Source organism: Enhydra lutris, unplaced genomic scaffold (genome assembly GCF_002288905.1).
Source record: "Enhydra lutris kenyoni isolate GAN:26980312 unplaced genomic scaffold, ASM228890v2 scaffoldscaffold22, whole genome shotgun sequence".
NCBI lineage: Eukaryota > Metazoa > Chordata > Mammalia > Carnivora > Mustelidae > Enhydra > Enhydra lutris.
This window is the reverse complement of record NW_019154106.1, coordinates 10,492,601-10,561,012: the sequence shown is the minus strand read 5'-3', so window position 1 is coordinate 10,561,012 and position 68,412 is coordinate 10,492,601. Positions and strand designations below refer to the sequence as shown.

The following is a 68,412-nucleotide window of genomic DNA, read 5'->3' as shown; positions in this document are numbered from 1 at the left end:
CCCCTCTCTCTCTGCCTGCCTCTCTGCCTGCTTGTGATCTCTGTCTGTCAAATAAATAAATAAAATCTTAAAAAAAATTATGTGTCTGTATATATCTGTATGTATAAAACTACACATCAGTAAGACAAGCCAAAGAGCAAAACGGGCAATTTGTAAAAGATAAATGGCCGAGATATGAAGATACTCAACCTCATTAGTAATCCTGGATATGAAAACTGAACTTCGAGGTAACATTATATACCCAACAGATCAGCAAAAATCTTAAAACTGAGCAAATACTAAGGGTTGGTGAAGGGTATGAAGACAGGAACGCTCATCCGCATGGGACTCACAATCCAAACTGGTACAACCATGTTGACAAAGAGCTCGTCATTGTCGACAGGATTATCTATATAACAAATCCCCTCCTAAGTTAGCATCCTAGGAAAAACCTTTGCTCTAGAACGTTCACAGAAACATTGTTTATAGCAGAAAAATTAGAAACAATCGATGTGTCTGTTACCAACGGATGTATCAGTGCACTGTGGTGTAGTCTGATGACAGACTCCCCCGATGAACGAGAAGAAGGGTCAACCTGTTTGCGTTTAACACTTGCAGTGTTAAACTCCCCAAACACGGAGCTGGCCTCTTACAAGACTCCATGGAGTCCAGCCATTGCCAAGTGCCCAAGGCACTGACCAATTACAAAGCTTGGACCCCAGCCCTCTAATTAGGTCAGAAGGGGGTGGTGCTTCTCCAGGCCAGCAGGCAATGCAGTAAATCCTGTCGCTGGCTAGCTATGTCGGACAGCTGCGAGAGCACGATCTGGACTGTAGATCTAGGAATATATCAAGGGGCAGAGTTGGTGCAGCCTCCCCCAAACGAACGATCTGGCAAATTAGGGCTGGAACCAAGGTTCAGCCACATCATACTTACTGTACCCCTTCCCCTGGCGACAATGGTGGAGCTGTGCCTCACGATCATGCACCTCGATGCACCACCGCACCACAACGGGCACTCCCTGCCCAGAGCACACTGCCCTGCGATGAAGGGGCCACACGGGACCCGCACGGGTGGGACGCACCCATCTCCGAGGAGCACTGTTCCAGCAGCCTGGTGGGAGTTCTGTGTGCTCATGCGCACAACAGTAAGGGAACCATAACCGCGTGGGTCAATACAGGTACATCTCAAGAACGATACTGAGCAAATGAAATCAAAGAAAGCAAGCTGAATGACTTCATACTATGAAGTTCAAAAATAAGCACCCCCCCCCACACACAATACAGTGGTAAAATTCAAAAGAAAAGCGAAGAAATGATCACCCCAATCTCAGGTAGTGGCTTCCTCTGCATTCATGGACAAACACAGAGGGCCCCCCCCCCCCACAAGACTGTCCTTCTTAAGCTTGGTGCTGGATATAAGGGTGCTTATTATTTTTTGAACTGCAAAGGTATTTTTGAGACACCTGTGAACTAATGTTTCACAATAAGAAATTTAAAAAATATTAAAGACCTGTTTCCACTGTTGCAAATCACCAGGGGAGATCTTCTACTTCACGCTGCTGGTTGAGACCGGCAACTTCCTCCCCTAAATACAATTTGCTGGGCAGTTCTCCAATCTTCTTGTCCCCCACCATCCACACAGTTCGTTCTCCCTTCCTGGCCCTCCTCCTGTAGCCATGCAGGGGGCCTGCAGTGTCCCCTCCTTCACCAGTGACTCCCACTCTGCTCCTCTGCTCATGGTCCACCGAATGAACTGTCACCTCTCTTTCCCCAGACCGACCTTACGTGCAGAACAGCTGCACACCCCCTCCTGCACATCGGCACCTCTCTCAGAACTCCTCCCGTGGGCCTAGCCATCTGTGCGCTACCACCTCCCTCACTGGCCCAGGTTCCAGGGCCTTCATCTTTGTAACACAGGCAGGTGTCGAGCACCAGGGCCCACCGTAACCCGTAGAGTGTCACAGGATGCCAGTGCCAAGAGAAGGAAGGAAAACCACAGCCAACGCGATGTGCTCTCCGCATGTGTTCACTCACTTAACCCCTGGGAACCCTATGAAACAGGCACCTGCTGGTCAGGGTTTCAGATGCAGAAACTGAGACACTGACGCTGTCATAAAGAGCTATTGAGCTGGGATCCAAACTCAGCTTCTGACTCCAGAGCCCACACTTGGCCACAACTCTGTATACTCCCAGAAAAGTTTACAGCCAGTTGTCAGCTGCCCATTGTCTTCATAGAGGACAGGTGGTCAGCGTGGTCTCTGAAGCCGAATGGCTTAAAGTCCCAGCTCATTACTTACTGGGTGGCTGGGAGCTAACGCTCTCTGAGCTTGCTTCCTGTCTGTAGGATGGGGATAACAGCACCCACTGGTGGTCCGCTGGTACCCAGGTGTCCTGCACCAGTGTTCCTGGAGAGACTAATGTAGCCACAGTGCCCCCAGGTGGCCGCCCTGGTCGGGGCTCCAAGGCCAAACAACCTTCTAGAGTGCAAGGGAAAAGAAGTTTGGACCCTTGGCCCCAGACACAAGCCCATGTGTAGACAATCAAAGAGCTCAAGTTCATGCAGGATGCAAGAAGCCCTGGTGACACCGCCGAACGATCTCCCTTCAGATAGTACCTAGAACTATCTGCTTCTGGACCCTAACTACGAGCTCACAAGCCCGACAACACAGGTCCAGAAAAGGTGAGACCCCGGGGGATCCACCAGCTGAGACCGACTGCCCAGAGGTTCGCCTGCAGGGCAGCTGAGCCCGGTCTGAGAGATGTGGCAGGGGTGGCGGCTCTCCATTCCATTTTGGCCAAAACAACCAGGTCTGTCATCCCCCGGCTTTTGTGTTCCAAAGAGAGTCAGAGACCAGGCTCCGTTCTGAGGCCCAGGGTTGACTCTCGGTCTGCCACTTAGCAGCCACGTGACATAAGGTAAAAGGGGGAGCGACAGCACTGCATACAGGGCCCCGCCCTCGAAATGAAAATCTAGCTGAGACACGAATGCCTAAACCCCTCCAAGATCACAGAGCTGTGCCAGAGCCGGGAAGGAGCTCACCTGCGGGGCCAAGGGTGGGCAGCAGAGGCTTCCTGGAGGGAGCCTGACCATGGGGAGGGGGACTGGGGGGGACAGCAGATGGTGGATAGAAGTAGCCATCAGGGAAAAGGCAACAGCAGAGCAGAAGCAGACATGCTGGCAGACACAGTCACAGTGCTGACGGCGGTGCTGGCAGGAGGTGTGGACGCTAGCTTCAGACAACGCAGAGGAGAGGGTACCAACCCCCAGCAAATCTGCAAATCTGTACTTCTGACATCCCCCCAACTTAACTACTGCAAGCCCGGAAGCCTCACCAATAACATCAACAGGTGCCCGAGATCTACATGCAGACGTCCTGTCTACAACACTCTGACAACCAAGCCAGCTCCGGAAAAGAAAGCGTTGTTCGGAAAATCAGAGCAGAAAATACACTCCCAGTACGTACCATGTTTACTGAAAAAAGCCTGTGTAAGTGGATGTGCACAATTCCCACTTGAGTTGTTCAAGGGTCAGCGGTAGTGGTAATAAAAGTCACAGTAGCAGCAGTGGGAGGAGGAGGAGTAGCAGGAGAGAGGAGTGCTAGCAGACATGGTAGCAGCATCAGTGGTGGTAGTAGGAGGCCGTCAGAGTAAGAGTGCCAGGACTAGTAAAAGTGGTAGCAATAGGGGGAAGGGTGGCAGTAGGGGGAAGGAGGCTGTAGGGGGAGAAGCAGCGGTAGGGAGGGCAGCAGTAGGAGGAGTAGCAGTAGTTGGAGCAGCAGGAGGAGGAGGAGTAGCAGTAGTAGGAGCAGCAGTAGGCAGGGGCGGCAGTAGGGAGGGGGCGGCAGCAGGAGGAGCAGCGGTAGTGGGGGTGGCAGCTGGAGCGGCAGCAGCAGGCACAATACATACAGCATGTACCACGTGCACCCACCATTCTACAAACTTCTCTATGCTCTAATTCACTTTAGTTTTACAATATCCCCAACTTCTGAAGAAACTGGAACAGAAAGAAGTCAACACAGACCTGTACCCCTGAAGCAAATAATACATTATATGTTAATTACAAAAAGAAAAAGAAAGAGAGAAAGAAAGAAAAGAAAAGAAAGGAAGGAAGGAAAGAAAGAAATAGAAAGAAAGAAAAGAGAAAGAAAGTCAGTCAAATAATCTGGCCAAGGGCCCCAGCCTCCTAAGTGCCACAGCTGGGATTCTGCGCTCTTATCTCTATCCTGGACTGCAAAGGAGAAGCCTGAGGTTCCCGGGAGGCGCAGGGAAGCCGCTCGGCTGTACAGCCAAAAGCCAGGCTGTTTCAAGAATAAAATGAGAATGTACGTATCGTGTCCAGCACACAGCTGGTATGAGGGCACGGATGGCAGGACGGTGTGGAAAGCGTTTCAGGGTTTCTAACCAAATATGCGGCTCCCAAGGCCAGAAGAGCAGGGCCAGGCTCCAGTTCCAGGACAGTGGTTTGGAGCAGGGTGAGGGTGGGACTACAGTCCCTTTGAGATCCTCTGAGATGATTTCCAAGCCCCTCTGCCGCCAAAAAATGCACGTAAATGAGGACACGACATATGCTCCACACCACAGCGCCCCTCCTAACCCCGCAGTCCCCAAGAACCTCCCTTTATCTCTTCGGTGGTTTTCCAGGCAACAAAGCCGACCTAACAGCACCCATTCACGTCTAGCCAGGAACCAACCAAGGGCTCAGTGCCGGGCTAGGGGAGGTCCAGCTCCGCCCTTCCCCACCTTGACCGCGAGGCCCTACCACCTGCAAACCGCGGCTCCAACCCGTCCTCCTTTTGTAGGGTGTCCGGCCTCAGGAGAACTGCATGACCACTCTTTTCTTAAAAAGGGACAACCCCACATTTTTCAAACCAGAATACCCAAAATTGACCTTTGATTGGCAAATACTGGAAAAGCTCTAGGTGTTCAAACGCCGCCTCGTCACTGCCTGTTGGGCATCTCCTGTGAGAACTGACCCGAACTACCAGGAGGCCAGCGCTCAGAGCTGCCCGCAGCCGCGCCGTCTGCCAACAGCTACAACTCTGCCGTGGGTCCCAAAGGCGAGTTCCAGGGACAACCACACACACACACACACAAAGGCTGTGCTAGTCAAATACCTGTGAAAACTGGGTCAATAAGTTCAAAGGTTTCTTTCTTGCAGTTTTCAAAGGCCTTACTAGCCTAGCAAGCATTGTGGGCCTCCAAGGCAGAGAACAGCATGCCTGAACTTTCTGGACCACGGAACGCTGACCCAGCAGAACACATGCAGAGCTCTTTTGTGGCACTAACAGGATCCCCTGTGCTTTGCGCCACTGCCCCCGGCCCCAGCGCAGTACCTCACCAAATCGTGCCCCCCCCCACACTCCCACACAAGCCCCCATCAAGCTTCCAGTCCAAGAGGCTCCGGGACTGTTGTTGTCCAGGGTCCTGAAGACCTCCCTGGCCCACCACCCCTGCCCCTCCACAAACACTGGAACTCTCCTTCCTTCCCCTCCGCACATCTCCATCATTCCCCCTTAGACACCTCCCCTGCCAACACCACCCCTCCTCCCTTTTGCCAATAAGCACTAAGGTTTCAGCTTCGTTATCGCGTGCAAGAGGCCACCCCGCCTTCAGCAGCCAAGGAGCTCTGCTTCCTCTCCCAGGAGAGGCATCAGCGACCTGATCTGTGTTTATTTACTGTACTGGCCGTCTTCCCTGGAACCGGCTCTACTTCCAATGTTCAAAAGCCAGAGTTTGGAAAATCCTTCAGATTTAAGCCGGCCTGGGACAGGTTGTGCAGCACCCACAGTAATGACGCCTTCGTGATTTGTTCACACTTCCTCACCAGTAAGAAAAGGCTGTTTTGCCCTCACGTCCCCTTCCCCTCTTGGCTGCTGTGGATGGAAACCCCACAAGGAAGTGGCTGCATGAAAGTGACAGGAGACCCTGTGAAACACAAGGTCAAGGCCTGCAGGGCCGTGAAAGTGTCCTTCTGGCAGATGTGCTCCCTCCCCGCCCTTCCCAGCATGGTTTTCCTCTTACAGACACACACAGGGGGGTGCTATGTTTATTGTTTTCTTTTTTTAATGAAACTAAATCACTGCTTACAAAAACCTGCAAGAGCCCTCACGCCCATCCCCTTCACACTTCCCTTGGCTCAGCCTCTCCCCATCTCCCAGGAACTGAAGCTCATGAACGCCATGAGGGGAGAGGCCTGGGCTCCGACCCGAGCCTTCCCAGGGTGACAGTTCTACCGCCCATGATCCTTCCTGTCAGGCTGAAGGTGGCATGGAAGAGGGTGGTCCCCGCTGCCGTGGCTCTCAGGCCACCACCCGGACCAGAGTGAAATGATGTGACTGCCCCGCCCCAGAGACCCCCCCTCCCTCAGTAGTCTCTCCCCTCCCTCCCCCCACCCCCCTCCCTAATTCTACCCCTCTACTGAGATGAGGCCCGGCTCCCAGATCCGAAGGGCCAGGGCCTACAGACTGTAGAACTTCAGGCTCCTGTCCATGCCCGTTGAAGCGATGAACTTGGCATGGTGCCCAAAGGCCACCCCTGTGGTCAGGCCGCTATGCTCTGAGGAGAGACAAGAGGCAGTGGTGAGGCTTCTCCCGCTTGCTTGGGGCTGAGCACTGACCCTGAGGACACGCTCCTAAACCCATCCAGTGCTCCCGGGTCAGTGCTCATGTACTCTTTCCCCAGTCAGCTCTACACCCGAGGGCAGGGTGCTAGTCCGACCTGCACACCACAGGTCCTTACTCCACATCCGGCACACAGCAGGCGCCTGGGTGCTGAGTGCAGAGAGGAACGTCAGCGCCCCCACCTGAGCTCTCGGAGCAACTGCAATTCTGCTCAGTTCAAGGGCTAGAAGCCACTGAGAGCTAGCAGAGGGCAGTCTCGTTCTCTGCCTTCTCACAACCTGTTTTACAGATTTAGCTAAGTTTTCACTTCGGTTTAAAACCTCACTGCTCATTCAGCTGGTGTATGTTTATACTTTGTAGTTAGTTCTAACTCGTTTATCACTGGGACAGTCCGTTAGCCTGTTCTAGCTCGGGGTTCCCACTTAGGGAACCTGAGCCCCCAACACAGCGCAGCGCTGGGCCGAGGGCAGAAGAGGCTGGGTGACACGTAGCCCCGGATTCAGGTAGTTCGTGAGCAACAAAGCAAATTCCTTCTAGATTTAGGGGTAACACCCGGAGCCCCGACTACAGAGCCCAGGCTGTGCTTCCGGCCTCCGTCCCGCCTCCCTCCCAAGGCAGAGATGCAGTGCTGAGCAGCGGCAAATCCTTACTCCAACCCAGACACTGTTCTATGTTCTACATCCATAGGTGTGTATACACGTGAATGCATGTCATATACACAGCTACTTCCTGTCATATATGGATATGTGCACACCTAAACAGATAACTTCGTATATGTACGAACTCACCTAAACCTCATGGCCACCCGGTGGAGTACACACTGTCAGCATTCCCCAGAGAGGCTAGGCAACTTGTTCAATGCCACACAGCCTGAAGTGCACTTGAAGTGGTAGAGCCGGCACTTAAGGCCCAGCAGTCTGACACTCGAGTTCACTTTCTTAGCCACTCAACTCTACTGTCTTGGGTGGTGATGGAAAGCTGCCTAGGCAACCTCACGCCCGCCCCTAGAAATTCCTAGCCCGGTGGTATTTGCCCTCTTCGTCCTGGGCCAGGGCACCCGGGGGCCTTGGGGGCCCAGAGGTCAGACCCTACCTGTGAAATGAAGAATCTCTGTCCACTGTTTGCAGATGTAGATCTGGACATCCGTGCCCCCGAGAGCCAGGTAGGTGCCACTCTGGTCAAAGATCAACGACTTCACCTGCCAGAATCAGGACAGAGGTCACGTGGGAACAGTCAGGGATACACAGAAGTTGGATCACTTCGGTGAATAACCAACAACCGAGGAGCCACAGCGACAGAGCAGGGGCGGGAGGGGCCCACCTCGAAGTTGTTATCCAGCTGCAGCGTCTTGAAGTTTTTAAGCTTGCGCAGATCCCAGAGCTTGACAGAGGAATCATCGGCCGCTGTGGCTAGGTAGTAGCCATTCTCCGAGAAGGCAATGCTGGTGATAGGGCCCGAGTGGCCGGGGAAGTTGGCCACGTTGGTGCGCTCCTACGGTTGGAGGATGGGTAGCACAACGTCACCCACTGGTCACGAGAGGGAGAAGATGGGAGTTCGCCAAATGCCCGCCTCTGAGCCATCCTCCTCCACGCTTCAGGGAAGGACCACGAGCAGGAATGGCGGAAGCAGACGGCCCAGCCCAGGAACCCCAGACCACACCTATCACATCACATCACATCTCTCTCTCTCTGTCTCTCACACACACGCACACACACACACACACTCCACCCTTGGGAGCTCCAACCCCCCGCCCCCGCCAGGGCCAGGTGCCATCAGCACCTAATCACACTGTGTAGTCAAGGGCTCAGAACCTGGGCCTTAGATGGAGGCTGCCATGTCCTACCTTCAAGTCCCAGATCTTGATCTGCGAGTCCATGGTGCCTGTCCCAAAAATGAGTCCATCGGGGTGGAACTGCGCACAGGTGAGAGCTGTGGGAGAGGGAGACGGAGCTATGGTCAGAGCCCACAGGACAGACAAGCACAGAGAAAAGTCCCTCGCTCTTCACGCTGCACACTGTGCCCAGCACAATGCCTGGCACCTGGCAGGTGCTGGCGGTTAATGTATTTTAAGAGAAAATGAAGTGACAAAATAAAACATAAAACTAAACGAGAAGCAGCAAAAGACAGAGGCCAGCGCCTCTGAAGCAACTTACAGCAGCCAGAGGTCTCATCTGTCACCTTGGTGAGCACACGCCCTGTCTGGATGTCAGAGAAAGCCCAGTACTGAAAAAACAGAGACAATGGAGCCAGTAAGAAAGTGGGTGCCCTTCAGGAAGGCAGGGACCCTTGTTCGGCAAACCCTGGCCAAGCTAGACCCTCCGAGCAGAGGAACGTCCTCCTCTGGGGTTCTGGGGAACCAGCTGGTGTTGGCAAGATGCTCCCTCCTCCCAGGATGTTAAAGCTCAGAGACCAGCAGGCCTCTGCAGTGTCCAGGCTGACACCACACCTGGTCATCAGAGGAGCTCAGGAGATAGTCCCCAGTGGCATGAAGGCTGAGGCCTGTCACAGCGCTCTCATGCGCCCGAACAACCTGCACACAAGAGGCATTCGGGACCGACCAAATCCTGATAGTAGCATCTGGAGAGGCAGAAAACACCAGCTCCTGAAAGGAAAGCAGAAGAGATGGACCATACAATTTTACAAAACCGGGAACAGCCACAACCCCAACAACTGCTACTCTTTCAGTCCTGTCCTGCCTAGCACCATCCATCCACCCAGTGATGCCTAACAGAGCCAACAGTAAATGCTATTTAAAATGGTAACTCAAACAGCAGCGGCCTAGATGAGGAAGCCTATCTAGTGCTAAGAAGGTCAATTGCACAAGACAGCAGTTTCCCACGCCCTGTTTCTAAGACCAGAGCAAGCAATGTTTCTAATGCAATTAAGGAACTAAGTTTTTAAATTTTAGTTTACTTGGGGCACCTGAGTGGCTTAGTGGGTTGAGCCTCTGCCTTCGGCACAGGTCATGATTCCCAGGGTCCTGGGATCGAGCCCCGTGTCAGGCTTTCTGCTCAGCAGGGAGCCTGCTCCCCCTTCTCTGCCTGCCTCTCTGCCTACATGTGATCTGTCAAATAAATAAATTTTTTTAAAAATCTTTAATTTTTAGTTTATTTTACTTTGCTTAAATAGACACATTAGCTAATGGCTACTGGCACGGATGGCATGGGTCTGAGCACTGGGTCTGGGAGGGGCTGCAGGACCAGGACCACTCACACTTCAGCTCTGCAGGGGGCAAGTTAATCCTCAGAAAAATATGGGGCAGAGAGAACCTCCACAGTGTCAGCTACCAATTATTTGGGTTAGGACATTAAAAACTATAAGGTTCAACCAACTACCCTATTTCGTCAGTATGATTTCATAAGAGAAATAACAGCACCCAGTCAGCAAGGAAGGAATGCTTTCCCCCTGAAACGCATTTAGTTTTGGGGTGCCCAGCTGACTCAGGGGAGCATGTGACCCTTGATCTCAGGGTCAGGAGTTTGAGCCCCACATTGAGATTAAATTTAAAAAACCTGAAGAGAATAAATGAAAAACAAAAAATACATTTAATTTCACAAAAAATTCCTGTTCGTCATCTATTTCTAATTTCCTTAAGAAATAGGGAAAAGGCTAATTGGGAAGCACAGACTCAGCAGCTCTCCTACAGTCTCAGACCCAAACTGTCCCAGACCTCAAGACTCAAATCCTGTAAGGTCAGTAATCTGGTCTACTGAGCAGTCTTTGCCCTCTACGCCAGCACCTCTCCATCTACTTTAGCCCACGCCACTTTCAACAGTCAACATCAAGCCCCCACAACCCCACAGGACCGTGGGAATGTGGACACACCTGTCCTTCCCACATATGCTAAGTCAAGACTTCGCTGAGCTTGGTTTTCCAGTTCGTATTACAGAGAGCGTAAGGTTTTTCCTTTCCCTAACATAACGTAGGTCTATGAATAAGCTTATTCAAGCTCTCTGTTTCCTCTCTTCCCCTGGTCTGAAGGCCACTGCTCTAGGAGGTTCTACAGAGTACAGGGCAACCCCATGACTGCAAACAAAGGCCTAGTGCTCAGCATTCTTCCTCGGGCCTGACTGACTTCCAAGAGCACAGAGCAGGGCTCGCGACCCAGACCACTGCAACAGCAACCGCTGCTCAGTAAGGAGGAGCCCGGGTGACTGGCAGAACCCTTTACCTGAGAAGGATGAAACACCACACTGGTGACTTTCTTGGTATGGCCTTTGAGGGTGGCCAAGATTTGCTCAGAACTCTTGTCGAAGACGACAACATTTTTATCCGCCCCACCTAAAAAGGACCCAGATGAGATCCAAAAATGAGTCACGCCCACCTGGGTCCTCTGCTGAAGAAGGTACTTTTGTCCCCAGGCCACGCAGAGGACAGGAGCATGCACCTTCCCCACCACCCTCCCCGCCTTGGCCTGCTGGGCCCAGCCAGCTCTCACCAGTAAGGATCTTGTTGGTGTCGGCAGGGCAGAGGTCCAGGGCCAGGATCCCAGGAATGCTGGCACTGTGCAAGCCCTGAGCAGAGTATACAACATCAAACCCAGTTGTCGTCGAATCCAAACCAGCCATAAAGCCACACAACTCCCCCATTCCACCCCCAGCCCTGGGGAACAAGAGGGACTTCTGTTCCCCATCCACTGCACTTGGCCTTCTGCTTGGACACAGCGCCGCCCTCGCGGCATTACTGGGAAGGCCAGCACTGGGGCAAGAAGCTGGGGCCCTTGTGCAGTTCTATGGCCACCGCCCTCCACGCTGGCTGCCCGCCCCAGATACCACAGGGGCCCCCTGCCCCACAGCCAGCGGGAACCCGGCTACTCACCACGTGGGAGGCCACTTGCCGGTATTTGCTCAGCTCCTCCGGCTTCACCAGCTCCTCTGGCACCGTCTTCCCTCTCTGAGCAGAAGCGAAAGGCCCCCAACGAGAGCAGCAGTGAGTGCACGATGCAGCGACTCCCCCTTCCCCGAGGGCGGCCGCCGCCTCCACCTACCAGCTCTCCCCTGGCTCTGGGAAGACTCACCTTCTTACGCTCCGTGGTGAGCACAGTGGCCTTGTCTTGAAGCTGGGCAAGAGAGAGAACAGGTGCAACGGTGAGACAAGTGATTTTGCCAGCTGGACGTTGGTCCCATCTCCAAGCGTCACCTGCACTCATGATCTGCCAGTTTTGAGCTAAGGGCTTACGTGCATTCCCTCTTCTTACTCTCACCCCAATTTGATGGGGGGGGTGCTGCTAACCTTACTTCGTAGAGGGGACACTGAGCCTCCGAGGAGGGAGGTCACTTCCCCAAGGCCTCAGCAGTGACAAATGGCAGAGCGAGCACCTGAACCAGCTCTGCAGAGCTCCCAGACCAGGTCTACACCATCGAGAGAGTGGAGATGCAAGGTGAGCACAGACAAGACACAAACCACCAACTCCTACAAAAGGCGAGTTCTGTGAGTACAGCAGGGCACTGGCCCTGGAATCCCACCCACTCTGCCTCTTGTGAGCTCTGCCTTTCGATCTTTTTTTCTTTTTTGAAGATTTTATTTATTTGACAGAGAGAGACAAACAGGATGAGTGGGAGAGGGAGAGGCAGGCTTCCCATAGATCCAGGGCTCGATCCCAGGACTCTGGGATCTTGACCTGAGCCAAAGACAGACACTTAACAACTGACCCACCCACGTGCCCCTCTGCCCTTGAATCTTAGTCTCTGGTTCTTTATCTGTAAACCTAAAAATGGTCATTCCCATTCTGACTCCCTCAGAGAAAACACATGAGAATGTGTAACAAAGTGTTTCACAATCTGCAAAGAACCCCCATAACAGTAAGAGCTACAAGTTGCACTTACCAGGAATTACAATATTTTAAATTCTCACAAGTCTATAAAGTAGACACTGTTACTCTCAGTTTAGAAACAAGGAAAATGAAATACAGAGTTGGTTAAGTCAGCCCAACGTCGGCCAGCTCCTAAGAGGTGACAACACAGCATGAACACAGGCAGTGTGGCCTGAGTCTGTGCTCTGCCCCGCTCTGCCTGAGTCCCACGTGGCTGGGATTTCTAGTCAGACAGGACTCAGGGCAGAGGGTGAGAAGTGAGGGCCCACAAACAGTCCAACCAAGTGACTTCCTACAACTTACCTTCTGGATAATCTCGGGGGTCATTCCCACCAGCTCGCCCAAATCCATCGGCTCGCCTGCACCCTGAAGACAAGAAAGTTAAAGGTGAGGGAGGCACAGAAAGCCAAAGACCCTTGCAAGAGAACCACATGTGACACTGCACACAGGGGCTGCTCATGGTGGGGGGCGGGGGTCCACTCACCGCAACACTCGGCTGTGAGCTTGGCACGGCCTGAGGCACGATGAGACCGGCCTGAGGCTTCAGGGTGGCCAGAGCTGAGAGAGAAGAATACATTAGAAATGGGGTGTCACAGAGCAGGACTGGCCCAGAGTGGGGGATGGTAGGGCAGGGGCAGCACCTTCTCGGGCAGCTGTAACTTCCTTGGTGAGACGGGCTATGACACGGCAGGCAGCATCGTGCTGGTACAGAGCGTGGGACAGCTCCTGGCGGGTTGTCTGCAGCTGCTGGCGCAGAGTGAAGCTGTGCAGCATGACTGCGTCCTGGGGAAGGGAAACGCCACTGTGAGGGGGTGGGGAGGAGCAGGGAGCACCCGGTGGAAGAGTCAGCCCTTGACCAAGAGGATACTGCCCCGTATTCCCCCAGCCTGGACCAGTATCAGTAACCCAAGAGGTCCAGGAGGGGCCGGGAGTGTGCTGGTAGCCGCTCTGGAGCTGCCACCGCACACCAAACAGGGGGCACAGGGAGCACTAGGACCCCACTCTTTCCCATCCCATCTTCTCCAATTCCCTGGCCAATCTCAACATCATGCCGTCACCTCCCCAACAAGGGAAGAGGAATGCCACTGTGGCCTTTTACCGACTGCCCTCATTGTGTCGGGTACCGTACATGAGAGTCGCTCAAGATGTGTTCACTCATTCGTCTCTCAGAGAGCCTACTACATACAGTGCGGCTCTCAGCGCTGGGTTTACACTGATGAACAAAACAAAACCCTGGGGCACCTGAGTGGCTCAGTTAAGCGTCTGCCTTCGGCTCAGGTCATGATCCCAGAGTCCTGGGATCGAGCCCCACACTGGGCTCCCTGCTCAGTAGGAGCCTGCTTCTCTCTCTGCCTGCTGCTCCCTTTGCTTGTGCGCTCTCTCTCTCTCTCGCCGTCTCTCTCTCATTCTATCTCAAATAAGTAAATAAAATCTTAAAGAAAAAACAATCCCTGATGTCACATTCTACTCTAACCTTATTCTAATTCTCCCTCAAGCCCTGAGAGATTGGTATAAATCCTTGTCCTTTAGTCAGGAAAACTGGGAGTCACATATGAGCAATTTGCCCAAGGTCACATGGCAAGTGAGGAAGGGAGCGAAGCGTGGAACCCAGATCTGTGTGAGCGCAACAACCAGGCTCCGCCACTATCATCCTGCCCCTCAAAAAACAAAATAAAGCGAAACAAAACAAGACTCCATCCTTCCCACCCCAAGTCCTAGAGCAGTGATCCCCTCTCTTCAAGTACAGAGACACCGATTCTCTTCCGGGGACTCACCCACTCATCCTGCAAGGCTTTCAGAATGGCTGGGATGCTGGTAGCGGAGGGAGGTTTGGGCCGGATTGGGTGAGCAACTGCCAAGAGAGGGAGAGCGCGTATGAAGAACCGTAACTCAGGGACTCTTCCTCTCCCCCACCTCTTTCCCCTACGTTAACAGAACACCATCTCCTCCTCCAGTGCGCTGGCCCCACCTCCCAGCCTCTCAAGCTCTGAGCTAAAAGCTCTGGACAGAGGCCAGCCACCAGGCACCTTTGATGTCGATGAGCTGCTCCTCAGACAGAGGCTGGTTGTTGATGGGGTCTGTGCCGTTCTCTGCAATGTACTTCTCAATGAGCCGCCGCTCGTAAACATGATTAGAGACGGGGGACACGCACGGGTGCTCTGGCACTTCATTGGAGACTGTGGAGAAAAGGCAGGCAATCAGCTTGGGGTGGTGAAAGGGACTTTGGACAAAGGGATGCCTCACAGGCACCTAGCCCGGACAAAACCACACGTCCCCACATTCGACTGACAGAAAGCAGGACATGACACTAGTTTTGTAGTGTCCTCAGCATCTTTTCAGCTACAGAACTAGCTTCTTTCTCCATCATTCCCCTGACAGAGAGTCAACCAACAATTACTGCGTTACTACTATGTGCCACATACCTACAGAGCAGTCAATAATCCCCGCCCGTCTCCGTTTGGAACAAAGACACCCAAGCACCCATTATACTCTGGGACACAGAAATACACATGGCCCCTCAAATCTCAGTCTAGAACCAAGATGGATAATCAGACAACGAAATTACAAAGCACCGTGAATATGTTACATTAAGAAGAAACACTTAAACTGCATTCTCAAGTGCCAAGCCTGATTGTAAACATTTTCTGTAGGTTCACTCATCCTCACAACAACCCCCAACAGAGGTATCATGGGCGCGCCTGCCTCGGTAGGCTCTGCACCCCTGAGGACAGGGATTACAGCTGGTCAGACTTCCAGCACAATGCAGATGCCCAGCAGGCATCCAGTACACATCTAACAAAAACATCTAAGCACAATCAAATGAAAGGAAGGATGGTGCTGGCAATATGGGGAAAAAACCTTCCTCGACACTGAAAGAAAACAATCCATGTGAAAATATTTTGCGAACTTTAATTTCTTCACTATGAAAAATTCCTTTTTCTGGCCCTCATTTCCCTTTCTTCCTTCCTCCCTCGTTCTGGATTCATGGAGAGGTTCTGAGAAGAGCACAGGGCTTACAAGTTGGAAGCAAATCGAGAAAGGGATGTTCTAGTAACCTGATGACACAGAATGGGAAACATCTGCGTGCCGCATTAAAATACCAAAAGGAAAGCCCCTACAAGGAAAAAAAGCATGGATCTGGGCTGGGAGAAACTACCTCCACCACACAGCTCCGCCACAGTCTCCCCCAGCCTTACATCCTCATCTGTAAAACCCCCATCTTCCTTTCTGCTTTGGAGAATTCTTGTGAGGATAAAATGAGATCACGGACTCGGAAGCGCCGCGTCGACCAAAGGCTTTACAAATGTGCGCTGTGTTTGGTAGTCGTACAGAGGGAGACTGGGAGGCTGGGAGCCAGGGACCTGGATTCCAGCCCTGTCACTGCCTCTAACTCGCCGTGTGACCTTCGCAAACTGCAGAATCTCTGACTACCCGAGCGGGACCTCAGACGTCATGCAGTGCAATACCCTCTTTTTGCAGGTGTGGAAACTGAGGCCCAGAGCCTGCGCTAGATCACAAAGCCAATCGGAAGGGAGATCCTGCACAAGCCCGATTCTTACACCACAGCTGCTTCCCTGCACCAGCTCCCTCCATCCAGGGCTCAGTTCACTGCGTAAACGAGGTGCTTGGCCTCAGTGACGTCTGCGACAATAAACTTGAGGCGTTATGTAAACTGTGAAGCGCTGCGCAAATGCACCCCACGCCAGGGAGGAAGAGGACCCCCGCGCTGACAGGCCGCCGCCCAGCCCCCAGGGAGCCCTGTTTTCGCCTCCGCCCCGACCCCCTGGCAGCAGAGGCCCGCAGCTCCTCCCGCTCCGCGCTCCGGCCCCCTGCGACCCGCGATCGGCCGCAGCCGACACTCACTCGAGCAGATCAGGGACATGGCGCCGTCGCTGCGCTCCCAGGCGCCTCACACCGGGCTCCGGGATTCGCTTCTGCGCCCCCGCGGGCCGCTTCCGGTTCCCCGCTGCTTCCGGGACGCTCCGCGACTAGCGGGGAGCGACCCCGCCGAGCGATGTTCGCGTAGCGCTTCACGTGGGGCTGCGGCCGCTCGCGCGCCTCAGCCTCCACCACCTAACGGAAACTGCCCTTTCCCAGAATGCAACCGGGCAGGAAAGGGCCCGCCACGGAACCTTCGGCCATTTCCGGACCTACTCGTTGCCTTCCGTAAAGCGCTCCCGAGGGCTGGGGCAAAGGAGGTTCCAAACTACATTTCCCACGATGCAGTGGGAATTTAAAGCCAATGCGTTGAGCAACACTTTGGGGAGACTTGCTGCTGCGCTGGTCCATGGGGACGGTATTTCGCACAAACTTTGGAGTGTAAATGAATTTCCTAACACACTTTTTTAAAATGCATCTTCCTGGGGTCTGCCTTAGAGAGTCTGCATTTTTAGTGCGTGCCCCCACGTGATTCTGAGGCAGGTGTATCTCCGGCCACCCTTTGAGAGACGCGGCTAGGTGCCCGGAGAAGAAAGCGGAGGTGCAGAGGGGTAGAGAAACCAGCCCTGAGGGAAAAACTGTTCTGGCCCTGCCTCTACTACCAATTTGCGGTGTGATCGTGGGCAAGTCATCACCTTCTCTGCCCCTTTCCCGCATGACTGCCAGGCCTCTTCCAGCTCAGATCTGTCGGGTTCTAAGTGGCTGTCTGTAAGAGGTTCTAAGGAATCATGGACGGAACACGTGGTTTGGGCTAGAAGGGATCCAAGTGTAATCAGTGACGTCGTCTTGGCTGAAGAGGGGTGAATGAGCTGGATTTTTACAGGTAGGCAATATTCAGATAGAAGGGAAGAACAAAGATCCCAAGAAGAGGAAGAGCTTGAGGAAAAGCTTGGAGAGAAGAGTACAAGTTGCAGGTATGAAGGGCAGCATGGCATAGGAGCCAAGAGCAGTCTGAAGTCTGAAGCCAGATTGCCTGTACTCTAATCCCAGCCCACCCAGCTAGTAAACTGTGTGAACTTCTCTGCCTTAATTTCTTCATCTGTAAAATAGGGGGAATAATACCAAAGGTTAAATTAGCTCATAGGGTTGTGAGGAGTTAATATTTAAAAAGTGCTTTGGGGGGCGCTGGGGTGGCTCAGTCAGTTAAGCGTCCTCCTCTTGATCTCAGCTCAGGTCTTTATCTCAGGGTTGTGAGTTCAAGCTCCGCTTCTGGCCTACTTAAAAATAAATAAAATAAATAAAAAGAGCTTTGGACATTGCCTGGCACATAGTAAGTACGATATACATATTCGTGTTTATCACTATCCCTGAATCCAAGCGAGACTGTCCAAACTACTGTTATGTCTCCCCTGCAGCAGTAAATAAACATCCTAATTGGTCTTGCTTCCAGCCTAGCCTTCCAATCCACTTTTTACAGAACAGCCAGTGATCCTCTTCCCATGAAAAATCTATTCCTGCTACTCCCCAGGCTTTTCAAATTCATCCAACAAATATTAATTAGGTGCCTCCTAAGTGCCAGACTCTGCTCTGATAACTGGAGATACAAATGGTGAACAAGGGTTCTGCTCTCTTGAAGCTTACATTCTTTTTTTGGGGGGGGGGGGGAGGTAGCAAAGACAGTCAACACATCAGAAAAAATTTTCAGAGAGAGGTAAGTGCTAAGAATGAAACAAATCAGAGAAAGATGGATAGAAGGTGGTGCGGATGGGAGAGATGGGCTGCTTTAAACAGGGTATTCAGGGAAGTCATCTCTGAGGAGGTGACATTTTTGTCAAGACCTGAATGAGGGAGAGTGTTTCTGGCAGAGAAAACTTGCCCCCAAGTCCTGCATCATCTAGCTCCTACTGACCTCCACCACCACACTTCATCTTGCCTCCAGCCACACTGGCTTTTCAAGTCCTCAAATTAGCCCCTCTGGCTGGTTCCACTACTTGTGCCGGGCACACCTTCCTCCTCTCTCCTCCCCACCTATTCCCTCCAAAGTGACTTCCATCTCATCTTAAATGGCACTTCCCCTGGGGCCTTTTCCTTGACCCCCGACTGAAGTTGACACCCCCACAGCACCCTGTAATTCTCCTTCAAGCCGTTCTGGAAACTATAATCATTTGATGATTTAACTGCTTACAGGTGTCTGATCTCTGTGTTCTCCACCAGACTGTAAACTCTGTGATACCAGGAACCATCGTTGTTCTGGTCACTGTTTCCCTCAGAGTCTAACGCAGCACCTGACACACAGCGGGAACTTCATAGCTGCTGTTGGTTGAATGACAGGCTGTCTGACACCAAGTGTCTTGAATATTCGGATGTGATAGGAAATAAAATGGATCCATTTAGTCAGGGCCTTGAACCAGAGGCTAGTTAGACTTGATCTGGCTGGTAGCAGAACAGGAGCTGAACTGTGGAGTGATAGCTACACCTCCCAAAGATTCCTCCAGAAGACCCTGGATGGCTTGGAGGAGGACAGACTTGAGGAAGAGAGCCAGGAATTCATATGTTGGACAAATCCTTGTTGAGTACCCACTGTGTGCCAGTCAGGCACTATCGTGGGTGTTAGGGATACCACTGTGAGTGAAAGCAGAGGTATCCCTATACTGGGGAGCTTAGGGCTGTGACTGAAGAAGGGAGAAAACAGGGAGTCCTTTCAAGCCTTGTGAATTTCAAAAGCCAGCCCCTCAGGGATAGAAAGGATATAGGGAAATAAATTTTGGAGTAAATACTACAGATAAGAACTTGATCTCAGAGTCCTCCCCACTCTTCCAGTCTCAGACTCCCACAAGGGAGCTAAAGATCCCCTAGGCAAGGAAGGAAGACATAGTTAAAAACGGATATATGGATAGCCATAGGTAACAAACCAAGGGAGGAGCTCTATGCCTTGCTCCCTCGGCCAAGTCTGCTGCTACTCGGAACTAAGGGAACTTAGGGGACATGTTGGCCAGTAACCCAGAAGAAGCTCCATTTCTCTGGTAGATTTAGTGGCAACCTGTGTGGACAAGTGACTGAAGAGTAGGCAAGACAATGCAGTTTAACTGACAGGATTCGTAGCACTTCGGCCCCATCTTTTCCAAACATGGTGTACACTCTGAAAACCAAGGTGGGAAGAACCCCAAACTGTTTGAGAATTGTTTCTACTAAGATGAAAAAGAGCTGAAAAGAAAGTGATTTGAAATAGTGGGGATGGGGGTGAGGGTGAGGAGTTACATTTCTTGCACAAGAGTCTGTGACCCCAGTTTAGTAGTCCTACAAATCAAAAACATTTCACAAACAAATGTAAATTTGTAACTGTTAGGAAAGCTGGAAGGCGAGGCCCAGGATGCTACCAGAGGCTGTTCTGGAAGAAAGAGAACCTTAGCTCAGGCAGGAAGATGGGTGAAGCTGAGAAACATCTGAAGAAACAACTGGAGGAGGTGATGGGCTGGTTGCCGGTGAGTTGTGTAGTCTGAGAAGAAGGCACAGTTAGAAGGCTGATCCAGGGAGGATGGGGAAAAGAGTTCTGTTTTAGGGTGTTGAGCTTCGAGAATTGTTTTAGCATCTAAGGGGGAGCTTCCCTAAGGCAGCCAATGTGAGAGAGGTATTCAGATAGTGACTTGGATTTTTTTTTTTTTAAATATTCACTCTTATTACTGATTGACTCTCCACACCCTACTGTGAAATGAAGTGGTATTTTTAGGACTGTGTAGGAAAGCTGAAAAGCTGAGGTCAAGAGGGATGAAGCAAAGTGCCTAGAATGACAAAGTAGGCAAAGGATCATCTCATCCCAAACTCCTGTTTGTTCGCCCTCACGATCTTGCCTTTTTTCGTAGAAATGGGGTCTGGGTGTTGCTTCTTTTCCTTCTCTAAAATTGAATGAACATTCGGGAGCCATCTGCAGGGTTTGGGTGTGTAACTGCTCTCAGAGGGGCGGATTCAACTTCCCAGTTCCAGTACCTCTTACTGCTCCTCTAACACCTTTTTCCTTTGTGCCTTTTTAGCGGGAAAGTTCCTCAAAAGATCAGGTGCCTCTAGATTAGAACTACATTTCCCACAATGCCCCACGAGGCACTGATGAGCCCGAAACTACATTGCCCGGAATGCTGAGGTATTGAAGAGATGGATAGGCTTCGACTCCGAATTTCGAAGATCCACTTTATTTACTTCACACCCCAGTTATAGTCACTTCTTCCCCCGTTCCTGCCAGAAACTTCCGATCCCACTCTTTTTTGGTGGGAATGCTTGGGGGTGGGGTGGGGTGGGGTGGGGTGGGAATCGTGAGCTAGAGGGTAGGGCGCATGCGCCCAAGGCACAGGGTTTGGGTTGGGAGGGGGACCGGTCGGTCCCGGGCTCATCCCGCCTTGCGCGTGCGCAGACGATAAACCAACGCCCGGGAGTTGAGGCGCGGGTTTGGTGGCGCGTTTTAGCGAAGTCGCACGTGAAGGGCAGTAGTGGCCGGAGCCGGGTGAGTGCCAGTGGAGACCGGGGCTTAGGGGCAGAACGTGGGACGGGCAGGCGGCAGCCGCTACAGGTGGAAGCAAGGCGCGGCCTCGAGGCCTGGCGAACACACGTGGGGAGGGGTCCGACGGCGCCCGGCGGGGGAAACAAACTGGGGACCCGGATCCTGGTTGCTATGCAACAGGGGGCGTCGTTACTAGGTAACAGGGAGGCATGCGTTTCCGGGGTGAAGAGGGTTAGGCGCTCTCCGCACAGAGGTCCGGCTGAGGCGGGGCTGCTGCCAGGCTGGGGTAGGAGGCTAGCGCTGAGCCCCTCGATCCCACCCCGTGGCCCAGCTTGCCCCGGCCCAACTTCCCACCGCCATGCTTTGAGCCCCCGGGATACCCCTAGCCCCTTGGGGGTACCCCGAGCCCATGGGCCGCGCCGCGTCCCTTGCCAGCGACACCACCCAGCAGGGCTTGGCAGGGGACTTGCTGTTCGAAATAGCACATGCTACTGACACCCTGTCTGGGGGAGGCTGGGCCCTGGGGAGGAAGCTGCCCCTTTGCCCGTCGCCCTGCCCCCAAACAGTTGCTGGGCAGCAGCTGTCAGGGGCTTAGCGGGGGCTGCCCCCACTTGCTGGGATGCTGACTTCATTTTCCTCAGTGGCAGCTTCACCCCATCCAGGAGCTTCCTTTCAACGCAGCTGTGCTTCTCCGGTGGCTGCTGCCTATTTGGATCAACTTTAAAATAAGCCTTCTCTTCCCACCTCTCCCTTGCCACTCTCGCAGCTTCTTGGCGGGCTTCTAATATTCATTTCACAAGCATCTGTTAGTCATTGTTCTGTGCTAGGCACTGAGGATTCAAAAAAAAAAAGTTGTCAAGTCTAACCGGAGGCGCTCAAAGTCTCCTGGGGGAGGCTGGCCTGTAAACTGCTCGATGATGCTACAATGTAATGAGTGGTGTATTGACAGTCTGTGTGCTGCAACATTTCTGTTGACCCTTAAGGTCTACAAAGCTTTGCAGAAATCCGCAGTAGTTCTTAACCCTGCTTAACCCCATTTTGCATTGAGGAGATTGAGACTCAGATTAAGTAATAGGCATAAGGTAGTGGCTTCTAGTTTGTGGCAGAACTGAGTCTAGGATGCAAGTCTCAGTTCCTTTGTCTGCTGCCACACTTTGGAGGCTTCGCCTAGAACAGACTTCCTGCGCTGCTGGTCACTTGCGGCAGCTGTCCATTTATACATCAGAAATCTTCCAGGGGCTCTACAAACAAAATCCTTAGCCCTTCTTTGTGAGAGTCTAAGGTGGACCCTCGTGGGGCAGACATCCGTGTTTGAACAGGCTCCACGAGCGACCAGAGCCCAGAAGCCCTGCCCCACTTGGGCAGCTCTGGGCAATGATGGGGAAAATCAGGGCCACCAGAGGGCACTGAATCAGCTGCCCCTCCTGCCATGTAGTGATTCATGGTGTGAAAGGAAACTAACCAGAGGAAGGAGCCTTGGCAGGGGGTGTGTGGGCTGCCCCACCCTGCCCTCTAGGCAAACCACAGCTGAACATATATGCCTCCTCACTACGGTAGTTAAGTGAAGCAGTTTTCCAGCTGAGCCAGGTTCTCCTGGCCCTGCCTGAGCCATCTTACAGATTCCTGGACAGAAGGGGCAGGTCTCCCTCAATCTTTTGCCGTCCTCATACCTCTTGGTACCAAACCAGGACCTCTAAGTCCAGCAGGTGGGTCAGCTCCCATTAGGAATCTGGATGTCCTCTCACTCTGAGCTCGTTGGTATTTGGTGGAACTTTCAGTGCCTTGAGAGCAGGAACCGTGTCTTTCTGAGGCAGCAGAGGGATGTGGAACAAGCAAAGAGGCAAGATTTAGATCCTGGGTTCTGCAGGCAAGGCCCAGTTCTGTTGTGTGAGCTTGAACAAGTCACTTGACCTCTGTAAGCCATGGTTTTCTGAGTAAAATGTGGAATCACAGAAACTTATCAGGCTGTCGTAAGAGTTCAATGACAAGAAGAGACAAGCCCTTTTTAAATTATAAAGCACTACACTCATACACAAATAAACATATGCTTAACAAGATACAGACACACTCAACTGGGGCAGATGGCCGCTTGCATATATAAATATGAATACACACAATCACACATGTACAATTTGTTGTTGTTGAGTGCCTACCATTTGAGGCCAGGCATTGCAGGAGATGATGTTTAAGACCTACCTACTTCGCCTCAGAGCTCGAGACAGAGTAAGCTCTTGACTGCCATGGCTTCTCTTTATTGAAAGTTTTTGATTGGGCTGCAGTGAGGAGGTGTAATGACAGTGAGTCTGATTCTTGCTGCCTAGAAATGACCTAGAAGAAATAAGAAGGAAGCCTGTAAAATAAAACAGCTGGAAGAAATGGACCAGCCAGTGATCTGCACCCTTAACTGCAAAGGGCATGCTCTAGAATCCTGCTAGATTTGGTTTCTGGTGCACTTCAAAAGATCAGCTGGCAAGGCAATGATGGCCTCATGGGGAGGGTTTATTCCAAGGTCCCCTAGCTCCTGTTGACTGGGGCAGACGGCTGCCTGAAAGTTGAGGCTAGCACAGAATGCCGGAGGCTGCCTTGCGGGGAGCAGCTCACATCACCCTGACCTTCTAGAACAGAGGAGACGACATCTGATCCGTCCTGGTGGAGGTCCTTGGATATAGGACCCAACCCAAGATAGCAACCCTGCTCTTTAAGTTCCCAGGGTGGTTATGACCCAGATAGCTCAGGAACTGACCTGTGCTTTCCTCCTGTCTGGCCACTGGCAGGCAGGAACCATCTGGTTCTTGATTTATGCCAAAGAGTAGAATAAAAGGCTTCCTGGCCTGAGGTTGCTCCCCATGAATGCGTGTTTTGCAGACTTGCTTGATTCCACAGACCCCAAGAGGAACTTAGGGCAGCTGTTTCTGGGCCAGAAAGTGCTCGGATGTGATATTTTTATAACTCTTTCTCGGACTCTCCTTCCCACTAAGTAAGAATGGGCACATCTTCCCTCTCCTCCGTCCCAGTGCCTCTCATTTCTGGCTATTTCTGGTAACTGCAAACATTCCAGATACCTAGCTGCCCCTGTGTCAGGGGCATGGCTTAGCCTCTGATCGTCGGGTTTGAATCATGGAGACTCCCTGGAGCTACAGGTTCATTGTCCAGCCTGAAAGAACAGGGCATTTGCTGGTGCCGTTTGACATTTCTCGAGCACAGTGGCAAATGGAAGATAGACTTGGCGAACACTCTCTTTGGCTAATCCATACCTGCTTCAATGAATCGGTGCTTGCTGGGGCCTTAACTTGCCTGTAGCATCACGTTGGGCGAGTACAGAGCACAAAGCAGTTAAGGGAATTGTCACCAGTAAGTCACGGAGATGACTGGCAGATGCCAAGTTGATTGTAGCTCATGAATAATCTATTGTGTGACTTTCTAAATCACTTTAGAGACTGACTTTGGAGATGACACAGCTGGGTGGCATGTGCAAGGGCGCTGCTATCAGGTGCACCTGGGTTCGAATCCTGACTTCCCCACTTACTGCTTCTCCCACCTCGGTTTCTTCAGTAAAATGGAGGAAAGTGACAATGCCTCCCTGATGCGGCGGTGCTTGTGTGAAATCGGTGGCATGTGGCTCGCTTTTTATTAATATCTCTCCCTAAAGGTTGCACTTTAACCCTTTGCCTGCCTTGGAGGCTGGGGAGTTGAGACCATTCCCTGTCAGCGCATTTCTGCTTGGTTCTGTGGAATCCCCTGGGGACCTTTTGCAGGTCTAAGCCCAAGTCCTACCCAGTGACACCAGGACCTCTGAGCTCGGGACAGAAGCATCAGTAGTTTGGAAGCTCCCAGGTGACTCCGCTGAACAGTCCCAGTTGAGATCCCCTGTGTTTCCTTCACTCCCAGTGGGTGCGCAGTTTGGAAGTAGAGGCGGGGGTTCAAATCCTGTCCTCTCTGCTTAGCCCAGTGACCTTGGGCAGATGCCTAACTCTTAAGTCTCAGTTTCTTCTCATTGTCACCAGGAGGGTGAGGAGGCTAATACCCACCTCGTACGATGGTCCGTCCTACAGAGCAGATGGCATATATGCCATTTTTTCTTGCTTGAGCACATCCCTGAGTGCTGCCGTTTACATCATTACACAGCAGTAATCATATTTGTGTGCTATTTTTTAAGCTTTTTTTTTTTTTTTAAAATATCAGCTTTATCTTAAGTAGATTATAACCTCTCTGGGGACAAAGCTTTATAGTCTTATGCTTTCTTTTATACTCACAGCACCTAAGACCCAGAGATGGGCCGTTGGATTTTTAGAACTGGAATAATCCTAGATCTTCTCACCCACCCGAAGGCATTGAAGAGTACTTGCTGGTTAATTAATAGGCAGGTGGTAAAGAATGTGAAGGAGGAACCCGTGAACCAGATGGTTGTGCCCAGCTGAAGTTGAAAGGCCCACTTCTGCCTTTCTCAGCTAACAGGATGGGGTCGAGGAGGGTGTTGGGGCAGGTCATGGCTGGGACAGCCGCTGTCTGTGCCGGTTTTGGCTCCCTGCTCACCCTGTGCTTTCCTGGCAGACCCAGCCATGGCAGGCCCAGGCAGTAGCTCACCGTGGGACAAGCATGTGTTCAAAGTCATCCTGATGGTCCTAGTGGCCCTCGTCCTCCTCCACTCAGCATCATCCCAGTCCCATGCAGACTCTGTGCCCCCAGGCCAGCAGAAGAAGGAGGCCCCAGTCGATCTCTTGAGCCAGATGGGCCACTCTCTGTGGGGAACACTGGATGCCTGGCTTGGGCCAGAGACCGTGCACCTGGTTTCCGAGGTAAGGATGGTGGTCCCTGCTGTGAGCACACACATCGAAGAGAGAAAGGAGGAGACGTTCATGGTCACCCCGTCTTGGCTCCACATCCTGTGTGTGTCACAGTCCCTGGTGCAGAGAGCCCCTTCGTTCCAGAAAATGAAGCCAGACAGTACCTGCTCTTTGCGGTCCCGTTGTTTGATTCCTGCCCTGGAGCCGTTAGCCCTTTCCCTTCTTCCTGCCCTTTCTTGTCAGAAAGCCTGGGAAATGAGCCAGTCTTCATAAATCCATGTTGCTGGATGACGATAGAGTCTGACTTTGGTCTAAATCTGACCTGAAGTCTTAAATTGGCAAAATATCAAGACCTGAATCCGTGCCTTCTCCTGTAGAGGGAGAAGTAGGTCTGACTCTGGGGCTTAAGGCAGGGCTGTGTCTTCTCACTTAGGGCATCCCAGGTATGGCATCACATATTTTCCATAGGACATTCTAAACAGTTGAAATGATCATTTATAAAACCCAGCATCTGATAGAGCTGGTACCTGAGCTTTTTTCATTGAAAAGTCCTAGCCCTTCGCATATGTTGCTTCACACAACTTCATGACTCCCCGGGAGGACCCCAGCTTCACAGGGTGACCACTGGAGAGATTTGATGATTTCCCCACACACATTAACCCACTGCCATCACCAAAGTATTCTGGTAGATCAGTTGAATGAGGGCCCAGATGTCCTGAGGTCCCGAGTTCCAGTTCAGGAAGAACACATGGCCTGCTGTCCAGGCTTGGTGGGCAAACCCCTGGCTGAGAGGGAGGTGGGACATGTTCTTCCAGGCCTTGACCCAGTGGGGGTGGGAGGCCTGAAGGAGAAGGAGCGTGATTGATTGCGGACTCATCTCCTGCCCTGCTCTTTCCACAGACCTTGTCTCAGGTGATGTGGGCCATCTCCTCGGCCATCTCAGTGGCCTTCTTTGCACTGTCCGGGATCACTGCGCAGCTGCTGAATGCCTTGGGACTGGATGGTGAGCGCCAGAGAACTGTTCAGGGCTCCTGGAGCTTAGCCTGTCACTTCCAGCTGGTGGGACTTTATCTTTTCAGGGCCCAGACTTTTCCCTAGCTGCTTGACCCCTGCCAGGCTTCCCCAGAGGCAAGCCTGAGAACGGGCTAACGACTGCCAGCACCCACCAGGCATTTGCTTCATGTGAGGCAGAGCGTGGTGCTAAGCCACAGTGTCTCATTTAACTGTTACCCGCAACCCAGAGAATCACTCCCGCTTTTGCAGAGGAACTGGTTCAACCAAGAGAAGTAATCTACCCCCAGCCAGCCGGCGCTGAGATTCATGCTCCTATCTTGGTGGCCCTGTGGGAAAGAGGGTTTAGCTCCTCCCCCGTTTTTGGTTCTGGCCCCCTGTGCCCTGACCACCCCAGGTTGACTGATTCTGTGACTCTCCCTTTTCCAGGAGACCACCTCACGCAGGGCCTGAAGCTCAGCCCCAGCCAGGTCCAGACGTTCCTGCTGTGGGGAGCAGGGGCCCTAGTTGTCTATTGGCTTCTGTCCCTGCTCCTTGGCTTGGTGTTGGCCTTGCTGGGACGGATCCTGTGGGGCCTGAAGCTTGTCCTCTTCCTAGCCGGCTTTGTGGCCCTGGTGAGGTCTGTGCCCGACCCCTCCACCCGGGCCTTGCTCCTCCTGGCCCTGCTGACCCTCTATGCCTTGCTGAGCCGGCTCACTGGCACCCGGGCCTCTGGAGCCCAGCTGGAGGCCAAGGTTCGGGGGCTGGAGCGGCAGGTGGAAGAGCTGCGCTGGCGGCAGAGGCGGGCGGCCAAGGGGCCCCGGAGTGTGGAGGAGGAGTGAGGAGGCTGCCAGACAAGGACACCTTCGTCGTACCAAAGAGCTGCACTGCTTCTGGATCGCCTAGCACTCCTTCCAGCCCCCCGCCCCTTTCTTGCCCTGTCTCTGAACTGTCAGAGCCTTCAGCCCTGCACCAGACCCTTTAGCTGAGAAAGAGGGAGACCATGCCCCATGCTGGTCAGCAGGGGCCCTGTCTTGTGAGGTTGCCTGGGATTGGTTGTCTTAACCCTTTCTCTGCTCCCTGCCTGCCTGTCAGGCCGGGTTGGAAGGGCCCCCCTGTGGCTTGTGCATCTGCTCTCAGTGGACATCACTGCCATGGGTCCTCCTGTGACTCAGCCGGCTCCCCTCTGCTGCTGCCTTGCCTTCCCCCTGATGCTCTTGCTCTCCAGTCCTTTTGGAGCTCTTCCTTTGCCAAGTCCCCAGCTTCCTTCCTGTTTGTCTCCTTCTAGGCCAGCACTCCGCCCAAACCACTGCCCCTCAAGGCATGTTCCTGTCCTCTTCATTGCCTAGCCCTGGGGAAGAGGCAGGGCATATGGACCTGAGGGGAACGGCTGGGGCGGGGGCAGGGATGGAGTTCCCACGGGGGCTGGGAATGAGGATATACATTGAGTTTCATTAAGTGCCTTAATCCGAGCCAGCAGGGCCCTCTGCTTGCCCGCTGCTGTACTGTATGTAGGAAAGTGCACTGTGGCTGCTTTGTGTCAAGAAGAGAGTTGTCCCTCTCTGAACCTTGATTCCCCTTAAGCCAGAGCAAAAGGTGACTGCTTCATAGGCTTGTGGCTGCAAGTAGGACCCTGCAGTGGCCATCAGATCCCCTGTGGGGATTTCAGAGACATTGAAGGTGGAAGGAGGACTCCTCTGGTCTGCACAGCTCTAGACAGTTCTCCACCCTTCTCCCTCCACTCACTGCCACTAAGGAACCGCTCACCCCAGTGGCCCAGGGGGAGTGCAGGGCAGACAAACCAGAGCTGCACACATGGCCCCTTCCCCTCTCAAGCTCCAAGATGGGCAGGGTGCCTGTCACCTGAGCCCTCTCCACCAGGGGTCTCATTCTTCCTCTGGGGCTCTGGTGGAGGTGGGCATCTTCTGCCAGGCCCAGCACATCATGTGAAGAATGAATTCAGTGCCCAGTTCTTACTGTCAAGGTTTGATGTGGAATCACAGCTGCAGTGATACATATTTTTATCAGCGCTTGGTTGGTTTTAAATAAAATGCACGCTATTTTATTATCTCGTTCCATATAAAATGTATTTACTCAAAGTCTGGATGGCTTTCATTTCTCCCTACAGCTAAATCCATTTCTGCAGAGCTGCTCAGTTTTCTTGACTTTCCCTGCAGGGGCTGTGTGAAGCTGGTGGAAAGGGAGGGAGAAGCGGGGCGGGGCAAGAAGGCTGGTGCCAGGTACCCTTCCCTCCTGGAGTGTGAGGAATGAGGAAGTCATGCCCCCTTTCCCAAACTTCCAGGAACTGACCCGCACTGCTGGAGTAGTGCGTATGTGGGAGAGAGGAAGGAAGGGTACCCCTTCCTGCCGCTGTGTGCAAGAGTAGGAAAGGCTGGCCCCAAGACAGCCAGGAGATTTGCCTGCCCTCCCTCCTTCCCTCACCAGACGGGAGTTTCCTGCACTGTGGTTCTCAAACTGGCCCATAGGTTAAATCGGTTGTTTTCTAGGGTCCCAGGTGTGGTTTGTTTTGGGGTTTTTTGTGTTGTTGTTTTGGGGTTTTTTTGTTTTTGTTTTTTGTTTGTTTGTTTAGCTTTTTTTCTTTTTAAGCCGCCACGAAGATGCTAACGTGCCGCCAGGTGCCCCCGTCCGACCTCTCGTGCCCCCGTCCGACCTCTCGGAACTGCCTGGTAGGCAAGGCTGGGCCCGGAGGCCAGACCTGCGGGGCGGGACTTCCTCAGGAGCAGAGGGGCCTCTCCCAGGGGTGGGGCTGGGCACGAACTCCGGCCGTCTGCGCCCAAGACCTTCCTCCACCAGCATGGCCTAGGGCTCTGTCAGGGCAGGCCCAGGTGGTTGTCACCCAGCCCTTTTTGGCCGCTTTCTCCGCCTTTCCGCCCCCGCAGTTTGGTTCCCCATCTTCCCCAATACCAGTTCAGAGTCAGATGTGCGATGCCTTTACAGGTGGGTTACTTGTGGGGCGGGCGTGAGGCAGAGGAAGTGGCTGTTTCCTCCAGGGGCAAGAGGGAGCCAGCCGAACGCCTCGAGGCCCTCTTAGTAAGGCGGGTCAGTCTCCAGGGGAGCGGCCTTCTTCCCGACCTCAAGCGCGGGGGCGCTCGGGGCTTGGGGGATCCGTGGGGCACTAGGACCCGGCGGGGCGGAGGGGCAGCCCCTGTGCAGCGCTCCCTCCCTCCCACCCTCCTGCTCTGGCTCCCGCTCCATTGTCTGGGAGCTGCGGCCGCGGGCAGGCGACCGGGCGGGCGGCGGCGGGGATCCAGCCGGCCGGGTCCGGGCGGCGCGGAGCGGGCGCGGGAGATGCCGGGCGGGCGGGGGCCACCTGAGCCACCCGCCTAGTCCCCGCCCTCCGCGGGAAGGATGTGCGCGGGGATGGCGGAGCGCGTGGCAGCGGTTCCCCGGGGGCCCTGCGGCCCCTGGCTCTGCCTGCTGGTGGCCCTGGCCCTGGACGTCGCGAGAGGTCAGCGGGAGGGGAGGGGATGGGCGGGACCCGGGGTGGCTTGGGCCCGGCCGGAGCCGGTCTGGAGGGTGCGGCCAGCGGGGACCTGCGGATTCCCGGACTAAGCCCGGAGAGGGTCGCCCCGCAGCTTGCCCTGAGGACCGGAGGTCTCACCACTCCTTCCCCTCTCGCCCCCCAAACGGATCTTCCCTCCAGTCGCGCTCCTCTGTTGCTTCCCTCACTTCCAGAACCAGGCAACTCTTCCTAATCCAGGACCAGCCAGTCCCGGGCTCTCACAGCCAGCCCCCGCACCTTCCGCGAGCTCCCCCTCCCGCCCGGGCATTTAACCCGGCTGCCCCTGGCTCAGGCGCACCAGCTCCCTCATCTGCGGTCCACAGAGCTCCTAGCCTCCTCCCCCCACCCACTCACCCACCATCGACCCGCCCCCACGGGCATGGGAAGCAACCCCTTTGCCTTGGACCTGCGAGGTGCGTAGCCGCCCTCCCCTTGCCCCCAGGAGCGATCTGACCTTGGAATCTCCCGGGATTGCCCCATCCGTGCCTTCCTGAATTCTGTGGGGATCCCTATCGCTGGAGGAAGGGGGAGCGATTCCTGTGTGCCCAGGATGGGGGTCAGACCAGGCGGATGACACCACAGAACTGGGTGGGTGGGTGGGGGGTGGCAGATAGTGAGGCTTTCTCTAGCCCCCCCTCACTCTCACGAGAGCTGAGCACTGAGTGCTGGGAGTCCGTGGGAGTCAGGCCACAGAGCATCTTGTAATTATCCAGGCAGTCTAACAGGAGGAAGAACGGAGGTCAAGGACTGCCCCCAGGAAGCCATAGTCACTCACCTGTTAACACTTGGGGGCAGGATGTGTGGACTGTCTCAGATACAAGCTCCTTGGTGGGGAGGGTCTTGAAAGAGGTTGAAACCGTGAAGTGCCCCAGCCCAGGATGGGCCAGAGAGGGAGCTGGCTCTAGGGCTGCTTTCAGCCACCTGCTCCCCTCCCCAGGGGACCCAGCAGGAGTCCTAATAACCTCTTACACAGAGAGTTGAGGGAAGCCTTGTCACATCCATTATTCAATAGTGATAACCCCTCCTCCAGACTGCACGCCACACTTTACAAAGCCCTCCCCTACTCACAGTTGTTACTCAATGCTCATTCTACAGGTGAGGACTCAGGCTCTGAGATGTTAAATGACCCAGGCTTTATTGAGGCAGAATTAAGATGTAAATGCAGTCCTCCAGGCTCCTAGAACATCCTGTCCAGGGAGAGCTGCCCAGCTTGGGGGATTCAAGAACCAGTAGAACAAGTCCCCCTGTCAATAGACAGGAAGACAACCAATTCAGATGAGGCAATTAGGGGACTGGTGGGAGGGCAAGCAATCAAGAAGGGCTTCCTTAAGGAGACAACATGACCTTAAGGGCGAGAGGAGAGACCCACAGTCTGGGGAGTGAAGCTGGAAGTGCTCACCCTTGAAAACAGCCACTGGGAGGAGAAGCAGGGTATCCCTCTGGGTGTAATCGCTGACTCCCAGCTTCCCCACTTTCCAGCTGGGGGACCCCAGGCAAGTCCCTTAACCTCAGCCTCATCTTTCACATCCATAAAATGGAATTCATAGCAATAGAACCTAGTTCTCAGAGTTATTACACAAATTGAAGAATTAATATATGTAAATGTCTTAAATAGTCATCTGCATATAGTTAGTGTCCGAAAGTGTGTATTATTACTAGGGCTAACTAATAGTTGGTACAAACCAAATACGGTCTTAGGAGTCCTTTGTCCTTCTACTCATTGAATATTTTGGCTCTCCCCAGGGTCATGGTCCCCCCCTCCCCCAAAGTCCCAATCCCAATCCCATTTTTGCACTCCGGTACCCAGTTGGAACAGAGAAGAAGGGAGCAAGCTTAGACAACCAGTGTGCGGTTTCCATGGTGATGATGGAAGAGGAGGGAGGGTGGGTGCCCGGATAAGTCTGGCCAAGGACCCAGGGACAGAGAAAGGGTCTCTGCTTCTACAAAGCTCCCCTCATCACCATCTCACTGCACAGACCCTGTCTGGGGAGAACTGTGCCTCACAGATGGCTTGATACCAGAGGCAAGTACGCAGAGGGCAGGAATGGGGAGGGGATGCTGAGAAGGTTCTCCTCAGGGAAGGAAGGCCTGAGCCTATGGAAGGTAGACGAAGGAAAGGTTTAGAAGCTGGCATCCGGTCCAGGATATCCATTCAAATCCTGGTCCTATCTTGTGCTACCATCCATTTCCCCTTCTGTGAAATGGGACAACTTCCCCTACATCCTGGGGGGATGGGACATTTTTAACATTTTCTTCCTCCACTGCCCACCACTACTGTGCCCCAGGCTGGAGCTTAGTTCAGCCCTGGCCAGCTCTGGAGCTGTCATCATCTCTACGCCTTCTCCTTCTGCAGTGGGCTGTGACCAGGACCCCCTGGGCCCCGTCTACCTGCCCGCAGCCCTGGAGCTCCTTGACGCCCCTGAGCACTTCCGTGTGCAGCAAGTGGGTCGCTATCCACCCACCAACTCCTCTCTGGGCTCCCGATCTGAGACCTTTCTGCTCCTGCAGCCATGGCCCAGGGCCCAGCCGCTTCTCCGGGCCTCCTATCCACCCTTCGCCACTCAGCAGGTAAGGAGAGGACACCAGAAACTGACTCCCAGGCTAACAGGACTCAGAGCTGAGGTCTGCTTGTGCGTGGCTCAAGGATCTTCCCCAGCCCCAGCTGTGCTCCACATTTTCCAGAGGCGTAAACTGAGGCCTGTAAATGCTGTCTTCTGCCGCACCAGGCCTGGAAGCCTGGGATCCCCTTTTTCCAGGTCTTCCCTGCACTCCCTGTTTTCTTGAGCAACCCCATTCTCCCTCCAGGTGGTCCCACCACGGGTTACTGAGCCCCACCAACGGCCAGTACCCTGGGATGTGCGGGCTGTGTCAGTGGAAGCAGCCGTGACTCCGGCGGAGCCCCATGCCCGAGTCCTCTTCCACCTCAAAGGGCAGGATTGGCCACCAGGGCCTGGCAGCTTGCCCTGCGCCCGGCTCCACGCCACACACCCCGCAGGCACTGCTCACCGCGCCTGCCACTTCCAGGTGAGTGGGCAGGCCCTACCTAGGCTGGCCCTACCTGCTGTGCCAGCCAGAGGGTAGTCCTGGCGGAGGGAAGAAAGAGCTTACCACTTCCAGGTGGTTTCGGAGTCCCAGACAAGCTGACTCCATTCCCGCTCTGCTAGCTTTCATGGGGACCCTTTGAAAGGGTTATTGAGGGCCCCTTAAGGAAGTCGGGCTATTGTATATGACTTTGGATAAGTAACTTAATTTCTGTGGGACTCAGCTTCCCCATCTGTAAAATGGGGTGATAATAGATCATACTTCATATGGAGCTGGAATAAAGAACAAATGAAATGAGTGCAATAGCTTAATACAGTGCCAGTGCCTGGCCCAGAGTACTCCCTCAGCAAGTGTTTGCGTTATTGTTAGAATTACTCTTATAATCGCATCTTGCACTGTTTTGACGCCGGGCTCAGGAATCCACCAGGGAGAAGTATTTTGCAGGCTTCGGGATTCTTCGAAACCTGAGATGTAGTCCAGGTGATCCTGGGGCATTGTTAGGGGGAGGCATTGGGATTGGCTCACTTTAGAATGAGACTGTCCCCCAAAGTCGAAGTGTGGCTTTTGGATGGGTTCGGAGACCCAGCCCCAGTCACTGTCACCTGGGACGTGTCTCTGGCCCGTGCTGGTCCTGCCTTTCACGAACCCCCTCCAGCTCTGCATTTCCTGCTGTGGGTGCTGGAACCCGCTCCCCTACCCCTGGTCAACCATGGCCGTTGTGTGTTTGCAGTCCTCCCTAGGTGCCTGCGTGGTAGAGCTGGAGTTTCCCTCCCACTGGTTCTCCCAGGGCTCCACCACGAGGGCTGAACTGGCCTACACGCTGGAGCCCACCGCTGAGGGCCCTGGGGGCTGCGGCCCCGGTGGGGAGGAGGACCTCAGGGAACAGGCCCTCCCAGTGGGTGGTGTGGAGCTGCGCCCAGCGGACCCCCCGCAGTACCAGGAGGTGCCCCTGGACGAGGCAGTGACTTTGCGGGTGCCTGATGTGCCCGTGCGGCCCGGCCAGCTCTTCAGTGCCACCGTCCTGCTTCGGCACAACTTCACAGCCAGTGCCCTGACTCTGCGGTGAGTTCTGGGCTCCTGGAAGGGTTGGGAGCGGGGGCAGCGTTTTGAAGGCAGGAACCTCTGCAGGGAGACTAGACAGTTGCTTTCTCCTTTAGGGGTCCTTACTGGAATCCTTGATCTCTGCAAACATGGGCCCACCCCAGTCTCTCCAGGCCCGGCAAGACCTGGCCATGGGCACAGCCCTGAACTCGGAGTCAGAAATAGGAAGTTCCCGTTCTCCTGGTTAACACGGCGTGCTTCATAGGGCAGCTGTGAGGCTCCAGGGAGGGAAAACAGGAGAGGACTTGGAAACTGGAAAGTGCAGTGCCTGGGAGTGGCTAATGCTCTAATGCCCCAGGAACAGTGTTTGCTCCAGTCAAGTTCATCTGCATGTTCTCCCACCTGCCCCCTGACTGCACGTCCCTTCTCACTCCTCCCCACAGGAAGGCCCTCCTTTTTGTGTCCCTCCCTGCAGGAAGTTCTCCCAAAGTGGCCCCCCAACCCAATTCCACTGACAAGGATTTGCAGAGTATGAATCTCCTCTCCCATGTTTGGGTTTGTGTGTACCCTGTGTCAGGTGCCTCTCCCACCCTCCTGTGCCCACTTGCACACTCATTAGATCTTTCCCAGACACTTAAAACATGCCCAGCCCTGTGTTTCCCTCTACTCTGGAGCTACAGAGAGGAGCAAGGCCGAGTCCCCACCTGGTGCTACGGGGCCCCAGCGGTAGGGAAAGGAGCTATATGGCACGCACTGGATTATGTGCTCCGGTGGAGGTCCCAGGTGTGGTGGGGCCTGGGTGAGGGCTGGAGGGAAGGGGAAATTCATCCTGCACAGGAAAAGCTTTCTAAGGGAAACAGTATTTGAGTTGCTAGAGGCTTGAAGAATGAGCAGTCGAAAAAAGGAAGGGCAGGGTGGGCTGAAGGCCCAGCCTGAGCAAGGACTCAGAGGCGTAAATGAGCTGTGTGTGGGGACAAGAACTTTCAGTGTAGCTGAAGCAGAGTGACAGAGGGATGTCACAGCTAAAGACAAAACTTCACCAGATCCTGGAGGGCTTCGATGCCCGGATTAGAGTTGACCTTGTGGGCAGTGGGTCTTTGAGGCGGGGAGAGCTCTGTGTCCTGACCTGCACTGAGATGGGGTCCTTCTGGACCGGAGGACGGTGAGCAGAAGATTCAGAGCGGAGTTGGGGAGCCCAGATGGAAGGCCGATGTCTTTCGACCCTTTGTGTCCCTCCTCATTCGGTCCATGGTTCAGCACCCAGCTTGACACACTGAGCCTCTGTCCCCTTCCCAGGATCAAGGTGAAGAAGGGGCTGCATGTGGCAGCTGCCCGCCCAGCCCAGCCCAGCCTCTGGACTGCCAAGCTGGACCGCTTTAAGGGCTCCAAGCACCATACAACCCTCATCACCTGCCACCGTGCCGGGCCCACAGGGCCAAACTCCAGGTGGGCAACTCTTTCCCTGGGTGCCAGAGAAAGGAGAGCAGATTTTTTTCTGGGGCCCAATGGAAGGGGGCTCCCGGGCTGCCTCCCTCCCTACTCCCATCTGAGCATGCAGAGAGCACTCCTTCAAGGAAGCAGCACAGAGCAGATACTGATTCATTTAGCTACTATGTATCCATGTCTGGGTACAGTGAAGTCATTCAGCTACTGTGTATCCATGCCCCAATACAGCAAGTGTCTATGATCTAGTTCCAGGGGATGCCAGCCCATCCTGACGGCTCAGTGACAGCCCTCACAGCTGCCACCCTGTCTCCCACAGCCACATCAAATGGGTCCCCTTTTTGAGGCCATTACTATTTCAGAAACAGTTCAGCTGTGGTTAAACTTTATGAACTCTTACTGGTGCTCTGAGCCTAGGCCAAGGCCATGACTATGGTAGCTCAGGTTTGAATCCTGCTTCTGACATTTTGGATGAATAACCACGGACAAGCTGATTAACCTCCCCCGATAACTCCCGCTCCCGACCAGAGCCTCAGTTTCCTCACCTGTAAAGTGGGAATAATAATATACTCCCTAGGGTCTGTGAAAATAAAATATATAGCAAGCACCCAGCCAGTGTTTGATCAAAGGAACCTGCAAGGGTTATGATTCAGGGGGCCGAGTGCCAGTCCTGGGGCTTAGAAATGACTCTTCCTCCTGGGTTGAAATTGACCACAGCTGCCTTCCCCCCCCCCACCCAATGGCTGTGGAAGGTGGATGTTTGAGTGGAGGGGGAGTAGGGAGGCAGGAGGGCAAGCAGGCTTTCCAGGGAGGGTGGCAAAGTGGCTACATGAATCTTCTAGAGGCCGAGGGTGTATGAGAGCTGGGGGTCTGGAGCCGGGCTGCTTGAGTTTAATCCCAGCCCTGCCACTTTTCACTCTGTGACTCTGGGCAGGTTATGTGACTTCTGTCCCTCTGTTTTCTCCCCAGCAAACTGGGGGTTATCCTAGGACCTAGCTCACAATCTAGAAGTGCTGACAACAGCACCTGGCCACTAGCAAGTGCTCAGTCTCCCTCTCTCTCTCTCTCTCTCTCTCCTGGCCAGCAACCCCCTGGAACTATCAGAGTTCCTGTGGGTGGACTTTTTGGTGGAGAATGGCACGAGTGGGGGTGTGGCAGTCACTCGCCCTGTCACATGGCAGCTGGAGTACGCAGGCCAGGCCCCCGAAGCAGAGAAGGACAAAATGGTGTGGGAGATCCTGGTGTCAGAGCGGGATATAAGAGCCCTTGTCCCACTGGCCAAGGTAAGGAGTCCCCTCCTGTGCCTGGCCAGGCTTGGGGCCAAGTGAGGGGAAGAGCTAGGGGCCGAGCTCCTCCTGCACCCCTCCTACCCACCCCCAGGCCGAGGAGCTGGTGAACACAGCTCTGTTGACTGGAGAGCCGCGCCGTGTGCCTGTGCGCCTGGTCACTGTGGACAGCGGGGGGGCGCTGGTGGAGGTGACAGAGCAGATCGGCTGCGAGTCAGCCAACACCCAGGTCCTGCAGGTGAGTAGCGTGTGCCAGCCCCATGTGAGTATACCCTCATGTGCACGGGGATGCACAGACCCCTTCCCCACTCGGGTCCCCAAGAGAACAGCTGTTTCTTCACACCAGAAACCTCGTGGAGGTAACCACAGATTCAACTTCATTCGTTCCCACCACCTTTCTCCACAGTCAGGTGGGAGCTGTGTCGCCCCAGCAGCCTCAGGTTAGGCACCTCCACGTTCATTGACAAATGATCCGATGTGGGAGAGTTAAGAGTGCATACTTTGGAGGCACATGACTGGCTCAGTCAGTAGGCCATGTGACTATTGATCGTGGGGTCCTGAGTTCAAGACGCATGTTGGACACAGAGCTAGAGCCTACTTAAAAAAAAAAAGAGGGAGAGTATAAATGTTGGGACCAACAAATTTTAGTTTGAAACCCATCTTTGGGAGTGCCTGGGTGGTTCAGTTGGTTAGGCATCTGCCTTCAGCTTAGGTTATGATCTGGGGTCCTGGGATCGAGCCCCACATTGGAGTCCCTCCTCAATGAGGAATCTGCTTCTCCCTCTCCCTCTGACTGCTGCTCCCCCTGTGCTTGTACGCTAGCTCTCGCTTTCCCTCTCTGTCAAATAAATAAATCTAAGAAAGAAAGAAAGAGAAAGAGGAGAAAACCCATCTTTGTTATCAATTAGCTGTGTGATGATGGGCAAGTCTCTTCACCTCTCTGAGCCTCAGTTTTCTAAGCTTTAAAATGGGAATATATTAGAGTGTTGTAAGAATCAGAAGCTCCCAGAAGTGCCTGGGTGGCTCAGTTGGTTAAGTATGCACTTCTTGATTTCAGCTCATGTCAAAATCTCAGGGTCGTGAGATTGAGCCCCACATCTGGCTCTGCTCCGGGCATGGAGTCTGCTTAAGATTCTCCCTCTCCTTCTGCCCCTCCCTGACTCTCTCCCTCTCTTAAAAAAAGGAAAAAGATGAACTAAAATCACCCTAAGACACTATACCAGCAGAGAGCAGCAGCTTAAGCCACGGCAGCTTTTAATGCAATGTAATACTTATAGGATGCTAAAAATGGTAATTATTAGAGCCTTGTAATGATCCATGAGATAAAAAAAAGGGTAGGCAACTTTCTCCGTTTTGAAGTTCTAAGAGGAGAAACCCAGAGCCTGCATTTCCTAACTCCTGGCTGCCTGACTGGAAAAGATGTCTTGCCACTTACGATGGCACTTTGCCCCTATGTGAGTGACTCCCTCCTGAGGGCCCTCGGGCGGGTAGGCCTGTCTTGCCGCTGCCCACCTTCCTGCAGTTGGTTGCCAGGCGGCTCCCACACAAAAGTCAGAGGTCAGCACTAATGAGGAGCCAAATGCGTGGGTTTGAACTCTCCACCACGAAGAGAAAGATTTTGTTGTAGGCAAATAGCTGGTTTCCCCAGCTGAGCCCCGGGTGAACTTGAGGAATGACTGGTTTCTCCAGATTGAATCTTGGAGGCATGGTGAACCCCCCCCCCACTTTTTTTTCAAGATTTTATTTGAGAGAGAGCATGAGCAGGGGCGAGGGGCAAAGGCAGAGGGAGAAGCAGGCTCCCACATGGGGCTCAATCCCAGGACCCTGAGACCATGACCTGAGCCGAAGGCAGACCCTTAACCGACTGAGGAACCTACGTGCCCCTTGGTGAAATCTTTCTACTCTTAAGACATGCCAGTAAAATGCAGGATGAATTTCAGCCCTGCCCCTCATGGCGAAGCCCTGTCTTCCAAGGCTTAGCCCAGCTCCCACCCTCCTGTAGGTGTCGGAGACCTGTGATGCTGTGTTTGTGTCTGGCAAGGAGAGCCGGGGCGCCCGCGGGGTGCGGGTAGATTTCTGGTGGCGCCGGCTGAGGGCCTCGCTGCGGCTGACAGTGTGGGCCCCGCTGCTGCCCCTGCGTGTGGAGCTGAGCGACACCACCCTGGAGCAGGTCCGAGGCTGGAGGGTCCCCAGCGCAGCTGAAGGGTGAGTGGAGGCCTTGGTGAAGTCGCTCTGGGACCTGAGAGATGGTGCAGGAACACAGCCAGGGGCTCAACCTGGGGTCTAAAAAACCACCCCCATTGTTTCTGGTTCCTCCAACCCACCTACCCGTCATCAAGCGGCCTCTGGCCACTTTGTGATCACGGACCTCCACGCTCCCTCTCCCCCTTCTCCGAAGTCCAGATCATTTCCTAATTACTGGGTTGCCTGATTAACCCCACCCACCTTCACTCTCTTCCCTGAGAATGTAAGACCTTAAAGGCGGGGGGTTTTGTCTATTCTGTTCGCTGCTGGGTCCTCAAAGCCTAAGATGGCACCTAGCTCAGTAAATATCGAGAGGGTCCCACCAGAGCCCAATGGTGAGGCGGTCTCAGGAATCTGAGCCAGGCCTTCTGGACCGTGAGCACTCCAACAACTCCCCGTTCAGAGATGGTCTCTCCACCTCCCTGGGAGACAGGAATTCAGATTAGGAGCAAGAGGAGGGCAGCCTGATGGACAGGCAAAGGCACCAATTAGGAACAGGGCTGTGGCGGGGCACCCGCACATAGAGGGACAGTAGAGGGGCAGCTGTGCACATCCCTTAGGAGCTGCGAGTCTCCAGAGGCCGGGACCCTCCGCGGCTGGGGCGGAGCCTGAGCCGATGGCCTGCCCCCGGGTTTGTCCGTTCCCCACCCCCACCCTCAGGGTACCGGAACCCGAGGCTACTGGGATGGCAGAGGAGGCCGAACGGCGAGCCCGTGGCTGCCGCCTACAGTACCAGCGGGCCAGCGTGCGCTTCCTTGTCCCCTTCGCGGCCCACCCGCTGGACGGTGGGCGCCGCCTCACCCACCTGCTTGGCCCCGACTGGCTGCTGGACGTGTCCCACCTCGTGGCGCCGCACGCACGTGTGCAGGACCCACGCGTAGCCTCGCTGGAGGGCGGCAGCATCCTGGTGGGCCGGGAGCCTGGTGTCACCTCCATTGAGGTAGGTAGAGCGCTCCCCGCAAGGCCCCCAAAATGTTCATGGGCAGGTGTGAAGAGTGTCAGAATGGGCCCAGGGTGTACCTGAGCAGGTAGGCACCCAGTGAGATTGGGGATTGGGTGAGAATAAGATGGCCCATGTAATGGGGGACACCCTCAAAGCATGAAGGGCTGGGGTTGGATATGTGGGGGCCAGAACTTGAGAGAGGAGGGAACTGTTCCCGAGGCATGGGATCGGGGTCCTGGTATGTATTGGTCGTATGGAGGGCAGAGGGTGGGGCTCAGAGAGGAGGGGCTGTCTGTGTACTTTCTTGGCCCCCCACAACTTGGAGCTCTCTCTCACCCTCAGGTGCGTTCCCCACTGTCTGACTCCATTCTGGGAGAGCAGGCATTGGCTGTGACAGATGACAAGGTCTCGGTGTTGGAGCTACGGGTGCAGCCGGTGATGGGCATCTCACTGGCCCTGAGCCGAGGCACTGCCCACCCCGGGGAGGTCACGGCCACATGCTGGGCACAGTCAGCCTTTCCCGCCCCAAAGCAGGTGACGGCCAGGGGTCAGGGGGATGAGGTCAACATCTCTAGGTGGGGGCTAATGACAGGGGGATGGGAGGCACCTGGACCCCTCACCTTAGGGTTTTCAGAATGAGGACTGACTGCCCTGTGAGGTAGTGAGCTCTCTGTGGATAGAGGTGATCAAGCAGTGGCTGGCTGGAGTGTGGCAGTGGGAGGTTGGTTAGATGGCTCTGAGGACCCTCCCGATGACTCAGACCCCAGGGCTGAGTGGCAGACAGGTGATTGACACACGTCCCCTCTCTCCCTGTGTTTTGTCCATCTGCCCGTGTCTGTTTTCTCTCTGATCTCTCCTCCTCCGTGTGGCCTGTCTCTGTGGGAGTGGTCTCTGTGTGCATGCGTGCGTGCCCTCGCGTGTCTCTGCCTGTGTCCGTGTGCCCCACAGGAGGTGGCCCTCTCCCTCTGGCTGTCCTTCTCGGATCACACCCTGGCCCCCGCTGAGCTCTACGACCACCATGACCTGGGACTGTCTGTCTCAGCCGAGGAGCCCAGTGCCGTCCTGCCAGCCGAGGAGCGGGGTGCCCAGCTCGGGGTGGTGGTGAGTGGGGCAGGGGCCGAGGGGCTGCCTCTGCACGTGGCTCTGCACCCGCCCGAGCCCTGCCGCCGGGGCCGCCACCGAGTCCCCCTGGCCTCTGGCACTGCCTGGCTGGGGCTGCCCCCTGCTCCTACTCCGGCCCCTGCCCTCCCATCCAGCCCTGGCCGGAGCTCACCAGACACGGAGGCCAGCGTGGGAGGGAAACAATGGGAGGCGGGTGGTATTGGGGGCAAAGGGGGTGTGAGGGGCAAGTTTGAGCGGGCAGAGGAGGAGGCTGGGAAGGAGGCAGAGGCTGGAGAGGAGGAGGAAGAGGAGGAGATGGTCCCCGCCCCTCAGCGGGTCACGGACCTAGAGCTGGGCATGTACGCTCTGCTGGGCATCTTCTGTCTGGCCATCCTCATCTTCCTGGTCAACGGTGTGGTCTTCGTGCTGCGCTACCAGCGCAAGGAGCCTCCTGACGGTGCCATCGACCCTGCCTCCCCCCAGCCCCACAATTGGGTCTGGCTGGGCACTGACCAGGAGGAACTGAGCCGCCAGCTGGACCGCCAGTCCCCCGGCCTGCCCAAGGGGGAGGGGGGCTGCCCCTGCGAGACTGGGGCAGGAGGAGAAGCCTTGACTGTGGCCCAGGCCCCTGCTGGGGGCACCACCAGCTCCTCAAGCACCCTGGCCCGGAAGGAAGCCGGGGGGCGGCGGAAGCGTGTAGAGTTCGTGACGTTTGCGACAGCACCCCCAGCCCAGCCGTCTGAGGAGCCCGTAGGGCCCCCTGCCGTGCAGTCCATCCTGGTGGCGGGCGAGGAGGACATCCGCTGGGTGTGTGAGGACATGGGACTGAAGGACCCTGAGGAGCTGCGCAGCTACATGGAGAGGATCCGGGGCAGCTCTTGACCCCTCCCCAGCCTGCCTGGCCCGGCCCCGTCGGCCGCCAGCCCGGGCAGCCTCGCGAGCAGCCTCTGGTGCTTGCGGATCCAAGTCCCCCACCTGGTCTCTCCAAAGGACGCCCACCCAGGTCCCCTTTGCCCTGCCCCACCCCCGTCATGGACCATGCTCGTGAGGAAGGGCTTATGCCCCTTATTTATGAACCATTTCATCCTAACATTGGGTACAGAATAAACTCAAGGAACCTCCACTGGTCCTGGACTGTCTGTGTCCTGGGGAGAGAAGGGCAGGGAGGGTGTTCAGCCCCTGTCCCTGCTGGGACAGCTTTGGGAAATTGGGGCCTGAGCTACCCTCTCGTAGCGGCCGGCGATCCACATAAACAGGAGGGCCGTGGCAGCCTGGATGCCAGCCAGCAGGAAGAAGTACAGGTCCATCCGGCAATTGTTGATGTTCCCTGGGGAAAGGAGGGGTTGGCATTTGGGTCAAGCAGGGCTCCCCCAGGACTGGCGGCTGAAGGCGTGTGGGGAGTGGGTGGACAGACAGCCCTCTCATCCTGTGCTGCCTGCGAGTCCCCATCAGATGTTCTTTCAGGGGCTTAAAACACAAAGACCCCAGAGAAAGTTGGCCCTTCAGCCGGAACGGCAGACTTCCAGAAGCAGGAAGGAGCCTTGGAGGTCTGTCGAGTACACAGATTCCCTTTTGACAGTTAGGGAAACTGAGGCCCAAGGCGGGGAGGCCACATGGGCGACTGGCCAAGTTGGGGCTAGAACCCGGTTCTTCTGAGTCCAGGCTGCTGTTTCACTGGGCCTGGGGTCAAAGCACTTAGTTGCCACCTCTCCAAGCCTCCCACCACCCAGGTCCCAGTCCCCGGGGAGGGCCCCACACTCACCAAAGTCCTTAGGGCAATAGAGCCAGCCCCCGGGCAGGGACAGCAGGGCCACAAGGCTGGAGCCCAACAGCGAGCCCACTCCCGACAGGCAGAAGAAGATACCCATGATGGCTCCCTGCATGGAACGCGGAGCCTCCGAGTACGCAAACTCCAGGCCTGCAGAGGGACGGGGGGGGGAGACCCAAGCGGCCGCTGGAGGAGCAGAGATGGGGCCCACCCAGCCTCCGTCCTGGCCTCCCCGGCATGACTGCCCGCCACGAGGCTAGGATGACCCCCGTGCCCCCGTGACCCCTTGCCTCTGCCCTGCTCATCTAGTCCCCTGGCTGAACACCTCCGCCTGGATGCACCCCCCATTGCTCTGTCACCCTCCTCCTCGGTCTCCCATATCAGGGACAGCACCCCTCTCTCCCCTACCCTCCTCCACCCTCCTTCAACATCATCGCCAAATCCTTTTGATTTAACCTGAGAAACTTCATGTCGGCCCCCGTCTCTGTTCCCTCTGCCCCAGGCCAAAGCGCTGCCCTGGTCATTTACTGTCCAGCCCCTGCAAATGCCTCTTAAACCACCCCCCTGCTTCCTGCCTTCCTCCTCACACAGCCAGATGGGTCTGTCTAAAAAAAACTCTAATAGGATCGGGATCCTTTCCCTGCCAAAGTCCCCTTGGGGGCGGGGGGGGGGGGGGTGGGCGCTGTTGTTGCCCTCGGGAGAGACTTCAACATCCATCCAGGTTTGGCCCCATCCGTCCCCAGCCCCCGCACACTCCCCACAAGGCTTAGCTCTTCGCATCTGCTGTTCCCCCTGCCTGCAAACATCCTTCCTGCTACCAGCTGAGTTCTGCCCTCCCTGCCCACCTGCCTGCTCCCCACCTCGTCCCAGGGACTCTCCCTACACCCTGGAGCCACCGCTATAGCCCTCCCCTGGGTTTACTGTCTTCGTGACCGTCCCCCCACCCAGTTCTGAGTGAGTCCCACGAGAGCCTAGTCCTGGGCCTCCAGCTGAGTAGCTCCTGCTACTTGGCTGAACAAAGAGCCCACCTCCACTCCACAGCTCCGGCTCACAGCCCGGCCAGGGCCGCAAACGTCCTGAGTTATTAGTGACCCGCAATAGAGACGAGGGAAGGAGGATGGAAGAACTTCCTCTGCCCAGGGGCCTCCGAAAGGGCTTTATGGAGGAGTTGGCATTTAGGCTCAGCGGTGATGGGGAAAGCGGGGTTCACTTTGGACCTGAGGCACAGGGAACAGCACCCGCACAGACACGGGGGATGAAGAACACAGCACCAGGGACGATGTAGGAAGTCGGTAGGGAATGTCTTAACCACCTGCAAACCTCCAGTGCCTAGACTACTGCCTGGCCCAAAGCAGGAGCTAGTGAGTCTCCCCTGGGTGAACTCGGCCCCACCCAGAAAACCTGGCCTTCCTCCACCCCCGTGAACTCCAGAAGCTGGACCCGTGAGACCTCCAACTTTGAGGCAGCACCAGGCAGAGCCCGTCATTGGCGTGAGAGCAGGGGAGGGGGCCGGGGTACCTGGGATACTGGCAAAAATCTCACTGATCCCGATGAGCAGGTACTGAGGGATCTGCCACCAGATGGACAGCGGAGCTGCGTAGTACACATCCTTCCCGATCTGCTGGGACACCGTCTGGTTGTGATGGACATACTGTAAGCGCTCCATCTCCAGGCCTCCTTGGGTGGAAGGGGGTGGGGGTGGGGGATATAAATAGCCAGGCCCAGCATCGGAAGCTTAGCCCAGGGCAGAGCTTGTCTCGTGGTTGGTATTCACTAGGTCACCAGGGACCGAGTGGCAGGAAAGGAAAAGCACACACGGGCCTGGGGGCAGGCTGGAGGTCCGAGATTTGAGCTTCAACTCTTCGACTTTTGCCTTGACTGCTAAGAAGCTCAGAATGCAGTTTTGCACTCATAAACAGGAACAGCTTGTGTTAATTGAGAGCCTGTTACGTGCTGGGCATTTAATATGCATTCTTGCAAATGAAGAAAGACAATTTTAGGCTAAGCGACCAGCCCAGGGTCACCCAAGCTGATGAGGAGTTGGCGCTGGATTTGATGTCACAGCCAGCATCTGGTTTCACAGCTAGCCCCATTTCCCTGATACCACGGGAAATCCAGAAGGGTTTTTAACCTGGTTCTCAAGCTTATTTTTACCTCCTTCCCCCTCATTGCTTAGGAGACGGCTGTGCTGTCGTGGCATGAACACTGGATGTGGTGGGAGGTGATGTAGGTTCCAGTCCTGAGCCCTGGCACTGGTTAGCTGTGTGACCGTGGGCAAATCACTTAAACTCCCTGAGACCCAGTGCTCTCATGCAAAAAGTAGGAATAAAAATCCCAGGATAAGGGGCGCTGGGTGGCTCAGTCATTAAGCTTTTGCCTTCAGCTCAGGTCATGATCCCGGGGTCCCGGGTCAAGACCCGGATCTGGCTACCTGCTCAGCAGGAGGCCTGCTTCTCCCTTTCCCACTCCCCCGCTTGTGTTCTCTCTTTCACTGTCTCTCTCTGCCAAATAAATAAACAAAATCTTAAAAAAAAAAAAAAAAAATCCCAGGATTGCTATGGGGATGAACTAGGACAAACTGCATTAAAGCACAGGTTGAAAAAGAACCTAGTTTGGTTTTTGTCCTTGCAACACAATCCTGGTTTTTGAGCTTTGATTCCCCTGGCTCCTCATAATCCAGGCACAGTGCTGGGTGTCTCACAGACTTCGCCTTTTTTTAATCTGCACAACACTCCTGCTAGACTACATTCCATGAGGCAGAACTCGGGTCCTGCTCTGGGGCTGAACGAATTACTATCCCCATTGCAAAGACGGGGCTCAAAGACATTTAGTAACCTCGGGATCACTGAGTTGCTGAGTGAAAGGGACAAAGGTTTGTGCAGTAGCATGAAAGGCTTCGTTACCAGGACCCCTTTGTCATAAATGGCTTCAAATCATTTTGAACCAGAAGAAGGAAGAGAATAAATAATAAATTCTTTTTTTTTAAGTGTCTGAGTGTCTGAAAAATTCTCCAACACATTGATTGGGTGCCATGTGCATTATTCATAGCAATGAATGAAAAAGGAAAAGAAAACCTGTCTTCAGGGAGCTTCCATGCCACTGGGGAAAATCTTTTTGCATCTCTTGGCCTGAGTTCCCTCATCTGATGAGCAGAGATGGGACTAGAGGAGGAAGGTCCCCCTCAGCTCACACCCCCTGGGAAGCCAAGACTGACACCCATGGTGGGAGGGTATACATGGCCTAGGCCCACAGTTCCAGCATCAGCCCAAAGCAGAGCCAGCCTCCCTCCCCATGTCCCTCCACTAAGGCCCACACACCTGCCACAAGGACAGAGGCAAAGCCGAAGAACATCCCCAGGGCCATCTTCTGCAGGGCAGAGGGAAGCAGCTTACATCGCAGCAGTAAAGGGTCCAGCAAGTGGTCCTTCACGGGCACCAGGATGAGCACCACCACGACGTTGGCCAGGAGGAGCCAGGCTTCTGGGGTCTGGGCAAGAGGGGACCAAACAAGACGGGCTAGCAGTGCAGAAGGAGCTCTGGACAGGAGCGGGGAGCGCTGGCCTCCTGAATGATCCAAGGTCAGCCCTTTCCCCTCTCTGGAATGCACCTTGCTCCACTGGGTAAGTCGGGGATGGGATTAAATCAGAGGATGGCAAATAGGTTTCTCTGGCTTCTATCAGTGGGTAATGGCTGCCTGGAACATTCTTGGGCTCTGCATGAAAACATGTCAGGATGGACTAGTGATGTCTGCCCTGAGCAAGGAATGAAGGTATAGTGGCAAATGTCACACCCTCAGCTCTGAGGGTCTTTGATGTTATGAGTCTTTGACATGCCAAGGAACTGGTTTGGCAAGTTCTGGTGAAAGACAGACATCTGGGCATCCAGGCATCCCAGAGAGTGAGGGAAGTCAAGGTGAAATTGAGGGACCCAAGCGCACCTTGAAGGCGCTGAGGGCTGCCTCAGAGCGGCAGTGGGCGGGAGCAAAGCTGGCCCCGAATTCTCTGGAACAGCTGAGCATCTTGGCAGGATGCCTGGGCTGGGGCACAAGTTGACCCGTCCTCCAGGTGCTTTTCCTGTTCCCTGAGGACCCCCTGCCCCTGGGCGTGGGAACAGCTTCATTGCCTTCTGTTTACAGAGGAGACACCCAGCACCGCCTGCCGTCGGGGCTGAACCCCCGCCTGGCCTCTTACCTTGTAGCCGCTGGGCTGAGCTCGCAGAGCCGCGGAGCTGTTGGCAGGGTTGTCTGGGAAAATGTTCGGGATGCGGAGGTGAAGACCCTGCAGGACGTATGTGGACTGCATCTGCCAAGAGGGGCGGAGCCGTGGCTGGCACAGAGCTGGCCGCCTCCCCCTCAGCCCGGGAGCCGGCCAGCTCCTCGATGGGCGTTCTTCAGAAGGAGCACCAGGCCGCAGGACAGCGGTCCTCTCCCCCAGCCTCAGGGGATGTGACCAAACCCCACCCCCGCCATTCTCCTTCCTCCTCAGGAGCCAGGCCGGGTCAGGGAGCCTCCTTCGCTCTGCTTCCAGGCCCATGAGCCCTGTGTGCAGCCTTATCCCAGAGCCTGGGCACAGCTGGTCTGACTCACATTTGGTGTCTCCAGGACCTGGCACAGAGGAGGTGTGGAGAAATGTCTGTTGACATGGGGAAGATAATGACATGGCTGTCCCCACGGGGAGCTCTCCGTTGACACTGAGGCCAAGCTGCATCCCACGGGCTGACACAGCACAGGCCCCGGGTAGGCCCTGGCCCACCAGAATGGCTCTGGGAAGGCTCTAGGGAGCCCACTGCCACACTGGGCATCACCCTGTTAGCTGCTCTATAAAACTGGGGGACCGGGAGGATCCCCCAGGAGGGCCTGGGGCAGGAGAGGGCACTCAGGGTGCTCAGGACAGCAGCTATCCACCAACTGGTGTGTAATGATGTCAGTATTCTGAGAATCAGCAGCGGACGCATACACACACCCTCCTCATGTCCCTGTCCCCTCGCCTCTGTGTCACCCCAAATAGCAGGCTGGCCCTACACAACCCCCATATTCGGTAAATGCAAAACAAGCTTCCTAGGAAGGGGGTATAGAAGGCAAAGGCCTTGTCCTCTGGGGGCTAAAAGTTGGGGCTATAAGCTGCTGCCCACCGCCCACCTCCCACCCTCCCCCCACAGCCTTCCCCTGAGGAGATGGCTGGAAGCAGAGACTCTCAGGCTGAGTACCAGTCTCACCTGAGAAGTTTACCCTTCTAGAGACTTCCCCCCACAGTCTGGGGTGGGACATGGAATCAGTTTCAAAAGCTCTGCAGGTGGTTCTGAGACACAGCCCGGGTAGGGGACTCAACCCACGGAGCTCACCCCTGATTGGCTATGTGGCGTTGGGCAACCCTGGGCCTCCGTTGCCACGTCAGAGGATCTGACTGCTCTTGAGCTGGGGGGAGCCTCCACAACCCCCGTTTGGCACATGAGGCCCAGACAGACAGGGTGACATTCGGGGCACTGGGCCTCAAACCCGTCTCCAGAGTTCCTCATGCTATTCTCTACCGGGATGGCTTTGTGCCAGGCCCTGTGTAGCCACAGGTCATGCTGCAACCCCCTGCCTTCTCTTCCACAAGCTCTGGGCTTCTACGGTGAGAGCGGAGGCCTGTCAGGTGACCAGGGAGCCTGTGCCCCCAGAGCGAAAGACCCGGATGCTCACCTGGAAATACACCATCCAGTAAGGCACCAGGGTCACCATGACCGGCAAGAGCTTCACCAGCACCTGAAAGTTGGCCATGTCCTCTTGGGGGGAAGGGCCAGGCTGGGGAGACCTCTGGTTAGGCAGCGGCTGGGTGCTTTGAGGGTCTCTGTGGGGTGATGGGGGGCAGCAGATAAAATAGCAGCCATCACCACCCCCACGGCCACCGTTATCTTGCTCCTCCATCACTAGTGGTCACCTCTGAGATCACCCATCTCCTCCCTCCACCAGGAGCATCACCTTCTCAATCATCACCATCATCACCATCCTCGCCATCATCGTCGTGAATGAGGCGATCTCCCCCCAAAGCCAACCTCCCACCAACTGTTCATTACACTCCCTGTCACTGTGCTTACTGTCCCCTTTCTCGCACAGGTGGCTGATCAAGACCCCTCCCTCCTGGAGCTCGAGCCCAGCGGTCTGGGGAAGGAAGACCAGGGACTGTGGTGAACAGAGTGTTGGGGAACTTTTGGCCTCAGTATCAGCGTCCCATGGAAGCAAGGAAGTCCCAATCCAAGCCTGACTCAGAGAGAGAGAGGGTGGCCCAGATCTGACATACCCCAAAGCACCCCCATTTGCCATCACCAAGTCCATCCTCCTCAACAGGCAACATTACAGCCCTCTCCCTATGGACGGAGACAGTGGAGAGGTAGGGGTGTAGGGGAAATTGTTGGGAAACAGGATAGATTAACCACTGCTGCGACCTTCCCCCTTTGCCCTTTGTCTGGACAGGTTTCTAATCCCTTCTTGATCTAGAGCCTTGCCTCATCCTTTGAGATGCCAAAAAGGGCAACACCAGTGCAGTCATTTCTAAAGATGGCCACTATTAGCCTCTCCCCTCCCATGGTGGGATGCCACTCCTCCACCAACGGCCGATTCGCTCCCCTGCCTGGAATCCAGGCTGGCCTTGTGGCTGACCCACGGAATGAGCAGAAGTGGTGGCTCGGGGACTCCAAGCCCGATATCAGACTCTAAGACCAATAGTTTCTGTCTCTTTCCCTTCAGAGCGTTCACTCTTTGAAAACTCTTTCTCCTACAACCCCCCTTGCCGTGAGGAGCTCCAGCCACAGGCATGAGGCCCCATGATGGGGGACGAGATGTGGACTACCAGTGACGTAAGTGAGCCATCTTGGATGGTTTTAACCCCTTTGGCCAGATGACTGCAGCCCCCCCTCCCCACAATGACATCACAAGAAGAAGAAGAACTGCCCGGCTGAGCCCAGTCACCGTGGAATTATGACAGGTAAGAAAACACAGTTGCTTCAGCCACTGAATTCCAGGACGGTCTGCTGGGCTATGCTGGATCGTTAAAAGGAAACCCCACAGCAAAGCAATGCACCAGCTCAGACAAACATGTGCTGCCCCTTTTCCATCTAGATCCTACTGACAGGCTCCGTAACCGGTTCCAGGGTCTAGACACAGGTTTGCTTAGCATAAGTCATCAATTAACTTTAGGAAGGACAGGGGCCAAAGCAAGCTGGTGTGCCTGTGAGAGGCTGTTCAGAACCTTCCTCCCTGGGTTGCCGGCTAACTCAAGGGGAGCAAGTGTGGCAGATTTCTTTTTTTTTCCCAAAGAATTTATTTATTTATTTATTTGACAGACAGAGATCACACACAGGCAGAGAGGCAGGCAGAGAGAGAGCGAGGAGGAAGCAGGCTCCCCGCTGAGTAGAGAGCCCGATGCGGGGCTCGATCCCAGGACCCTGAGATCATGACCCAAGCTGAAGGCAGAGGCTTAACCCACGAGCCACCCAGGCGCCCCTTTTCTTTTGTTTTTAATATTTTTATTTATTTGAGAGAGAGAAGAGAGAGAGAGCATGCGCAGGTGGAGGGGTGGAGGGAGAGGGAGAAGCAGACTCCCCGCTGAGCAGAGAGCCCGATGCGGGACTCCATCCCAGGACCCTGGGATCATGATCTGAGCCGAAGGCAGATGCTTAACCTACTGAACCACACAGTGCCCTCTTAGACTTTCTTACACTTAATACCAGTGTGGCATTGGATTACTTATCTTATATCCCAACAGCCTGCACTGGTACCATCATCTCTATCACCAGCCAGCCCTACCGCCTTCGTCAGTCACCAGTGACTTAGCTTCACCGAGGCTGCTAGCAAACACCTCCACCTCGATCATCACTGTCAAGACCACGAACAGCCTCCCACTTTCTATAGTGAGCCCACCAGCCGCACCACCGCTGCCGCCACCTTGACCTCGGTCACCATCCTCAGTCACCCTCGCCGCTCCAGCCCCCAGCACAGCAGGCCGTCATAGAGGACTACCACAGGAGTTGACCCCGAACGTCCTTCCAACTGGCCCATGCCTCCCCCGGAGGAGCACAGCACATGTCCATGCTCCATGGCCCTCTTCCCCAAGAGCCCCCTTCTTACCTGACAGAGTGTTGTTGCCACAGCCGGGGACAGCAGCTTTGGAGAGCGAGTTTAACCATAGAGGACACTTGGCTGCCTGTGGGGGGCTTGGTGACGAAGATGGGGGTGGCAAAGAGGAAGATGAAGAAGGCCAGGCCCACGCAGCCCACGGGGATGCTGTAGCCCAGCAGGAAGTTGATGTTCTGTTGGATAAAAGCCACCACCAGCAGCGAGAGCACAGCACCCACGTTGATACTCCAATAAAGCCAGTTGAAGAAGCGACGGCTGGCATGGCGACCAAGATCCATCACCTGCAGGGCAGGGGTGAGAGTAAGGGAGGACCGGGGGCACCCTGCCATGAGGTACTGCACCCCCTCTCCCAGAGAGGCACTTTCCTGGTCCCTGATCACTAAATAGGCACTAAATATTGGTTGATAGAATGAATAAGCCTTTCCCTTGGGAGTCACTTGTTAATGATCAAGATAGTTTGGCACAGCTGTTTTTTCATGTCCATGGCACACCGTGCTTTTTTAATTTTCACCAAGAAGTGCACACAACAGATGTCTTTGATGTCACTTTGTTCATTTCTGGTTGGTTTATTCCTTTGTCTTCGACTGAATGGCCTACAGTATGCCTCACCTTTATAATCAGAAGAAAGCCAAAAAGATCAGGTCTATTTCACATTATTAAATGTGGTGAACAGTTAAAAGTCTAATTGAGAATTTCCTCTGCAATTTGGAAATGCTGAGTTTTCTCCTGTGACCCATCGGCCCGTCCCTTCCCCTCCTCTTGCTCCTTCTGATCTAGGCCCAGTCAAGCAAGGTTGGCCTATTAGGGAAAGCAGAGGTAGTCTCGGACACAGCCCCAAGAGCGGGTTCTGGCCTGACAAAAAAAGAAATCAGTCCCCCCCAGCAAGGGCAGAAAGACTGAAAATCTTTACCCAGGATTTGGATCAATCTACAACAGTCAAGCCCCAGGCCCCCTTCCGGTCTGCTGGTTCGGGTCAGTGGTGCTGGCTGGTCCTACTTCTCCCAGACCCTGGTCCCAGTTTCTGCCCCAGCAGGTCTGGGGCTGGACCCAGGCATCTGCATTTCTAAAAAGCGGCGAAGACTAGAGGTCAATTTTCAAAGTGATTCTGTACTCTGTTACATCTGTCACCTTTTCAACAAACCACCACATCTCGAAATCCACTGGTTTTCCTATCTGTTAAGCTTGGCATTCTGTGATTGTGTTGGGGAAAAGGTAAGTATTTTTTTTTTTTTTTTGCCTTTCTAAAGGTAAAATTATAGTCTATACAGAAGCGTACTCCTAGAGATTCTGAGGGCTCCTCTAGGCATTAGAGGGGGAAGACCATGTCCACATGAGAATTTTTGCTGTTGACTTTCAAACAGAAAATTGAATAAGCCCCATTATGTGCAGGCACTTCCATTTATTAATTGGATGTAAATTAATATGAAAATTGCAGCTCTAAGAGGGAAGACCAGGCAGCCCATTCAGGATATAAATGAGCTCTCCCAAAATGAGCACTTTGTCAAGAATGATGGATGGCCCTTTCTGAAATCAGCAAGTGTGTTAAAAACACAGCTCCTAGGTATGGCTGTCTGCCAGATGGTGCGAACCCTTCCCACCCACACACCCTCCATCTAACTGCCCTACTGAATTCCGCAGCAGTCCCTCACTGCTTTGGGGTACCCGCTCCTGCTGTCCCCACCCACTCTCCATTGCAGCCAGAGACATTTTTAAAGAACTCAAATCCAGTGATGTCCACCTCTGCCTGGAATCATTTCAGTGTTTCCACCTTGTCCTATGGGTCAGGTTCAGACTCCCGAGGGCAGCCTAGGGCACGCGGGGGTGTAGTGCACATCAGTGAAAGAGCAGAATGAAGGGAAGAAGAGAGATGCCTATTGACAGATGTTGGGCGTCTCCTAGTCCGAAGGAAGGTCAACAGTAGCCAAGGAATGGAGAGGGTGCCCTGGAGGCACCAAGTCCCCGGTCATCAAAGGAACCCCAATAGCCTGGATGAGTAAGTCCTTGGCAAGGACAATGGAAACTGGGTAGGATGCAAAGATTCTTTTAAAATATCCCCTTTATGGGACACCTGGGTGGCTCAGTTGGTTAAGTGGCTGCCTTCGGCTCAGGTCATGATCCCAGTGTCCTGGGATCGAGTCCCACATCGGGCTCCTTGCTTGGCAGGGAACCTGCTTCTCCCTCTGCCTCTGCCTGCCTCTCTGTCTGCCTGTGCTCACTCACTCTCTCTCCCTCTGTCCCTGACAAATAAATAAATAATAAAAAATCTTAAAAAAAAAAATAAATAAAATATCCCCTTTATGATGGTGGATAAATACAATTAAAGAACATTTGAACAACAGAGGCAGTAAGGGAGAAGTACAGTAAGTCCTGTGGTCTGATCACACTATTGTGACAGCCTTTTCCTGTTTCTCGTTTTAGCTGACGCCTAGTCTTTTCAAAGGGCTGTAATCATATTCTGTACTCAGTACTGCCTTGCTTTTGCTAACACCCTATGTGGTTGTTTTAAACATATTACATATTACCTAAACTTATTGTCTAATATCCCACTGAGTGAAGTTATCAAAATATAGCCCTATCAGGGGTGCCTGGGTGGCTCAGTGGGTTGAGCCTCTGCCTTGGGCTCAGGTCATGATCTCAGGGTCCTGGGGTTGAGCCCAGCATCGGCCTCTCTGCACATCAGGGAGCCTGCTCCCTGCCCATCCCCACCCCCACAGAAGCCTGCCTCTCTGCCTACTTGTGATCTGTCAAATAAATAAATAAAATCTTTAAAAAAATTTTTTTCTATAAAAGAAAAATATATACTGCCATTTCGTTGGGCCCTTATTCATTTGGTAGATATTTATTGAATTTCTCCTGTGTGCAGCACTCTGTCCAAAAGCAGAGAGAAAGGCCTCAGAGGCTGAGATATTTGCCCAAGTGCTCATGGCTAGTGAGAGGCAGAGCTGGGATCTGAACCAGTCTATGGGACCCCACCTCTGGTTCTGCTGGTTAGGAAGGAGCTTACTCCTTCCCTAGCCCCCAGATTCCCTAGGACACATAAAGATGGGGATCCCAGAGGGGCCTGAAGTCCAGCTACCCTTCCCACCCCTTGACCTGCTCCCTATGTGACCTTGGACAGATTGATTCATATAGTGAAACCTCAGCGTCCTCATCTGTAAAGTGGGCATAACACCACCACCTTCCTCCTGGGTAGTTAAGAGGATTAAAGGAGTTAAAACATTGAAAGCAGCACATGGTCCAAGAAAGCCAACAACAACGGTTATTACCATCGCGGCCATCGTTATTGTTGTTAGACCTAGCGCCCCCTCTTCTTTCCAGTAAGGAAACCGGGAGCAGAGAAGGGGGGAAGTGGTTTGCCTGAGGCCGCTGCTGGCTCTCGGTCTCAGCTCCAGGAACCGCGCAGGCCCTGCGCCCTCCCTGGACCTCGCCAGGCGCGCGCCCGCCGCTCACCTGGTCCGCCCCGAAGGAGGTGAGGTTGCTCCTGATGGAGCTGGCGGCGAGGGCGAGCAGCAGCAGCCCGGAGTAGAGGGTGGGCGCGCAGTACGGGGTGGGCGAGATGCTCGTGCAGTCGGGCGACGGGCAGGCGGGCGCCAGCGGCGACTCGGTCATCTCCCCGCAGAAGGAGCGGCGGCCGTCGACGAAGGCGGTGGCGGGCAGCAGGCTGGAGGCGACCAGGTAGAGCAGCAGGCTGAGCGTGATGGCGCGCGAGCGGCCCAGGTACGCGTCGGCCAGCCAGCCACCCACCGGCGCCAGCAGGTAGGACGCGCCCAGGAAGACGAGCGCGGCGCGGGACGCCTGCTGGCCGTCCCAGTTGAAGCTGGCGCCGTTGAGGTAGAGCACCAAGTTGGCCGAGACGCCGAAGAAGGCGGCGCGCTCCAGCGTCTCCACCAGCAGCACCGCGGCCGCCGCGGTCCGCCGCCACCGTCGGGGCGCCCGCGGCCTGCGCGCCACCAGCGGCCGGCGCTCCTCCCGGGCTCCCCGCGCGGCCATCCTCCGCCTGTGGCCCTGCCCTGCGGCCCCGCACCCTCAGACGGGCTGCCCTCCTTTCTCAGCCCCTGTGGCTCCCCCTCTCTGTCTTCCCGTCCCCTCTGCCTGTCTTTCTCTCCCCCTCCGGCCTCAGTGGCCACCTAGCCTCTACCTCCCCGGCCCTAACCCTCGGCTCTGTCCTCTCTCCTCCACCCACCTTGACTCTTCCGACCCCCCCACCCTTTCTCCCCCTCCTCTCAACACCGCTGCCCTCGCTGCCGACCCTTCTTCGCCCCACCTCTCTGCCCCTCCCCCTCCTTTCCTGTTGCTCTCCCCGGTCGCCCGGGCTTAAGTGTCTTCCCTTACCCCTGTGACACCTGGCTTACCCTCTGGGGAGGGGACCCTCCCACAGGGCTCGCTCTGCCCCCACCGCCTCCTCCTGGCCCCTCCACTGCCTCCCCTGCCTCCCCTGCTTCCGCTGCCTCCCCTCCTCCCTGGCCCCCTCTGGCTCTCTGTCCCGCTCAGCCTCTGTCCAGCTTTCTGCTTCTTGGGAAATTCTGGCCTCTTCTCGGTTCCCCTTTCTGTGGCTGGGCTGTGTCACATGGTGCCGTGGGGTGCACAGGAGAAATGAAAGCCTGGGTCACAGGGTCCCTGTCTGCCTAGCTTTCTAAAAACCTCCCTTCTTCCCCAGCCTACTCTTCCTACCCCCGCCTCTGGAGCCTGAGGAATTGTTTCCATCTTTCGCTTTCATTTCGTCCCTTCATCCCACTTTGGCTGCATCTTCTTCCAATCACAGTCCAAAGCAACAGCAACAGAACTGGAAATGCCATTTGCACTTTTTTGTTTTTTTGGTTCCCCCCTCCCTGTCCCCGCCCACTTTACAGATGCAGCAACCATGCCCAGAGAACCTGTAGGAAGGGAGGGTGGGGATGACTGTTTATGATAACTGAGCTGGGGGTAAACCCCTGCTAGGGCTCTTGAGTGATGGGGAAGCTCTCCGAACACAATTCAGATTGTGTAACTGCTATTGGGAGGAAGGAAGTGGGGTCACCTTCGGAAGCATGTGGCATCATAGAGGGCCCACAAGTGAGTTGAGATTGGGAAGGGTCCGCCCTCAGACTTCATCTAGACTGGGCTCAGCACTCCCTCCCCCGAGCCCTGCAGTGCGTGCCTCTGCCGTCTGCCCTCCTCCAACCTCAGGACAGCCCCATAGCCACTCAAGTCCAGCCCCAGGCTCCTTCCTTCTCTTCCCCTGACTGCTGAGCTCTGCCCTCTCCCAGAACTGCTCTTCCTCCGGATCTCCGCATGGCTGGTCTCTTCTCTTCACTCAGATTTCAGCTGAAATGTCTCCTCTTCATAGAGACTTTCCTGGTGGTCCTTAGTAGTTGTCTGCTGAATCCCCAGCACTCTCCATCTGTCACTCTGTCTTGTGTTCCCGTCTTCAGGGCGTACAATACTCATCCAGTTACGGGTTTATTGTCTTCCCTAATAGAATATATATTCCACTGAGTCAAGGACTTTGTCTTTTTTTGTTCTTTTTCAAAGAATTAATCTTTTTTAGGGGCGCCTGGGTGGCTTGGTGGGTTAAGCATCTGCCTTTGGTTCAGGTCACGATCCTGATGTCCTGGGATGGAGTCCCGCATCAGGCTCTCTGCTCAGTGGTGAGTCCGCTTCTCCCTCTCCCTCTGTGATCTCTCTTGCTCTTGCTTGCCCTCAAATAAATAAAATCTTTAAAAAAAATTAATGTTTTTAGGGCAATTTTAGGTTTATAACCAAATTGAGAGGGAGGTACAGAGATCGTCACACACCCCCTATCCCACTGTTCCCCGTTGCTAACATCACTCACCAGAATGGTACGTTGTTTACCGAGGATGAGCAGACACTGACACATGATAATCACCCTAAGTCTATCGTTTACCTTAGGGCTCACTCTTGGTGTTGTACATTCTGTGGACAACTGTATGACGACACGTACCCGTCATTTTAACATCAATAGAGTATATTTTACACTGCCTTAAACATCCTCTGTGCTCCTCTTCCTTATGTGCCTGCTCCCTACCCCCACCACTTCCAAACCCTGGCAACCACTGAATTTACTATCTTTGCTCCTTTTCTGGAATGTCATGACATAGCTGGAATCGTGCAGTGGGTGGCCTTTACAGCTCGGCTTCTTTCATTTAGTGACACACACTTAAGAATCCTCCATGTCTTTCCGTGGCTTCAGACCTCATTTCTTTTGAATAATTGTCTGGATGGACCACAGTGGATCCATTCAGCTACTGAAGAACATCTTGGACACTTCCAAGTTTTGGCAATTACAAATAAAGCTGCTATCCGCTTCCTCATGCAGATTTTTGTGTGGATGTAATCTTTCAACTCCTTAGGGTAAATACTAAAGAGCATGATTGCTGGGTTATATGGTAAGAGTATATTTCATTGTATAAGAAACTGCCAAACTGTCATCCAAAGTGACTGTACCATTTTGCATTCTCCCCAGCAATGAATGAGAGTTCCTGTTGCTCCATATTCTTGCTGGCCTTTGCTGTGGTCGGTGCTCTAGATTTTGGCCATTTTAAGAGGTGTGGGGTGGTCTCTTACTGATGACAGGGTTTTTTGTATTAAAATGAGATAGGGGCGCCTGGGTGGCTCAGTGGGTTAAGCTTCTGCCTTCGGCTCAGGTCATGATCTCAGGGTCCTGGGATCGAGCCCCATGTCAGGCTCCCCGGTCAGCAGGGAGCCTGCTTCTCCGCCACCCCTCTCTCTATCTGCCTGCCTCTCTGCCTATTTGTGATCTCTGTCTGTCAAATAAATAAATAAATGATCTTAAATAAAAAATTTAAATGAGATAATCGAGGCCCGTGGCTGGCATATCATAAGAGCTCAGGAAATGTCTGCGCCTTAATTAGCTGACAAAGAAAACAAGTGTTTAGAGATTGCTTACTATGTGCTGGGTGCTGTTCAAGGGGCTGGGGATACAACAGGGACCAAAAAGGACACAAACCTCTGCCCTTGCGGCAGTGATGTCCCAGTGCTTAGGGAGATAGACAAGGAACAAAGGAAGAGAGGGGAGTAAAACAGAACAGAAGGTGCATTTACTGTCACATATAATAAAGGCTATAATGAGAAGTAAAGTTGGAATGAGACGTGGAGACAACAATGGAGGCTTTTTAGTTTTATTTATATATTTATTTTAAAGATTTTATTTGTTTTTTAAGATTTTATTTATTTATTTGTCAGAGAGAGAGAGAGTGAGAATGAGTGCAGGGGTGGGGAAGGGGCAGAGGGAGAAGGACAAGCAGACTCCCTGCTGAGCAACAAGTCCAATGCAGGACTCAATCCCAAGACCCTGGGATCATGACCAGAGCTGAAGGCAATGCTTAACCGACTGAGCCACCCAGGCGCCCCTAAATTAAGGATCTTGAGAAGAGGCACTTAACCTGGATTATCCCAGTGGGCTTTAAATGCCATCTAAAACCGTCCTCATAAAAGCAAAGCAGAGGGAGAGAGCACAGAGCTGCCCAGAGGAGAAGGTGCTGGGAAGACAGAGGCTGACAGCAGATGTTACAGCCGCAAATCCAGGAATGCCAAGGCACTCGGGCCACCATAAGACATGTGGGGACAAGGGGCAGACTTTGGGAAGGCCTCTGCAGTGAGTTTGTCCCTACTGATATCTTGATGTCAGGCTTCTGGCCTCCTGAATTGTGAGAGGATCCAATTCTGTCATCTGTCACCAGATTTGTGGTATTTTGTTAATAACAGCCCTGGGAAACTAATGGGAAGGTATACATCATCAGTAAGTGTGTTTCAACATTGAATGTTCTGATGCCAGATTCAAATGGCCGTAGGAGAATTTATGAAAGAGGTCGCTGATATTGGATGAACTCATTTGCAGATCACACGAAGCTGAAAAAGTTCACCCAAACAAAAACAAAACAAACAAACAAACAAAAACTTTGGCCATTAGACTCCAGACACCGGAAGATGTCCACAGGGCAGGGGACAGATGTGAATGTCAGGTCTATTTATGGTTCACCCGGCCCCACATGGAAAGGGTCAAGATGACGTGGCTTAGTGGTAGCAGGACAGAAAAAATAAAACTTTGGGGATTTCATCAACAGATTCAGGATGAGTTGACATTGTTTGGGCCACCTGAGGTCACAACAGAACAGCAGTTGTCAATGGGATGAGAGTAAAATGATTTGTTTTCATTTCCTAAATTTCCAGAGTTGCTCCAATGTAGTTCTAAGGGTTTGTTATGCAAAGATCAAATTTGGTTTGGGGGCTATCCTTCTGCTCAACTCCAGGTTGGGTTCAACAGAGTGTTGTGTCCAGCAGGTACCACACTTGAAAGTCCAATGGGGAGCAATCAGAGAGGAAGGAAAGATCTTGAAATCCTGCCCATGGGAGAGAGGAGACAATTGGCAGCATGTCCCTTTTGCCAAATGTCCACAAGGCTGCCCCTGTAAGGGAGCTTTTTATTTTTTGTTTTTAAAGATTTATTTATTTGAGAGAGAGTGAGAGAGAGGGCAGGGGAAGGGCAGAGGGAGAGGGAGAGAATCTCAAGCAGACTCTGCACTGAGCACAGAGCCTGACTCGGGGCTCAATCCCACAACCCTGAGATCCGGCCCTGAGCTGACACCAAGAGTCAGATGCTCAACTGACTATGCCACCCAGGTGCCCCACGAAGAAGGACTCTGTGTCTCAGGCAGCACTTCAGAGAAGAGCTAGGGTTTCAGGGTGCATGAACTTTTGGTTCTGAGCCCCATGGCCCTTCCTGCGCAACCAGGAGTTTTCAAAGTCGAGTCCATGGGCACCCTATGGGTCCCCGAGACCTTTTCTGGGTTCTAGGAGGTCAGAACTATTTTCGTACTAATCTGAAGACACCGTTTGCCTTTTCCATGACCTCATTTGCCTGGTACAAAAGCCATAATGGGTAAAGCTGCACTGGCATAAGATTGTCCTAGAAGCCCCTGAATTCTTCAACCCTCTGCTCAGAGTACAAGCAGGGGGAAAAACATCTAGTTTTACTTAACAATGGCCTCCATGAAGCAGTTAAAATCACTAGCATTATTAGAGCACAGCCCTGTGCGTCCAGTTTCTTGGGATTCGGTGTGACAGGATGAGACCAGCCAGAGCGCTCTTCCGCGGAGTCCCCTGGCCGCTGTCACCTCCGAGCAGAATTCTGCTGCTGCTCTCTGGTTTGTCAGCAAGCTAGCTGGGCGGGTTTGTGGGTTTTTCATCCCCCCCATGGAACACCATCTTTACTCAAAAACTATGGTTATTCAGACTGGAGAATTTGGCAGATAATTTTTTGAAACCGAGCAAAGGAAGCCTGTTATTTCCAAGGAAGCACAAGACGGTATTTGCTGCCAGTCATGAAACTGGAGCTTTTAAGTGAAAATTTGAATTTTAGAAAAACTCTTATCTGCCACCGTGCTCTTGACAGCTTCCCAGGACTTAAAAGTTTTCTGATGAGCTCACCGATGATATTAATGAATGTGATTGTTTTGATACCGTATAACGAAATATGTCAACCTTTGGAAGATCCGCATAACTTTTTCGAGCCGGGATGTTCCAGAATGACCGATGCATGTTATTACAGAAACACGTGTGGATAAAAGACCCATTCAAAGTGTAAGATAAGGTAATGGATTTTAATTTAACAGTGGATTAAAGTTCACTGATACAGTTTCAGATCTCATACTGCAACTAACCTTTAGAAAACATCACTTGTCAAATTTTGTTGCAGTATCAGAGAATATCTAAAATTACCTAAAAAGGGTATGAAAATATTCCTCCTTTCCCCAATTGCATATTATGAGGCCAGATTTTTTTTCTGTATACTTTGACCAAAACAACACCTCTCAACAGATTGAAGAAGATGATATGTGAATCCAAGCGTCTTCTATAAAGCCAGACATTGAAGAGATTTGAAAATGTGTAAAACCATGCTCCTCTTCCCAATAATTTTTTTGGTTCGGAATATACAGTGATTTTTCTTTAAGTGCTATTTACATTGACACATGGTGAGGTCACTGTTACTATTTTGATTTTTATTTATTTTTTTTAAATATTTTATTTAGTTAGTTCAGAGAGACACAGATAGCAAGAGGTGGGGGTGGTGCTCAGGGAGTCAGGGAGATGAGAAGCAGGTTCCCGTGGAGCAGGGAGCCTGACTCAGGGCTTGATCACAGGACCCTGGGATCATGACCTGAGCTGAAGGCAGATGCTTAACCAACTGAGCCGCCCAGGTGCCCCGATTGTCGCTATTTTCAAATGAATTAAATAAATGTTTAAAGTTTATCAGTTTAACTTCCAATATGATAAGTATCAATAGGTACAAGCCACATAAACTGAAGTTCTTTGAGCCCTTGATAATTTTTAAGAATATAAAGGAGGCTTGAGACTGACAAGGTTGAGAACGGCTACTCTCTATGGGCTGAAAGGGGGAGACATGCCCCACAGAGATTTAGGTGGTTGCTATATTGGGGAAGATTTTAGGTATCCGAAGGTCTGGGGCATGCTGAGACACTGCCTCTGTGGTGAAGATCCAGACTTTGCACCTTGCATCCTCTCCCACCAAGAGCAGGGCACAGTATGCAATGGGCCTGTTTAGAATTTGGAGCATAGAATATCCTTAGCAATTCTGCTCTGACCCATTGATCATGTGACTTGAGGGGCTGCCGTGGAGCTGCCATTGATGGAGGAGGAAAACTTCAGGCCTGGTTCACAAATGGGACAGTGGAGTAGGCGGTTCCTAACCAGAAATGGAAGTCCTCCAGGGGTGGGAGAGCAAGGCAGAGATGTGAAAGTGCATTGGGTCATCTGCTGCCTGTGGAAGAGGGGCTGAAGACATGGTTGTTCATGACCCCCTGGGTGGGGCCTGGGGACCAAGCATGCAATGCTCTGTGTCTTATGTTAATGCCCAGCAGAGAAGGTCTACCCATGGGAGGCACCAGCAAGCGGGGGGACAGGATGCCAACTTCTCTCTCCCTCAGCTGCGGTGCAGCAGGAGTCGGGAATGGGGGCTGTCCCTGGGGCAGACCATTCTGAGAACCATCTCCTAAGTCTGATATCCAGTACTCCCCGCTAGAGTGGGGCCAACCCGATGGTGTGCCCTTTTGCTGACTGTCCTTCTTCTCCTCTGTCACCCCTCTGTGTTCCTCTCTGTTCCCTGGGATCGCATTCCCTGGTGACCCGCCTGCAAGTGAGGCTCTTCTGAGAGGGGCGAGCCAACCCCCTATTTACACGCCCTCCTAGTACCCGGGACGCAGCTCCACTCCTTTTCTTGTCTAATTTACTTATTTGTTCCGTCTAGTGTTTATGGTGTGAACAAGGACAGCAACATTTGTCTGTTTTGTTCAGTGCTGTGTCCCCGGCACCTAGAACACATGATATCTGTGTTGAATGAGTGACCAAGTTAACGACGGTTAATGTATGTACATTTAGGCGCTGGATGTTTAGACCGTGGAAGAAAATGCTGGACCTCAGGAAAGACAAGGAGCTGGCTGTGCTGCAGTGGGGACAGTTTCAGGACTCCAGAGACAGGACTTGGGCTTGACTCGAGCTGGGGCAGGGCTGGTCCAAGATTCAGAGCCCCATACAGCCAGAGCCCTCCTGCCAGAGAGGCCATGGTTCAGCCAAAGCATTCATGCCAAAAGCTGAACTGCCTGTGGTTAAGAGTTCAGGGTCTTGGGGTGGACAGACCTGAGTTTGGAGCCTAACTCTACTCCACATCTTAGCTGTGGGATCTTGAGCAAACCGTGTCTCTAACTTCAGTTTCCTGATCTGCATGGGCGTGTTAGGAAGAGCCCCTGCTTCCCTGCGCTGCTGTGAGAATCAGCAGCTCCACTCGAAGCATGGGTCATAATAGGGTGCACTCACTAGGGTCAGTCAGCAGGAGGCTTTCCCTTGTGCCATATGGGGGAGGGGGATGCAGGTCTAGGGCTCCCCTTCCTTCTGGCCAGAGAGGCAGGCTTATGTCCCTCAATAATGTTGCATGTTCCACTTTGCTGGGCCAAGATCAGAAGAGAGACACAGTCTGGATGAAAGATGCCTGGGCTGTTCACAGCATGGGGGAGCACTAGGTGTCCTTGCAAATTGAGTTCAAAAGGGCTTGGCTCCTGGGCACCTGGCTAGCTCAGTAGTCAGAGTATGTGACTCTTGATCTTGGGGTTGTAAGTTCAAGCCCCATGTTGGGCCCAGAGTTTACTTTAAAAAAAAAATCTTAAAAACAAAGGTCTTGGCTCTAAGAGTTATAAATAAAAATGAGCTTATTAAGGGGCACCTGGGTGGCTCAGTCTTTAAACATCCAACTCTTGATTTCGCTCAGGCCGTGAACTCAAGTTCGTGAGATTGAGCCCCACATTGAGCTCTATGCAGGGCGTGGAACCTGCTTAAGACTTAGAGTCTTTCCCTCTGCCCCTCCCCAGTCACCCCCCTCTCAGAAAAATAATAAGAGCTCATTGAGTTGGGTACCCTGCCAGGTGTGTCTTACTCTTCCTGCTCAGAGGGTCACATCTATGAAACACAGGTGACTGAGGGGTGTCACATCAGTTCCCAGGGACACTCCCCCCATGCTGTCCCACCTCGACTTACTCTGTGCCCTCTGCCAGGAAACCTATCATCATTCTGTTTGTCCTTCATTTCTTTTCCTTTCCTGTCCTGACTTCTTACGGCATTATTTTTTAAGATGTTATTTATTTGCCAGAGGGAGAGAGAGAGAGGTAGAGGGAGAAGCAGGCTCCCCATGGAGCAGAGAACCCAATGTGGGACTCGATCTTAGGACCCTGAGATCATGACCTGAGCTGAAGGCAGAGGCTTAACCCACTGAGCCATCCAGGCACCCAACCATTTCTTGATCCATTCATTCACAGATGGACATTCAAGTTGTTTCTGTATCATGGCTTTGGTAAATAATGCTCAAAGACTATGGAGCTGCATATACCTTTTTGAGTTAGTGTTTTCATTTCCTTCAGAAAAATACCCCAAAGTGGAATTGCTGGGTCATATGGTACTTCTATTTTTAATTATTTGAGGAAACTCCATATTGTTTTCCATAGCGGCTGTACCAATTTCCATTCCCAGCAAAAGCATACAGAGAGTCCCTTTTCCCTACATCCTCTACATCCTTTGTCCTTTTGATAATGGCCATTTTGACAGGTGGGAGGTAATAACCCATTGTGGCTTTAATTTGAATCTCCCTGATGATTAGTGATGTTGGGCATCTTTTCATGTGTCTGTTGGCCATTCAAACGTCTTCTTCGGAAAATGTCTTTTCAAATCCTCTGCCCATTTTAAAATCAGATTTATTTTATTTTATTTGCTATGAGTTGTATGAATTCTTAACATATTATGGATATTAACCCCTCATCAGATATATGATTTGCAAATCTGTTCTCCCTTTCTGTAGATTGTTCAATCTCATTCCTGGAGCATAGTTAAAGTCGACTGTTTTCATAGCACTTTGAGATGGTGTTCCATTGTCTTCCAGCTTCTATCTAACATGAAAAAGTCAGCTGTAAGTCTACTTTGCAGTTCCTCTTTCCGGGGAGTAGCAATCTTGTTTGCACAAGTGACTAGTGTAGATCTATTTACTGATTGATGTGTGTACGAAAACATTTTTATTCCTTTTTTTTATTATTCCACCCCCCCAAGTTTTATTGAGAGAGATTTATTTTTATTTAACAAGGCGGGGTTGGGGAAGCTTCTGGGATCTGAGGGCCATGTATTTCATCAGTTCGGGATTTGACCTACTCACCTTGTTGCATCCTCTATGTCTCTTAACTTCTGCTTCATAGTCTTCTCTTAGACACTTCTTTGTCACTCTGTGCGGCATTCTGGGAGAGTTCTTCAGACCTATTGTCCAGCTCACTAGTTTTCTCTTCTACTATGTTAATCTGCTGCTTAATCTGTCCATTGGATTGCTAGTTTTGAAGATTATATTTTTCATTTATAGAAGTTGTTTTTTTTTTTTTTCCTAAATCTTCCTGGTCACTTAGTTCCTTATCTATAGTCTCTTGTTCCTTATCTGCAGCCTCAATTACCAACTTTATTTTTTTAAGCATATGAAACATCCTTATTTTATATTATGTATACTGTAAGTCCAGTAGCCAAAGTGTTTGATGGCCTGGATCTGTTGCTTACTGCTTTGTGCAATTTTCACTTACAGTGCCTTGTTGTGATGGTTACTTTTATGTGTTAGTTTGACTGATCTGTGGGGTGCCCAGATATCTGGTTAAACATTCTGGGTGTGTTTGTGAGGGGCTTTCGAAGTGAGATTAGCTTTGAATCAAAAGGCTGGGTAAAGCAGATTGCTCTCCCCACTGTGGATGAGCTTTGTTCACTGAAGGTCTGAATAGAATAAAAAGGAGTAAGAAAGAATTCTCTCTCTCTGCCCGTCTTCTTGTTAACACCAGTCTTCCCCCTGCATTTCAACTTACACTCTCACTGGAAACTACCATTTGTTTTCCTGGTTCTCAGGCCTCTGGACCTATACTGAAATGATACCACCAACTCTCCTGAGTTTCCAGCTTGCCAAATGAGATCTTGGGACTTCATTTCCAAAATCACTTGAGACAATCCCTTATAATATATTTCATATGGGGGCTCCATGGGGGTTCAGTTGGTTGAGCATCTGACTCTTGGTTTTGGCTCAGGTCATGATCTCATGGGTCATGGGATCGAGCCCTGTGTCAGACTCTGTGCTCAGTGGGGAATCTGCTTGAAGATTCTCTCCCTCCACCCCTCCCCAATACACACACACACACACACACACACACACACTCTCTCTCTCTCTCTCTCTCTCTCTCAAATAAATAAATCTTTTTTTTAATTTCACATAAATTCCATTAATTCTGTTTCTCTGAAAAACCCTAATTAATACACTTATGTCCTGTATTTTATTCTTTCTTTCTTTCTTACTTTCTTTCTTTCTTCCTGTACAAGTGAGCTTATATTCCTGGGAACTTTCCTGTGGGAATTATTTGAGGCATAAGTTTAAGGTGAGTTACTTTACTTCATAGAGGATTTCTGCATTTGTTTATGCAAAGTGCCCTGGGAACTGCTATCTGCTTTATTATTTTTTTTTTTAGATTTTATTTATTTGACAGGGAGAGACAGCAAGAGAGGGAATACAAGCAGGGGGGTAGTGGGGGAGGGAGAAGCAGGCTTCCTACTGAGCAGGGAGCCTGATGCAGGGCTTGATCCCAAGACCCTGGGATCATGACCCAAGCCAAAGGCAGATAATGAATGAGCCATCCAGGCTCTCCATGCTATTTGCTTTAAATTCTCCTGTTGTTCTTTGTGGTGGTGGTGGTGGTGGTGTTTCTGGCTCACAAGGGCTGTGAATTCCCTCTCAGACCCAGTTGCAGGTGGATTTGTGGTTAAGAGCATTTAGGGTTAGCATTTTTTTTTTCCTTCCACTCAGAGTCAATGCTGAGCCAAGCACATTCTCTGTCTGATCCCTTTGAGAGTTTTTTTCTTTCTTCATTCATTCACTGTGGGTGTTGTTTTTCACTGTTTTGCTGCAGGAGGTAGGCCTCTGATTTTGCTTTTCATTTGCTTGGGCTCTAGGTTTTGTCTCATTACACTGAAAACCTTGGCCACCTGCGATCAGCAGACACCTCAGCGCAACCTCTGCTTCTGCTCTCAATGATCTCTTTGGATTTGTGCTTTCCTGTTCTTTTAGGCTCTGATAATTATCATTACTTTCTTGCCACCTCAACCTTGCATTTCTAAAAATTTTTACAAATATTTTTGTCCCTCTCCCCACTTTTTTGTGTGTTTTGTATCAGGAGAACTTTCAGTATATGCTGCTTATCATATTGTCAGAAATGGAAGCCTAGCTATCCTCTCCAGCCCATTTAGCTGTGTTCTCTTACACCGACCTGTGGTTTGGTCACCTGGGTTTGTGAACGCCATGCTCCTCGAGGGCATGGATACGGTCTCCTGTCTTCACCTTCCACAGAGCCCATGCCAGAGTTCCCCACACCAAAGTCTCCCCTAAGCATCAGTTGAATGGAGTTGAATCCAGGGGATGGAGGTCCCCATCGGCGGCTTGTGCTACCAGTGACCTTCCACAAGAGGGCAGCCTCCACTGGTGCCAGAGTTAGGTTCACCCCACAGGTCTGGGCCAGGTTTAAGGCAGAGGGGCTTAGCTTTCTGTGGCTCCCAAACCTGCAACATCAGATGGCCCCTTGGACTGGGACTCAGTGGAGAAATCCTCCCCATTCCACAGATGGGGAAATGAAGTCAAACGGGGAGGAAGCAAGTGTCAGGCCAGGACAGGTAAAGCTGAGATGAGGTCCCATAGGGAAAGGCCAGGACGGAACCAGTCTCCTCTGGACTCAATTTCTTTGAGGGTCCTGCTTATACAACCAAACTAAGTTATCTGTCCCTTCATTCACTCAGCAACATTCATGCAGCATCTATGGTGTGCCTCACAGGGAGTACAGTGGTAAATTAAACATACTAGGGGCACCTGGGTGGCTCAGTCTGTTGAGCGTCCAACTCTTGGTTTTGGGCTCAGGTCATGATCTCAGGGTTGTAAGATAGAGCCCTGACTCGGGCTGCATGCTCAGTGCAGAGTCTGCTTGGGATTTTCTCCCTCTCCTTCTGCCTCTCCTCCCACTCATGCTCTTCCCCCCTCTTTAAAATAACAAATAAAACCTTTAAAAAATAAAAACCCACACAGCATCCACAGCAGACCAACTGAACAACTCAACGTTTTCCCAGCAGCCTGGCCTTTTGCTCCTGCTGTTCCTTCTGGCCCTTCCAGAGGCCTTCCACCACCTCTGTCTGTTGAAACACTGCTCATCCTTCCTAGACCAGCCCCCATGCCTGACGAATGAACACCCAGCCCAATGCTCACCAATGGGGGGGTCCTATTGTCTCCTGTGTTTTCTCAGGGGACACCTCCAGCCTGTAAGGAGATGGGGACCAACCATCTCTCAGGTCTTCTCCACTTACAATTCTCTTAAGGGAATCTGAGGCTTTCTCTTCTCAAAAGTACAAGACCACACCCTCCTGCCCAGCCATTAACACACCCAAGGGTGAAAGTTAAGTCTTGGGGTTTTATCCCAGAAGAGCTGGATTTCCGGGGACCGGGAAAGGCCTTGGGTCATGTGTCCCCTCTTCCCACATGTATTGATTGAGCATCTACTATGAATCAGGTCTCCAGAAAGGAAGCATGCTCTCACTTCCCTTTTCCTTAGGAGACACTAGGAAGAAATGTGTGTGTGTATGTGTATGTGTGTCCTACTCTGTGACTCCTGGGCTCACAGCAGAGGCAGCTGGGCTCTCCCTCTCAGCCCCTGTGATACCAGCCTGGCTTCCTGGAGACCAAAACCACAAGTAGAGCGCAGAGGCGTGAGAGACACTCACAGGCT

At 53.2% G+C, this 68,412-nt stretch overlaps 4 protein-coding genes across 5 annotated transcripts; 2 read left to right on the top strand and 2 right to left on the bottom strand.

The window, feature by feature from the left end:
- Window positions 1–6,026: 6,026 nt before the first annotated feature.
- Window positions 6,027–16,494, bottom strand: LOC111150093 (pre-mRNA processing factor 19). Its single transcript, XM_022507437.1, has 16 exons — window positions 16,278–16,494; window positions 14,441–14,590; window positions 14,189–14,265; window positions 13,055–13,196; window positions 12,898–12,971; window positions 12,717–12,779; window positions 11,619–11,660; window positions 11,420–11,494; window positions 11,040–11,115; window positions 10,773–10,882; window positions 9,048–9,203; window positions 8,755–8,824; window positions 8,445–8,530; window positions 7,922–8,092; window positions 7,694–7,799; window positions 6,027–6,536 (listed from the first exon to the last, which is right to left on the bottom strand). Exons 1-16 carry the CDS (start codon window positions 16,294–16,296, stop codon window positions 6,439–6,441), a joined length of 1,515 nt encoding a protein of 504 aa, XP_022363145.1. The 5' UTR covers window positions 16,297–16,494; the 3' UTR covers window positions 6,027–6,438.
- Window positions 16,495–20,654: 4,160 nt separating this feature from the next.
- LOC111149672 (transmembrane protein 109) lies at window positions 20,655–28,623 on the top strand. The gene is made up of 4 exons (XM_022506883.1): window positions 20,655–20,784; window positions 25,333–25,577; window positions 26,466–26,568; window positions 27,006–28,623. Exons 2-4 carry the CDS (start codon window positions 25,341–25,343, stop codon window positions 27,395–27,397), a joined length of 732 nt encoding a protein of 243 aa, XP_022362591.1. The 5' UTR covers window positions 20,655–20,784; window positions 25,333–25,340; the 3' UTR covers window positions 27,398–28,623.
- An 856-nt stretch (window positions 28,624–29,479) lies between these two features.
- Window positions 29,480–42,218, top strand: LOC111149497 (transmembrane protein 132A). Of its 2 annotated transcripts, none has more exons than XM_022506594.1 (11): window positions 29,480–29,513; window positions 32,432–32,646; window positions 32,884–33,102; window positions 33,851–34,182; window positions 35,458–35,607; window positions 36,689–36,887; window positions 36,985–37,128; window positions 38,893–39,095; window positions 39,795–40,074; window positions 40,420–40,611; window positions 41,026–42,218. In XM_022506594.1, exons 1-11 carry the CDS (start codon window positions 29,495–29,497, stop codon window positions 42,058–42,060), a joined length of 2,988 nt encoding a protein of 995 aa, XP_022362302.1. In that variant the 5' UTR covers window positions 29,480–29,494; the 3' UTR covers window positions 42,061–42,218. The 2 variants fall into 2 exon arrangements, with proteins under 2 accessions (XP_022362302.1, XP_022362301.1); XM_022506593.1 differs by lacking the exon at window positions 29,480–29,513 and adding an exon at window positions 29,876–30,024.
- A 2-nt stretch (window positions 42,219–42,220) lies between these two features.
- Window positions 42,221–55,479, bottom strand: LOC111149498 (solute carrier family 15 member 3). Its single transcript, XM_022506596.1, has 8 exons — window positions 54,509–55,479; window positions 51,050–51,339; window positions 48,626–48,773; window positions 47,136–47,246; window positions 46,264–46,432; window positions 44,465–44,623; window positions 42,941–43,096; window positions 42,221–42,505 (listed from the first exon to the last, which is right to left on the bottom strand). Exons 1-8 carry the CDS (start codon window positions 55,046–55,048, stop codon window positions 42,351–42,353), a joined length of 1,728 nt encoding a protein of 575 aa, XP_022362304.1. The 5' UTR covers window positions 55,049–55,479; the 3' UTR covers window positions 42,221–42,350.
- Between the last annotated feature and the right edge of the window lie 12,933 nt (window positions 55,480–68,412).

Coding starts and splice junctions, on each gene's coding strand:
- LOC111150093 (XM_022507437.1), bottom strand. Junction 8,093..8,444: donor TCAAGATCTGGGACTTGAAG/GTAGGACATGGC, acceptor CTCCAACCGTAG/GAGCGCACCAACGTGGCCAA. Junction 7,800..7,921: donor AGCTGGATAACAACTTCGAG/GTGGGCCCCTCC, acceptor TGATTCTGGCAG/GTGAAGTCGTTGATCTTTGA.
- LOC111149497 (XM_022506593.1), top strand. CDS start 29,925: ATGTGCGCGGGGATGGCGGAGCGCGTGGCAGCGGTTCCCCGGGGGCCC. Junction 32,647..32,883: donor CACCCTTCGCCACTCAGCAG/GTAAGGAGAGGA, acceptor TTCTCCCTCCAG/GTGGTCCCACCACGGGTTAC. Junction 37,129..38,892: donor CCAACACCCAGGTCCTGCAG/GTGAGTAGCGTG, acceptor ACCCTCCTGTAG/GTGTCGGAGACCTGTGATGC.
- LOC111149672 (XM_022506883.1), top strand. CDS start 25,341: ATGGCAGGCCCAGGCAGTAGCTCACCGTGGGACAAGCATGTGTTCAAA. Junction 25,578..26,465: donor CCGTGCACCTGGTTTCCGAG/GTAAGGATGGTG, acceptor CTCTTTCCACAG/ACCTTGTCTCAGGTGATGTG. Junction 26,569..27,005: donor GAATGCCTTGGGACTGGATG/GTGAGCGCCAGA, acceptor TCCCTTTTCCAG/GAGACCACCTCACGCAGGGC.
- LOC111149498 (XM_022506596.1), bottom strand. CDS start 55,048: ATGGCCGCGCGGGGAGCCCGGGAGGAGCGCCGGCCGCTGGTGGCGCGC. Junction 48,774..51,049: donor TGGCAACAACACTCTGTCAG/GTAAGAAGGGGG, acceptor ATCACCCCACAG/AGACCCTCAAAGCACCCAGC. Junction 47,247..48,625: donor ACTGGATGGTGTATTTCCAG/GTGAGCATCCGG, acceptor CCCTCTTGGCAG/ATGCAGTCCACATACGTCCT.